The following is a 64,004-nucleotide window of genomic DNA, read 5'->3' as shown; positions in this document are numbered from 1 at the left end:
GCCATTCTAACTGGAGTGAGGTGGTATCTCAATGTTGTTTTGATTTGCATTTCTTTTATGGCTAGGGAGGTTGAGCATCTCTTCATGTGTCTATTGGCCATCCTTCTTTCCTCTTCAAAGAAGTTTCTCTTTAAGTCTTTATCCCACTTATTTATTGGGCAGTTGTTTCTTTGAGGATTTGCTGTTGGGGAATTTAATTTTTTTAGTTCCAAGTATATTTTAGATATGAGACCCTTGTCCTTTGTATGGCTAGTGAAGATCTTCTCCCAATCCATGGGCTTTCTATTGATCTTGCTAGCTATGTCCTTTGCCATGCAGAAGCTCTGCAATTTCATGCAATCCCATTTGTCCAACCTTTCTTTGATTTAAATGGTTTATTTTCTTGGGGGTAGGAGGTACCAGTACTGGTGCTTGAATTTAGGGCTTCATACTCTCATTTAGCTATTTTGCTCAAGGATGTCTGGTGCTCTTGAGCCACACCTCTATTTCTGGCTTCTTGCTGATTAATTGGAGGTGAGTCTGATACACTTTTCTGCCATGGCTGGCTTTGAACTGTGATCTTCACCTCTCAGCCTCCTCAGTAACTAAGATTACAGGCATGAACCACAGGCACTTGGCAGAAAGTGTTTAATTTTAAATGATTAAAATTCTGTTCTTAGTCTATCATTTTTAACAATCATAACAACCTACTTAAAATTCAAATATAACAACAACTATACTTTTATAAAAGGCATATATGTCATGCTAAACTGTCCCCATCCATTTGTATTTTAAATATTGTTTTTTAAATGACAGAATTGTTGTAGTTCTTTTTATCCTTATTACCAGATTCTAAATCAAATGTGTTTCTGTAGATTTTCCTGCATATAGTGAGTCTACTCTTCATTTTTACTTCCTTTTTCTCTGATGTCTAACCTTAAGATTGAACTGTACTTTGTTGCCCTTTGTTTCCTGACTTCATTGGATTTTTGCTACAGATTTAACCCTCACTCTTCCTCTTTTTGCTATCAGATCCTCATTCTATGACTTCCATTCAATCCCATCCATTTCTTCTCCTCCATTGGGTCATTTAGTACTATATCTTACCATGTATGGTTCTAGGCATTAATATTCTGAGTAGCAGAGATTATATTACTTGGGGTTTTTGAAAGATGGAGTTCGTATACTGATTCAAAGGAATGTAACATATGTAGTTCCAAAGACCACGTTAACAACCTGGGAGGAGCTATTAGGGCTACCCTTTAAGTTCTGCCTATCTTAGTCTTCTTCCTTCCTGCTTTCCTAAGGTCTGCCTCCCCCCTACTTCTCAGTCTTCTGCTTGAGGTGATCTTTCTTAAGCTCTAACATACTTGTAGTGTGATTTAAGAACATAGACACTTACACCTTGTTTACTTATGGTGTTGTACTGTCTGCCACCTTCTTAAAGGTGTTAATTCCTGAAGAAAAGTGGCTCATATTGAATCCTCTCTTCCTCACTTCATTTATATTTCTGTTGTTCAGCTATCACATTTACCTTACCTATGGGGGGAGAGGGATTGAGGGTATTTTTTTTTTCATTCAGGGCCTGGGCCCTGACCCTGAGCTTTTGTGCTCATGGCTAGCACACTACCACTTGAACAGTAGCTCCACTTCTGGCTTTTTGGTGGTTAATTGGAGATAATAGACTCAATACTTTCCTATTCAGTCTGGCTTTAACCTTTGATCCTCCTATCTCAGCCTCCTGAGTACCTACTATTACAGACCTGAGCCTCTGATGCAGGACATGCTTTGTTTTGGTGTTTTTGTTTTGAATTACTTTCTCCTTCGCTCTATTGTATCCCTGATGAGTGCCAGGAGCAGTTTCTCTTCTTTGGATCCTCTCAAAATTTTGTCAGATGTGCTCATTTAGTAAGTGTTTTCACACAAATCCAAACAGAAGCAGGTATTTTCACCTCACAGCTGGAGTTCCTTAGAATATATTAATGGAGATAGCTACAAACAGACAAATCCCAGCGGGAGAGGGAGGTAGTACAGAGTGGTGACAGCTGAGCTTGTTCCTAGGACTAGTAGCAGCCATTTTGTCTCTTGGGCACATGGTGGCAGACTGCCTCCGCTCTATAAATCGTCCTTATGAGGCAACTTCAGAACATTTTCTGCCCTATTTTAGATACCTGTGTTTATTAAAAAACAAGAAAGTGGGGATGGTATAATTCAGCAAGAGATGCATGCTGTGACTGCAGAGCATCCTGTGTGGCTAGACTCCCATGACTGTGTCCAAAAGCAATGCCTTGTCACGGTGAATTCCTTCTGGCAAATTCGTCTGGCTTCCCTTAAATGGGTGAAGAAAATGTGAAGCTTGCCAGTGTTTGGGAGAAGTATCCAGGAACACTCCAGTGTAGAGTCAGGAAACAGTCTGACCTGGGAGCTGGCATGCTCAGTTTCCCCATAGGACACAGACAAGGACTCTTGGCCTTAGGAGGCTGTATCTGAAAACATGCAAGTGAATGGTTGCTTTCTTCACTCATGTTTTACTTTTTATAACCCCAGGTGTTTTCATGTTATCAGACCACCCACATATAAAAGTCCATTATAACTTAGGAGTATTGGCTTGAGCCAAATTTTTCTATGTAAATTAGATTCTAATATAGTTTTCTTTATTTCATTGATTAAACCAAGGGTCTTTTAAGGTTCCAAAAATCAATTATTTTATTTGAAAACAAAGTGCTAAAAATCACTTATTTTGGAATTCTGATGGTGACAAGACGTGATGTGGAAGGCTGTCCCTTGAGACTCCCTTGCTGTTCCAGAAGATGGAGAACAAATGAAAGATATTTGTAATTTCTGGGGTTTAGTCAACCTTTCTTCTTCTCTTTCTTTTCTTCTTCCTTCTATTTCTTTCTTCCTTCCTTCCTTCCTTTCTTCCTTCCTTCCTTCTTTTCTTTCTTTCTTTCTTTCTTTTTTCTTTCCAATCTCTTTAGTACTTATGATTACAGGTAGGAGCCACTGGTGCCTGGCTAGCATTTTTTGAAGGGTCTTTCTCTCTCTCTCTCTCTGCTCATACATACACATAATACCTATTATGATTTGTGGCTCTGTACACATTTACATATAATTGTATATTATATATATATGCAATACATGACAGTGTACTTATTGTTTAACAGCAAGACTCTAAGCTCAAGCTAGGAAGAATTCCTAGTGTAGTCATTGGAACACGTATTCTCAATTCTACATCTATTGGTAAGATGTAAAGATGCTCATGTAACAGGGAGAATGTGTACACTGAAGGATTTCTGCATGATGCAAATGGTGAGCTTCAGATCATGTGAGCCATTACTACTACCTGTTTGGATGTGACATTCTAGATCTGTTCCATAGATGATCTTACCGCTTGCATTTCATAAGCAACCATCTGCTTTCTACTCAAATTAGGTCAGACCCTTTTGAAGTTACTATAGTTTTGTATTCACTTAATGTCATATACCATTATTACTATTACTAGCAATATGGAGGGTTAAAACACTTGCTATGAAGTGGCGCTGTGGCTTAAGTGGTAGAGCACTCGCCTTGAGCTGAAGAGCTGAGGGACGGTGCCCAGGCCCAGATTCAAGCCCCACCACCGACAAAAAAGAAAGAAAAACACTTGCTAGGCAGACATGATAGAACTAAGCCATGTCTTCAGCCTTATATTTTACTAGTTAATTTTATAGGGTGAGGTCTCCCTGTCTGAGTATGCACCTAAGCAGAAATCTGCTTAGTTTGGGGCTTATTGTTTCGACTTTTCTTCCTGGACTTGCCTGGTATCATGATCCCCCCAGTGTCAGCCTCTGACACAAAGCTCAGGATGGTACTGTGCCCAGCGATAGGCTGAGAAGGGGTTTTTGTGAATTTTTCTGCCTGAGCTAGCCTCAAACCATTGTGTTCCCATTCTCAACCTCTTAAGTAGCTAGGGTTGCAAGCAGGGCAACCAGTTTGAGTTATACAAATTAACAAATTCAATAATGTGTTAGTCATGACTTCTGTTATTGGGAGTTTATGCTTGACAAGACAGTCTTTGCTCTCTCTTTCTCCTCTCAACCCTTCTCACTTAGAAGAATGTCAGGGAGGACAAGAAGACCATTAAACAAAATTGGTTCAGATATGAGCAACAAACACAAATAACAATGGAGATCGCAGTCCAGAATTATTTGCGTCATAGAGCGGAGACACTGGAAATAAGCAGTGTCTGATAGGACTGGTTCTGTGGCCTCTCTAGGATTATTTTATCCTTTCCCTCTTGCCTAGAAAATGACGGTTGCATCTCAAAGGTCATATTCATTTTAAGCAAAGAAGAGCCTCAGAAAGGAGGAAGGGTAGTGCTAGATGTAGTATGTTCCTTTTCTCAGAGAGAGGCAAGCTTTCCAGAACTCCTCCTCCTTTCTTATCAGGAGATCTAGCTGTGATTTCCAGATCTGTGTCAGAAGGTCATCATTATTGGAAAAGCATCTGTCCTCAAGGAAGGGAGCTAGAAATCCTTGGGGATAAGCCAATGAACAGTATCCATGGAAGTACATTTTTACTTTGCCTTTTCCTTTGTCTCCTTGAATTTGGCCCTCCTCCACCTAGGTCTCCACTCACAAATGGGGCAGAATTGCTCAAAGTGATCGCCTGAGCTTTCTTTTGGGAAATAAAACTTGCTTCATTCAAAGTGACAGATATACAACAGAGGAAAGAGCACAATTGACCATGAAACAGGAAATCTTCATTAGAGCAGAGGAAGGTGAACAAATGCTGGAGTCAGCAGGTTGCACTCAGTGGATTCATCGAATAAGCACACACTACCTTTGCCAGAGACAGAACTAATCTTGTTGCTTGTGAAATGTGACACAGACAACAGTTCCTATAGATCATTTAATTATACTTGCTATTTGTCTTGAGAATTGCTCCATATTTTTCCTGGACAGGTAGGTGGTTGATGGCATCATCTCCATCGTCAGTTCTTTTATCCACAGTGGATTCTGGAACCCAGGTCATCATTAGGTCATCATGGGCATTTCCTTTGCGACTGATACCAGTGTATTTATCGCTTGTATGCTTTGCTGCAAAAACAATGTGGGGATTTACTACTTTGAGTATTTTCATTGACAGCAAAAAGGGACAAGTCACTCCTTTTCTTCTGAGTAATGTTTTTTCAGATGTGACCTCTTAATTTTTTTCTCTCTTTCAAAAGATCAAAAGCAATATTGACATTGCTTTTATGCCCCTGCTAAAGTATGATTTTCAACAAGGTAAGTATTTTCTGTAAGTAAAAAAAAAATAGTACAATCTTTAGACAATATCTAAAAACCTAGCTGTCATATATTTAACAAAAAGAACAGAGATTTGAGCCAGGCACTGGTGGCTCATGCCTGTAATCCTAGCTACTTAGCAGACTGAGATCTGAGGATCGCGGTTCAAAGCTAGCCTGGACAAGAAAGTTCGTGAGACTCTTATCTCCAATAAACCACTAGAAAACCGGAAGTGGTGCTGTGGCTCAAGTGGTAGAGTGTTTGCCTTAAGCTGAAGAGCGTAGGGACAGTGCCCAGGCCCAGAGTTCAAGCCCCACGACCGACCAAAAAAAAAAAAATAGAGATTTGTTGAAAGAGATCATTCCAGAATGGACAAGGCAGGTTTCAAGAAGAGTGAGCTGCGTTTAATGATGCTGCAGATATGGATCTGCAGATGGGGGCAGGGCGGTGAGAGGAGATGTTAAGAGTCAACTGTTTGAAAACACAGCAATTGAAAGACAATATTGCGAAATCTCTATGTCTGGAGCAGAGAAATCCTAAATAAGAGGTTTGGAAATATCAGAGAAGTTGAGAGTAAAATCATAGTTACTAAAGGCTAGAAAGACTTCAGAGGAGGAAAAGATGAAGAAAGGTTTAGTGATACATAATATAAAATTAGGTAAGAACAAGAATTTCTAGTATAATATTGCATCTTAGGGGGATTATAAATTATAACAATGTGTTGTACATTTCAGAACACTTAAAGAAAGGCTTTTGAAAGGTTTTACAAGAAAGACATGATAAGTAATTTGGGGCTATAGATATATCTAGATTCCATTAAATATTATATAAACATTGCATAATGTTCTTTAACATGGATCAAGTATATTATTATACTTTGATGTATCCATTAAAAGGTAAACAAAGCCAGGTCCTGGTGGCTCATGCCTGTAATCCTAGCTACTCAGGAGGTTGAGATCTGAGGAACTATAATGGAAGCCAGCCCAGGTAGGAAAGTCTGTGAGACTCTTATCTCCAATCAAGTACCAGAAAACCAGAAGTGCAGCTGTGGTTCAAAATGTTAGAGTTCTAAACTAGAGTAAAAAAGCTCAGGGATAACACATAGGCCCTGAGTTCAAGCTCCATAACAAACAAACAAAAGACCCCAAAACATAAATAGAGAGATAAAAAGAGTGTAAGAGATAAAGTCAGTGAGACTCTTATCTCCAATAAACCACCAGAAAACAGAAAGGGCTGCTGTGGCTCAAGTGGTAGAGTGCTGGCTTTACGCTGAAGAGCTGAGGGACAGCACCCAGGCCCAGAGTTCAAGCTCCACACCAACGACAAAAAAAAAAAAAAAACACCAAAAAACCTGGAAGTGGTGCTGTGGTAGAGCACTAGCCTTAAGCACAAAAAAAAAAAAGGCTCAGGAACAGCGCCCCGGCCAGGAGTCCAAGGTCCACAACTGACAAAAAAAAAAAAAAAATGTGAATGAGGAGAAGCAGTAATAACTCTGCATTGTGCCTGATAAGCAAATTTCACCATATAGAAAGGCTTCATTTTTTAGGAAGCTGATATTAGGGGAGCAACTCAGAATGATAGGCTTTCATAGAAAGGACACACACAAATGCTAGGGCATTTTGTGGAAATCATCATTGCAGAAACATTTTCCCACCATTAGTCTGTGTGTTCAAGTGCTTTGGTGAGTGAGTTTCTAGCTGTAGCTATTTCTTATGATAAAACCCAACTGAAATATGTCAGTCAATTACAGGAGCCCTGGCAACATGCCAATGCTATTGAGAGCTGTGTCAACTAACAATCAAATCTAAGACATCCAGATGGCTTTGGAACCGGTTCCTACCTCATTTGAAAGTGCTGGATCAGAAGCCTATAGTAGGCATAGAGTATGGTAAATATATACTGTAGGTCGACAGTTTTGGATCACACCATCATTTTCATTTAAGAACAGAATTTGAGATGGGAATCTAGCTCAGAGGTAGAATATTTCCCTAGCATGTGCAAACACTTTGGTTCCATCAGTAGCAAAAGAAGAAAAAGAGGAAAAGCAAAAACATGGATGGAAAGGAAAGAGGGAGAATAGGAGGAAGACGTGGAGAATTGGAGGAAAGGAGAGAGAGGAACAGGAGAAGAAGGATCGGAATCCTTCTTCTTCTGAGGAAGAGGAAAGGAGAATGAGGAGAGGAGGAAGTGGAGGAATAGAAAAAGGAGAGAAGGAAGAGACCGTGGGGAAGACAGAATAGCCATAAACACAAGTAGGGAAGCAAATCAGCATAAATGTTTTAAGTATCTGTGACAGTTTAGATCATATTTGTGTTCTCTCTCAGAAAAATATAATTACCAGTTTCATAAATTGGAGATTGGCGAGAAAAGAACAGATTGTATGCAGATGCTTTTATTTTTGTATCTTGAATATATTTACCAAATATGACATCACCTAAGATGCTAGTAAACAAAATTAAAAATTTTCACTTTAATATACAAGTTTCCTGACCTTCCTTTTCCTCTCAGTCCTGGGGCTTGAACTCTATCTGGCCCTGTAATTGTCCCCAAGCTCTTTTGCTCAAGACTAGCATGCTACCACTTGAGCCACAGCAACCCTTCTGGCTTTTTCTGTGATTAATTGTAGAAAAGAGTCTCAGGGACTTTCCTGCCCAGGCTGGCTTTGAACTGTGATCCTCAGATCTCAGCCTCCTGAATAGCTTAGGAGTCCAGGCATGAGCCAACAGTGCCCAGCCAGAGTTATTTTTATACAGAAATCTAAATAACAGGCATATGAATTGTTCTCTTCAACTACATTATTGATCTTAATTATGTAAGAGTCTTTGCAATATAGTCACAACCATGAATGCTTTATGAATATCTCTCCAAATGGTAAACACGGAGCCTGTAAACAAAGTTTTGAAAAACAGAATGAAAGAGAGAGCCAGTCTACTGTCAGGTAATGTGAATGGCACCATGCCATTGATCCTCTACATTTAGCTTCATCCTTACAGTGTTCAAGTAGGAGATAGATCCTTATGGAGAGCACATTTCATTGACATGGGAAAAAGGCACCCTGTGAACTGTAATCACTGACTTTTAATCATCCCTACTTAACTTTCCAAAAGAAATTTTAAAAAAAACTCCCAGCAAGATTTTTATCTTTGACTGAGAGTAGGAAATTGTCTGTAAGCATAGAACCACACACTGTGGTCATATGAGAGAGAGGATCAGGTGTATTGTCTCAGGTGATTGTTTTGGTACACAAAAGTGTTGGAGTTTCATCTATGTCAGCTTTCAAGAGAACATGTTATTCTTCTCAAAACGGAAAGGAATAAGCCTGTCAACAACTGAAGCCTCTTGCTTGCTTCACTTTTCTGTACTCTCTCTCTAGTTTAGTGCAAAAATTCTGTAAAGGATAATACTGTATGCAAAGGGAGTGAATTATCCCTTAGTGAGAAAAAAATCACCTTTTTCTTTTTCATCTCTTGCAAGGACAATTTGGATAAATATATTTTTGAATCGTTTTCTCTTCAGTTCAAATTTCAGGCCTGGGGTGTGGCTTTCCTGGTACACTGCCTGCCTAGCAAGCATAAGGCCATGAGTTCAAACCCAGCACTACCAATAAAATACCCAAAAAAAAGCCCCCAAAAGTATAAATTTCAGAAGTTTGTTCAAAATTCATAGTAATCTCATTTTTAAAAAAAGCTTGCACTAGCAGCTTTTATTCTGTGATTTAAACAGTGACACAACACTTCCATTACTTCTTGTATTTTTAAGATGGTTTCCATAACATGCCAATTCTATTCACATGAATCCAGAAGCTTACTAAAGGAGAAAGGTCCAGTTTAAAATAATGCAATATTAATATTGTCATTTTCTTCCTAAACATTACCTTTTAACAGTCCCCTCACTCACCCTCTCCCCCTCCCCCCCATCTACCTATTATTTCGGTTTGTGATAACTCATGGAGAAACGAAGGTTAAAAAGTCTGTGTTATTTTATATTACAATAGGCCTCTTAGACTAAGATGGTAATTGTACACCTCCCTCTGGGCTTATGTGGGCGATTTAAATGAGTAAAGCAGTCTGTTTTAAGCAAACACGGTCCACCCCAAGAACTTGAAATCTATGGCTTAGAGTACGAGGAGCTGGGTGGAAATTTTTACAGTAAATGCTGTTTTTTCACTCCACCTGCTCGGCTACCCTGGTCTATATATATATGTTTTTTATTGTGAAAATACCGTACAGAGGGGTTACAATTATATGAGCAAGGTAATGAGTGCATTTCTTATCAAACATTGCTGCCTTATTTATGGAATCTTAAATCTACTATCACTCTAAAGCCACAACTAGCTGACTTCCTAGAAGGATTCCAGTCTGGGGGTGCAACCCCGAGAAAGATCGGGAGCGGCTTGGCTAGGGTGTGCAGCTGTGGGTCCTTCCCCCGGGGAGAGGCGGTGGAGAGCGCCATGCGGCCTGGCCCCGACACCTGTGGGCACCGCGTTGGTGCGCAGAGCACAGAGTACCCGCAGAGGCATTCAGGCAGGATCCAGCCGGGCCACGAAGCCGCCTAAGGCCACCGGGCTTCCCAAGTTCAACCCTAAATCAAAGCTACTTTTCTTTATGAGAGAAATATCCAAGCAGTGCCCTTGATGCTACCCTTGCAAATGGGGCATTTTCTTAAAGAAGGAGTGCACTCCTGGCATATCAGCAGATGGCCATAAGGAGTAAAAAAAAAAGTAGGGACTTCTCTGCACATATATTACAAGTTCGTTCTTCTTGCAGTCTCCTTAAAAGTTTTATCCAGGATAGGAAGGACACATGTCAACTGTTGAAACAGAGCCATTCTCTTCTTCCAGATTAATGACAAGTCATCTACTGACATTGCTTCCACTAGTCTGCCCTTCTCTTCTTTCCTCATGTGCTTTAAGAAGTGCTGACACGGTATCATTAACTGTTTATAGTTCTCCCCAGTGGTGATGATTCTACTCTGCACTGTCTCAACAGTGTGTAGATTGCACCCACAAGCAAGCTCAAGGCTGAAAAGGTTTAATTCATTGAGAAGAACATGTTTTTTCTTTCTTGCTATTGTTTCTAACATATTTATAAGCTATTTCTTTGTTGCTTTGTATGTCCCTCCCCCACGGTGTAACCCCTGTTTTCACTGTATTTGATGTTGGTATAATTTGTGGAGGGGAAGGGAAAAAACAAATTGTTTAAATAGGGATACAGGTGGACCTATTGTATCAATAAGATGTACAAGATGTTATATCGAAAAATGAACTTTACAACTTTGGCAGGGCGGGGGGGGGGAGTCGGAGGGAAGGGATGGTAAGGGGAAACAAAGGAGGATGCAACAATGCTTGATAAGAAATGTACTCATTATCTTGCCCATGTAATTGTAACCCCTCTGTATAGTATTTTCACAATAAAAAAACTTATTAATTTTTAAAAAGAACATGTTTTCTGGAGAGAGAGCTCAGAGGTGCCCTGCTCACAGAAGGCTGATTAGGGAAGTATTTCCCTTGGTTAGCCATCTAGGCACTCAGGGATGGCCAAAGCCATGATCTTCTAGGGCCCAGCTCCTGCTTGAACTGCAGCAGATCTTGGTATTAGCCTCATAGTGCTAAGCATGCAAGAATTTGCAGTGGAAGAGTTAGGACACAAAGGCCTCCACATAGATTTCAATGGTAGATGTGAGGTTGAAGCTGAAGATGCAATAGAGAATGCAAAGAGTTAATGTCTGTCAGGGGAGCCACAATGAATGGTATGAGCTGAAGGTAGAAAGCCAGCACATAGGCTGCAGCTAGCAAGAACTTGGGAACAGAGCTGCCCAGAGCCTTTGCAACTTAGGTGACTACCATAGGCTGTGGATTGTAGACAGGTAGCTGTTGTATTTAATGCTTGTCCTGCTACGTTTTCAGTCTTGCTTTGGTCCCATTCTTCCCATATCACAACTCTACATTTTGGGGATGGTAATTTTTGTTATGTGCATTTGTGTATTGGAAGTTTATACTTACTTTTTGATTCCACAGGTCCTTATAACTAAGAGTTTGCCCCAAGTCTCAGAAGAAATTTTGGACTTGAACTTTTGAGCAATACTGGAACTGTGCAACTGTATGGACTCTTGGTTAAGAACAGAATACATTCTGCATTGAGATACACATAGCATTTTAGATGGGGGCAAGTGTCAAATATCTCCCCAGGTTAAATGAGATGTGTTGACAGGGGTGGACTATGATGGCTTATCGAGCTCAATTGAGTAGACTGAGAAGTGGCTAGAAGATCAGGAAAGCACACATCTGGGTTGTCTATGAGGTTGTTTCCAGTGAGGATTAACTAAGTGGAGAGAACCTTTCCCAGATGAGGTGACACCATCCCATGGGCTGTGGCCCAGATGGAATAAAAGGGGGAAAGGATGAAAGCTTCCTTTTCCTTCTTCCCTCCCTCCCTCTCGTTTTCCCTTCCCCCTCCCTAACTTTTCCCCTCTTTCCCTTCTTCCTCCCTTTCATTCTTTCTCTCTCCCTTTCCCTCCCTCCCTCAACCCCTCCTTTCTCCTCCTCTTTCCTCCCTCTATGCCCCCTTTTCGATTTCTCCCTCCTCACTCCCTTTACCTCTCTGTCCTGCCACCTCTCTCCTTGTTGCTGTCTGAAATAGTGATCCAGAGCAAACTTTATTTCCCTTAAGCTTTTTCTCAGATGCTTTCCCAGCAAGGGAAAACTGATTGGCACAATTTTGTCACTTTATCCTGTCACACAAATTCTAGAGTCTTCTTCTGTGCCTTTGTCTGTTACAGCCCTATCCCCCATCAAATACACTATGAAGTCTGATTCCTAAATATTCCTCAGTGTTCTTTGATTTGTTCCAGTTGCTCCACTCCCTCAAGAGCCTCCAACTTGGTCTTCCCTGGCCTTCTCTCCTCACGCCTGCATCCCACCCCTCCTGCACATCCACTCCTAGGCCATTCACTCTCATTTGCATGCAGATCCTTTCTTTTAAAAATTATAATCCCAAGTAAGCTATTAATTATTTTTATTAATAAAAATTTAAACAGCACACATTACCAAAAAATATTAAAGGGCCTCAAAGTACAATTCAGTGTTAGTTCAATTTTTTAGAAGTCATAAGGGAAGACACCACTGGATATTTTACAGTTCTTACAAATTCTCAGAAGCATTACAGAAAACATAGAAAATGTCTAAAATGCTAAAAGTAAAGCAACTCATTTCATATACAAATTATTTCTGTAAAATTATTTTTGAGATTTTTATTGTCTATAATTCTCAAAATTGTACAAAAATATCACTATGAACTTTAATACTGGACCTGAAGTCACATTGAAGATTTGTTTCTAGTCTAATTTTATATATATATATATAATAAAATGGAAATTCATATTAGAAATTTTCATCACATACAATTTCTGGAAAACTGTTTTTACCTTTCTATACAAGAGCATTTCTGAAATATTGGATCATATTTCCAAGCCTAGAGTTCATAGTCCCACAAATGCCTGGCCACTCAGTCTGTCATGAATAACAGAGGAAAACTAAAGTAGTCATTTGTGGGACTGGGTTATTCTAGCCTAGACGTATGTTTGTAGTTCATGAGTAGTCTTACAATATACTTTGGGTTTATTCTTGGTGTCTTCTGGATATTTCTTTATGGTGCTTGTAGCATCTCCTATTATGCTCTATTATGCTTCTATTTTGCTCATGTCAGTTTTTCAGTCTCTTTTGTCTCTCATTCACATTCCTTTCATTATTGTTGTAATTTTGTTTTTTGTTTCTCCTTCAGCTTCTATGTAGGTTTATCTATCCATATTCTGTTTTCTCTTGTGTATTTGATAGGAAATTTTTCATAAGGATCTCTGTTGACAATGGTGCTTTCATCTCCTATCTTTTTGATTGGTCGTCTTTGAGCTGGATAGTGCCTAGTTCATTCACTTTATTGTGCAAAATGTTCCTTTGTTGAAATTATCGTCTAGGTTCATTGCATTCCTTGCAGGTGTATGGTCATTTTTTTTTTATGCTGTGACTGGTATGTGTAGGTATCTGGTATTTCCAGTAATTGAAAACTGTGACAACTAGTTTGTTGTCTTCAGCTGTAAGCTTTAATAATTGTGAAGTGTTGTTGTTTAAAGTATATGTTTGTCCCTACATATGTTAAGAGTTCTTTTTTTTCTATCATTGTGGTTTTGAAAAGTTTTTTGGTGGCTGGTGAGATTTTTTTTTCTATATGGCTCATTACTTGTGACTGAATGTTCCAGAAAAGATGCGTTATAGTTCTTAATAAACAAAGTTTCTTTATAACTGCTTCTTGTTTTGTTGCGGCTGATGTTGAAGTAGAATTTCTTTTTCTAACACAGATATCTTCCTTAGTGCTTCCAATCTCTTCTGTTGTAAGTTGTCATTCAATTGGGCAGTTGGTAGCATTTATTTTTATCTTTGTAGTTTGGTGACTCTGTCTGACTTGTGAAGTTATGTAGACTGAGCAAGAGAGATGTTGGGCATTGACCCTGACTGTGTTGAAGCTTAATTAGTTCTTGTTTTGTTTCCACCAGTGCATGATTATAACTATTGATGCCAGTGATTTTCAGATTGCATTTAGCTTCCTTCGTCCCTTTAATGTCTACTAGATGAAATATGGTAGGTAGAAGTTTAACTCTGCCGATGTGCAGGGTTTGGACATAATTTTTGTTAAGTCATCCTTGATTGGTGTAGGTTCTTCAGTTTCTAGATTGTCACTGGTAGCCAAAAATCTGTTAGCTTGGCCCTGGGGACTTACATTACTATTTTTATTTTCGCTGAGGACAGTGAGTGGGGCTAATTCCTTTGCCCTAGCAGGTAGGAGTCGAACACATTTGCCTGCTACTTTGGTAAGGCTAGCAGTTTGATCCAGGATCTTGGTGCTCTCAGTGGCCTTATCTACTGTAGTGTCCTGGGCTGTTGAATGAGTTCTAGAAGCCTGGATGTCCACAGATGTGACCACAGATGACTGGGTACTCTCAGTTTCTTGCACAGTCTTGCTGAGAGAGTTGGTCCCAGCTTGTTTTAAATCCTCTACTTCCAAAGTAGATTGAGAAGCCTGGGTTCTAGAAGTTCCTCCCTTAGCTGTTTGGAAGTTTAGGGTTTTGTATAAAATGTTGGTGGAAGAAGCAGCCTTCTTCCATTTCGGCTGGTTGGTTGCAATCCTAGCAGCCAAGTGTTCAGTGTAGGGAGCTCTGGAGTTGAGTTGTGAAACCTGGAAAAAAATTTGAGAGGTCAGAAGGCTGCCTTAACAGCATTCAGAATGATGAGAGCTGGCTGTGGAAGGGTTAAAACAGACAGCTCTGGAGGTTAGAGACTGGATTGCTACTCCCCTCTCCTTCCACCTTCCCTTGGGGTGGAAGCTATACTGGAGACCTTGACAATTTTTATCTTGGGCTAAATATATTGACACATGGCTATCTATCTATCTATATCTATATGTCCATATATATATATGTATATCCTGTCTCAAAAGCATAAGGGAACTAGTGTCTCTCACAAACTCAGTTTTAGCTCTGATTTTGTATGTGTCCATAGTAACCTTCCTTGTGCTAACTCAAATAAATATGCTTGCTTGTGGGGACTTGAGGTCCAAGTGCCAGAGAGCCTTGGGACTCTTGGACCCCGCTGATTTTCATCTCTTATTCCTCTCTCTGCCTTTTCTAATTTTCTTCTGCCTGATATCCTATCATGCTGCCTTGGGTTTCAGTTAGCAACAGTTCAGTGGTTTGGTCCTTAGCTATTCTGGGGCTCAGGTCAAAGGATATGCTCTTAGTGATCTTTCAGGGGGACCTGTCTAATTGAACATCATCGGCTGATGAACTAGCTTTTATGCTAGTGGTGTCTCCAACAACTTTGCTCTCAACTGTTTGAGAGCTCTTGGATTTTTTTTTGTCAAAATGATATTCATCTTCCTGGAGCAGATATTTGTCCTTTGCTGTCACCTTATGCCTGGCAGCAGGAGGTCTGGGATTTCTTCAGGGCTCAAGTCAGATCCCATTGTCTTGGTGACCTCAGAGGACACTTTGCCCTTCCCTGCTTTAGTGTCTCTGTCTGCTGAATATTTCCTGGAAGCCAGTTTACCAATGTCCCTGCCTTCAATGAAGGGTACAGGGGATGCAGGCTTGGATAATTTTTCTGTCTTTGTAGGGGCTACACTGTCAATGACGTGAAGGGAAACAGTGGTTATAAGCTGAATCTGAGACCCACTGAGGAATCTGGGTGTCCTCAGTGATTATGCTGTCATCATCACTGCTCACTGGGGAGGTGGTGTACAGTGGATTCTGTCCTTAAAGTGGGGGAAAGTATTTTGGGTCTGACCTCTTCCTCAAAGGGATATAATAAATTCTTCCATTCATGGTCAGAAATCTAGTAGGGTCTTGGCAGATAATCCTCCTCTGCAGCCCCAGTGGATGATTTTGGGGGGACTTTATCCACTAGATGGGGACTCCTTCCACTCTATGGAGTTGGATATTGATCAGTGTTGGTAAGGTTGAAGGACTTATGTAGATGACCATTCTTTGTGGCAAAAAAAAAAAAAGCTTCAGTAGATGTTCACCTGGGGTCTCCATCTTTCAATGTATGGAAACATAGGATGGTTGGAGATTTGTCAGGATGATCAAGCCAGGAGAGTCTATGAGGGTGACCATCTTTAGTGGCAAAGGCAAGAGATTTTCTACAGTCTTTGTCCTTCACTATAGAAGGCCTTGGGATGGCTGGATATTTGCCAGCATTGGTAAGCACGGAGGGTCTGCATGGATTCTGATCCTTCAAGACAAAAAAAGGAGCCCCCGTGGATGATTTTCATTACTCTCTGTAGTGAATTATGTGGGCATATTGGCTGGTGTTAAGCCAGGAAGGTCTGTGCATATTATGCTCCTCTGTGGTAAAGATAGGAGCCCACTGGATAGTTTTTATGTGTATGGGGGACACCATCATCCCCCATGTAGGGACACAGATTGAATATCAGCCAATTTCAAAAAGCTAGGACAGTGTGCTAAGATAATCTTTATGATGGGCATGGGATCCCCACTAAATAATGGTCTTGGGATTTCCTTCCTCCTAGGGGACCACAGTACTTGAGTACTTGCCATAACTCACTGAAGAAGCCCAGTGCCCACTCATTTCCTGAATGTCAGTTGAAGTCAGCCAGGCAGATCACCGGCTGGTGGAGGCTTGGCCTTGGGCTCCCTGCTTTGGGGGTTCTGTTACGCAAATGCTCTCTGCTCTTTTGGAACCCCAATGGGCCTTGGTGGTCTCAAAGCATATGTACAATGATCTCCAATTGATATTTTACTAAAGTAGACCAAAAAGTCCAAATTCTGTAGATTCCAAATCTAAGAGAAGAGCTGTGGCATGACTTTGGCTCTTGATCTTGGATTTGGAACCAATTGTGTTTTGTGTATGATCCAAGCATTGTGACCACCTCTCTAGATTATGACTATCTATGCAGCAACTCTATGATTCTATGGGTGGGGCTGAAGGAGAAAGATGGTGTCTCAAGTGACTGAGGCTGAGCCATGTGTCTCTTGGTAGTCTTCTGTTGGCCCCCTGTGTGTCAGTTAGAATAGTGACATCTGAAGAAACAAATGCTTTATAGGCTATGAGTTTGTCTATAGCTGTTAGAAGGGTCCAGAGAAACTAAAGTGTTCTGTTTTGGGGTAGTTGGAGGGTCCAGATTTGGAGAGTATTATCATCAACTTCACTTCCATTCTCCAAAACCCTTCAGATCCCCTTCAGGGTCTGTTTGGGCTGTGGGCTGTCTTCTGTACCTCAGTGTAAGGGAGTGCTGAGCACCTTCGACTCCAAAGGATGAGGCAAATAAGCTGTAGAGGAGATGGTAGTGCAAGGAACAATTGCCAAAATATCATTTCTTATGTGCTTATCATGTTCTAAGTACTGCAAGTTGAAAAGTTCCTATTTTCTTTAAGTTAATGTTTTAGTACATATCTCTCCAATGTAAAGAGGTTCTGAGGAGCAAAAGAGAATATTTAGGTGTGTGTGTGTGTGTGTGTGTGTGTGTGTGTGTGTGTGTGTGTGTGTGTGTGTGTGTGAATTCTGTCATGGTTCTGACAACCTGACACAAATAAGTAAAGTGTCATTTAGGCTCACAGTGTTGGTGTTTCTGTCCAAGGCCACAGAGAGTGTGTGACAGGCAGCAGCTTACAACATGGCAGCCAGGAAGGAGAGAACTAAAATGCCTATGTTCATGGCAAAGATTTGTTCATCTTAGCACTTATATATTTGTTGGCATTCGCTGAAGGAAATACTGCCCCTAACTCTTGAGCTACACCAATTAGTTTTATAGTCTTCCACTTGTTAACTCAGAATCTTATTGTTACTATAAATGTGTTATGCAGAGGGATTACAGTTATATAAGTCAAGTAAAGAGTATGTTTATTTCTGGGCAGTGTAACCCCTTTCCTAAATATCTCCAGTTTATCCCTCTCATCCCTACCTTCAAGCTGTGTAGTTCATTTTCAACATAGTATCTAGTGAAAGCCACTGCTGCATTTGTTCACCCTTTGTCCCTCCCTTTCTATGCCCCACTTACCTCCTAAAGACAGATAAGTGAACAAATCTGACAAAAAGAAAACAAAAACAGCAACAAAGGGGAAAAACACTCATTTCCATTTCTTGGAGTTCATGTCGATAAATATTATTTTATAGGATCAGATGCACATGGACATTATGCCTTTGTGTCCCCCAAGAGTATCCTCCATTAGTCTCACTGTTTGTGAAGGCCTAGAGTCCTGTATAATTTATCATGTCCCTAGGTATTCTAAGTCTAACTTCTACATATGAGAAAAATAGGTGCTACCTTGCTTAACATGATTTGTTCTAGGTCCATCCATTTCCCTGTAAATGACATATTATTATTCTTTCTAATGGCTGTGAAAAATTCCATTGTTTATAGGTACTACATGTTTTGATCTACTCAACTATTGTAGGGCATCTGAGCTGTTTCCATAACTTGGCTGTTTTGAATAGTGCAGCAATGAACATGGTTGTGCAAGTGTCATTATGGTATTCTGCCTTGTGAAATTCTGGGTAGATACCCAGGAATGACTCAGCATCTTTTAAGACAGCTTTGACTACTTCTTTCCTTTAATTTCCTTTTCTTTAAAATAGAGATAATGTCAGTCTCAGTGAAAGCATACATTTATGAAAATAATATTGCTGGATTGTTTTTGTGTTTGATTTTGTTTTCCCATGCTCTACCTGTAGCTGCCAATTAATCAAACACCACACTGCAAACTGGGAGGAGGAAGATGGAAAACATTAGAACATGACATAGGAGTGTTAAAAAAACATTTGTAAACATTCTAAGAATTTAGCAGCATAGATAGAAATAGTATTGGCAAGATATGTAGCTGGGCAAGACTCACATTGGGCAATCAAGATGGCAGCAAGACAAATGAACAGAAGGAAGGGGAGAATAGTCAAAAATCAAAATATATCCTACAAAATTTAAGAAAAGCAAAGAAAGTCATGAGTTGGGAGAAATGGTGAGAATGTTGAAAGGGTTGACATTGATCAAGGCACATTATATTCATAAACTGCTTTATTGAATGGCAGTGTCATTGTACAACTACTTAATGATAATAAAATATGATTTAGAAATAAAAGTGGAGAACAGTAGAAGATAACATAGCATTAGAAATGATGCTGCATCATTTTATCCAGATTAAATAAACTCTGCTGAATAATGACTATGGGATCACTGTTAGGATTATGTATCTACAGTTTGTTGTTATCTGGTACCTTTGAATCTTTTAAATGCATGTGACCTTAGGTTGTACATTTCTTCCTTGCATTGCCTTTCCTCCCTGACTCTGGGATAATGCAGTAATGGATGGATAGCCACTGTGCAGGGTTGGCTACATACTGTATGGTAGCATAAAGACTCATTGAGATAGTTAACAAGTGACCTGCTTGGTCTCATCTTACAGAATTAATTTGTGAATGAACCAGAGTAGGCCTGGACCACTTATATCAAGTAACTTGGAAGTGGCGCCTATTGTGGCAGACACTCCACTGTGTGCTTCATTTAAAATTTTCCCAACCTCATCTCCTTCTGCACCTATTTGGCATGGTTTTCAAAAGTAGCTATCATGGTGAGGAACAACTTTAAGTGCACTCCAAACAATATCACAAAGGTACATACTAAAAGCACTTTGCTGCATGTCTGAGCCATGTGGCTTGCCAGGAGTATCCTTGGTGATGTTGAAACATGAAATATCTTAAGATTGCTCTGTACCATGTGTGTGTAATAGGAAGTGGGACATACCTTAGACCAAGATAAAACAAGGTCTAGCATATAAATTTGTTGTTTTTTGAAATTTTTTTCTGTCGTAGCCCATTCCATGACTTAAGCACTTGGATGTGAGCAAGAAACAAAAAACATTTTTACTGGAAAAAAAAATGAAATTAAGACTGTAGCTTGACTGTGTTAAACTAGCAGAATATTGCAGGAAATTACAAAGTGGTTTCTGTCTTCTTAGCATAAAGTATAGCACTTTTAGGAATTATCCTAAATATTTTGAAATGTTGTCTTCATTCATTTTTGTATCTTAGAAACACAAATCTAATAATAAGATAGTCTCAAGTAATGGCATAGATTCATTTGATGCTTGATAATATACTCTTTTTTAAAGGTCTTCTTTTTTTCTTTCTTCCTCTTTTTTTTCTTTCTTTTCTCCTCTTTTCTTTCCTTGTGTACCAGTCCTGGGACTTGAACTCAGGCCTGAACAATGTACCTGAGCTTTTTTTTCTCAAAGCTAGCTCTCTGCCACCTGAGCCTCAGCTCTATTTCCAGCTTTTTTTTTTCCTTTTGATTAGGGCGGGGGTGTGGGTGTGGGTGTGGGTGATGATGCAGGTGTGTGTGTTGGGGGTGGGGGTGGGGAGAAGGTGTGGATAGGTGGGGCAAAGTATGGCCACACAGGATGGAACCTTAGAGCCTGGTAACCTCCCAAGGTCTGAAGGAGAGACACTGCAGTCCAGGATGTGACCTCAGAAAAGGGGGAGGTAACTACCTCCAGGTGTGCCAGTCACCCAACACAGGTGCTGGGTGAGACTTCCTGCTTAGAAAACCGGGTGGATAGTTTGCCTATGTAAAGGCTGGCACAGGGACTGGCACTGGGACCTTCCCAGGTGGACTAATACTATCAAGCCTCCTGAGTATCTGGGATCACAAGTGAGTTTAAATAATCATGCTTAATTTATTGGTTTCCATGGGGTTTTGCTAACTTTCTACTCAGGCTTATTTCTTTCTATGATCTTTCTGGTCTCTCTGTCTCCTAAGTACTTAGAGTACAAGTATATAGGTGTGAGTTACTGGCTTTGATAAAAAAAAAATACATTGTTATCAAAGAACTGTCAGCAACAAACAAAGGCAAAACTAAAGTGATAAGGAAAGGTTTATTGAAGGTCTGTTGCCATAACGACCAGAAAGTGGCAGAAATTCTCCAGCTGGAGAAGAAACTAAAGAGGAGTCCCTGTTTATTTTTAAATTTGTATTACTATTTTATTATTGCAAAGGTGATGTACAGAGAGTTAAAGTTACATAAGTCAGGTAAAGAGTACTTTCCTTTTTTGGACAATGTAGCCCCTTTCATTCTCCCAGTTTTCCCCTCTAGATTTTTTTTTTTTTGTACCAGTCTTGAAGCTTGAACTCAGGACTTGCTCTTTCTTTTTTACTCAAGGGGAGTATTTTATCACTTGAGCCATACCTCCAATTTCAGCTTTTTTTTTTTTTTTGTAATTTATTGGAGATAAGAGTCCCATGGGTTTTCCTGATCAGGCTGGCTTTGAACCTTGATCTTCAGACCTCACCTTCCTGAGTAGCCAGAATTACACATATAAACCATTGGTGCCTGTCTCCTGAGTATTTTTTTTTAATTTTTTATCAGTGGGACAATTTTTTAAAAATATTGATTACTATGGTGTTTCAAACTTCAACATCTTTTCAGCATAAGAAAATTGCTTCTTATAAAACACAAAAATTAACATGCCTGATCTTGTCTAGAGATGTTTTTAATGTTTATGCTAAGGTAAAGGCAGAAATGGTTCTAAGATGTGCCTAGGCTATCTGAATTTAATTGGCATTTACCCAGAGACAAAGCTCTATGTTTGTGATTGGAGGCAGTGCTGCAAGTTGAAGCCAGACTTCACCTCTTACAGGGACTGGGGTTTATTGTGAGTTTATCTCCCTGGGTATTTGCATATCTAAGGAGAGGCTATCCAGTCCTCCAAGAAACTGTAGTAGACTTGTCTGAAAGGGTAGAATTTATCATTGTAAGTCTTTTAAACTAACTGCTCTAAGAAAGGCTAAGGGACTAATTATTGCCTGCCATCAGGTTTTGGCTGAACAAAAGAGCAAATTGTCTCGACTTTGTTTTTTCAGGCATTTTAAGGAATCCTTGGGTCATCCCAAAGACAGGATTTTGAATGTGTGGAAGCATTACTAGTACTGGCCGCATGCACGTGTCAGTGCGGAAAGCTGCACAGTTATTGTAACAGTTCTGCAGTTTGCAGGATAGTGGCTGTTAAAATTTGATTAATTTGACTTGTAAGATGATTAAGTTTTAGAGTACGTCTTGTCATACTGTTAAAACAGTAAATTGTATACCTGAAGTTTATACATTTTCAACATCTGTAAATGAAATGGTAATAAATGAAAGCTTTAGACAACTTGGGTTTGTAATAGGTACTGAAGATTCTTTTGCTTTTGAAAAGCACTGACTCTCTGAATTAATTAAAAGCAGGTGAGAAGTTTGGCATCTCAGTCTCTGATTTTTGTAAATGTCTTTGTTTTGAGCCATTCACCTTGCATGCATCTTGGAATCCCAGAAAGTGAGGTCTGATAGCTTTATTGGGAGGGATGAAGGAATCTGCCCCCAAGCAAAAGAAGAGCAGAGCCTCCCAGCAGGGACCATACACCAGGCAACAACGGTTTTCTTACTTATAGCAAAGGGATCCCTTCAGACAGCAGGCACTTCTCAGGAACCCCTTCTAAGCCCAGCAATCAGAAAATGATCCATTCTGCATACCTCTCAACCTTACACCAATTCTTTTTCTACTTAAGCCTAAGGTACAGGTCTGAACCCTGAAGATGGGTTAAAGTGTTTTCTTGCCTGGCCTATCATGCCTTAATAAACTTTTCGCTTTCATCTTTAGTCAGTGTGTTGGAGTGAGTGGCCACCCGGAGTTTGGTCCTGGAACCTAAAACTCTGGTTTGGACACTCTACAACTGAGAATTAAGTTTTGCCTTATGAGTTTATCATTCAAGCTGTGCCTATCTTACGATTTACCTACAATGTCACAGGTTTCCCAGGGCCACAGCCAGGCAAAGCCTCGTGAAATTAGCAACAACATAGAATGACCTGGGTTTTTTGGTTTGGGGTTTTTTTAAGGAGGAGAAACGCCTCAAGATGCATGGATTTGATCTGATTTCTATCTCTTCCTGTAACGACGTTATTCAAGATATGTCTAGGACGTCCAGTTATAGAAAGCCAGGGCCTGCAGACAGCTCGCACATTCCTTCCCTTTGAGTTTTCCCTTTTTTTTCCAAGCCTCTACTCTTGCACAGTTTGGAAAGTTCTTCCATCTGGTCTCAAGTACGTCGGCGCCGACTGGGAAGTTCGCCAAGTACGCCTGCGCGTTTGGACGACCGTAAAGCAAGGCGCCACTCCGCCTGCGCGACTTTCGTTTTGCGGCCGGCTCGGCCGTAAAGCGCCGTCGCGCCGAGCCGTCCCGGGGCCTGTGGCCGGCGTTCGGGCTGCGGGTGCCCGAGCCCTGGGCGCTCTTTGTGGATGTGGGCTTCCGCGGCGCGCCTGGGAGAACGCCGGGCGGTTACTTTGCGGGCTCGCGGCGTCGGTGCGGTTAGACCAGGCAGCTAGTCCCTTCCGGGACCGGGAGGGCGGCCGGGTCCTCGTGCCCGTCGGATCCCCGGAGCCGGCTCGGGCCGCGGCGGGCAGAGAGCGGCCCGCGCCGGGCGCCGATGGCCGCGCGCCCCCTGGGAAGCGCTGTTGCCGCCGTGTCTCTCTCGGTGGCCCTGGCCTCCGCCACCGTCGGGTCGTCGGTGTGCCGCCCCAGCCCGTCGTGCAGGTATTCCCGCTCCCACCGCCGCCTCCCGTTCGCGAGGCCTTGGGCGGGGGGTGGGAAAGGAAGCCCTAGCCGCAGGCCAGCTTTCCAGAAGGCGCTGAGATAGGTCAGCCTTTGGAGGAAAGGATCAAACCAGTGATCAGGGCCTTTCTGGACTTCGCCTCCCTCCCTCTCCCCCCCCCCCAATCCTCCTCCCCTCCCTTGTGCCTCCTCTCTTTCTCCTAGGGTTTGAACTTAGGGACTTTAACCCACAGCAGGTGCTCTATCACTTGAGTATGCCTCCAGCCCGCATTTTAGCCGGCTGTTTTGGAGACCAGTCTCAGGCTGGCTCATTTTGAAATTTGCGGTCGGCTATGAGTCACCAATATTATGGATCACAAGAGTTTTCAGTATCCCAGGTTTGGGCCGGCATATTCTTTTTGATGACTACTTACCACGCGTAATGGAAATGCTTGTCAGCTTGTTAATATAAGCAAGCACACGGCTCTCTTTATATAGGAAGCCTGGTAGACCGTTGGCCCTTGGTACTAGGTTGCCTAGACTGGAAGATTTCAGTTGAGGGAGTGTGAGAGCAGGTACAGGTAGGTGAACAGGACTGGAGCTCCTCTTCTTTCCAGACTTTATGAAATTAAAAAAAAAAACTTTTGACTTTATCTTGGGGGTACACGTAAATATTCCAACTTAGTTTTGAGGGTGTAGAAGGAGGCAGATTATTGACTGGGTCAGTAACCACCTAGGAGCTTTATGCCCATTGACTTCATACACTGAGTTTTTCAGAACTTCTCTTGTAGAAATGGTATCCCTTCCTCACACGTTGGTGTGTATTTTAAAATTATTTTCTTCTATTCTGTCTATCTTCCATCTTGCTAACATTGGTTAAAACCTCTCATTCACTAGTGGTGTCCTCTCTGCCACTGTGAATTTGTTTTCCTTGTGTACGTGTTTGCCTTTCAGTGGAAATTAGGAGAGAGAAAGGAACAGGTCTGTCTGCTCTGGAAGTTACGAATGCTATTTTTGTTATTCCCCCCACCCCCCATAATGTAAAGCTGCTCGGTAGTTACTCTTCATTTTAATGCTGAAAACGCTAATAAGGTATCTGAAGAACCAGAGACTTCATGTAGTTGCACAGAAAAATAGCCAAAAGTTAAGCCAACTTTTTTTGTGTGTGTCAAGTAACTGATATTAATACTGCAAAGCATCTTGGGAGAGGCAAAAGAAATGTAGCACCAAAAAGTAGCTCAAGCCCAATGTCAGTGTCTCAGGTCTATAATCCTAGCTACTCCGGAGGCTGAGATCTCAGGATCTTGGTTCAAACCCAGCTGTGTAAGAAAGTTGAGATTCTTATCTCCAATTAAGCACCAGAAAAGCAGAAGTGGAACTGTGACTCACATGGAGAGCACTAGCCTTGAGCAAAAAAGTTGAGGGGCAGTCCCCAGGCCCTGAATTTAAGCCCCAGGACCCGCACAAGAAAAAAAAAAAAAAAGCTTCAGCTGGCCTGGAAAGTTGTATGTAGCTAAGCTACATTGATCTTGTGATCCTTCTGCTTCAGCCTCCTGTGTTTTGGGATTATAGGCAATGTACCACAATGCCCTCCATAGTATTTGTGATTTGACTAGAATCTTTCAAATGTCTTTTCTAGGAAAAAAAGTTCTCTTAGGACAATCATTGGTGGAGAATATTTTACATTTCATTCCTTTGCTTACATATAAATTGTGTGACCTAAAAATGGCATAGACATAGTATAGCATAATGTTGAGAGCCTGGAATTTGGAGTCAGTTTGCCTGGATTTAGATTCTTTGTGTGACCTTTATTTAATCTCTTGGCCTTAATGCACATTCTTCCAAAAGAAGGTTAATAGTACCTAAACTTAAGAGTGTGAGGATCAAATAAGTAATAATACATTGCTTAGAAGTTTACTACTTCTAAGTAGAAAACTGGTTTTTACTTTGCAGCATGTATTTTATCCCTATTTAATATCCAGTGGGGCCCCATGTATTTCTTGTTCCTGTTCAGTAATGCAATAAAAAAAGGCCTAGGTTATGTACAATAAGTATTTTTTTTTTTTGGTCCAGACATGGGGCTTGAACTCTGGGCCTGAGCGCTGTCCCTCAGCTCTTCAGCTCAAGGCTAGCACTCTACCACTTGAGTCACAGCACCACCTCTGGCTTTTTTCTTTTTGCTTATGTGGTGCTGAGGAATCGAACCCAGGGCCTCAGGAATGCAAGGCAAGCACTCTACCACCGAGCCAACTTCCCAGCCCCACAATAAGTATTCTTAATCTGATACCTTTTGGTTTCTTAGCTTGAACAGTGGACATAACATTAGTACTTCTCTGTGTGGAAAGTTCAGTATTTTTTTTTTTCCTTGTGACATTTGGAAAAGTAAAAAAAAAAAAAAAAACTTAAAAATTGTTTTGGTGCTTGGTTGGGATAGAGTAGTATAAAAGTCAATTTCCTGTGTACATATTTTTTTCCTGGTCTAATTGAAAGGCTCCCTCTATAAGCTAAACTTTGCTTTTAGTAACACATGCTTGCTCCTTTTCTCCTCCTTCCTCAATGTTCTGACTTCCCTCACTCTCTCCTTCTTTTCCTAATTTATTATTTTTTCTTACTATGTAGTTTATGTTAGGCAGGAACTGGTTAATAGTTGCCCGAGGGCTGAGATTACAGATGTATGCCACCATGCCTGATAGTCTGCCACTTACTAATAAAATTAGTTACAGTCAAATATTCTACCTTACACAAATGTTAAGTTTCTGGAGATAATAACTTACGGATCAGATGATGATTCTAATATTTTCCCCATACAGAGTGAGTACAAACAAGTAACAGTTACTTCAAAACCTGTAAGTGTGGTGAATGAAAGAGAACGGCTTAATTACGCGTAGAGCTATAAACACACAAGAAAGAAACCAGTTAAAAATCAAGGGAAAGAAAAAAAATTGACATTTCCTCTCCAATGTTGTCATACATTTTGGTAGTGACCCTAAATGACTTGAAAACTTAGGTTCATGCAGAAGTCTACACACAGATGTTTTTAGGAACTTTATATATAATTATGAGAACCTAGAAGCAGCCATTTGTACAAATGTAAGTGCTGATGTCCTTCAGTAGGTGAATGGATAAACTAGTATATCCAGAAAATAAAATGTTACTTAGTGCCAAGACATAAAAACAAGAGGTTTTTCTTTGTTGTTGTTTTAAATATACTATATAATTTATTTTTTCTAATGTGTGTGTGTGTATGTTTTCCCTCTGTGGCTTATCCCATTGTCCCTGTATTTGATTTTGGTGCCCCGGGTATTGTAAACATGTTTCTCTGAATTAGGGAAGGTAATTAGGGAACAACAAAATGGTGACAAAGTACAAAGGGTGAACCAGTGCAACAGTGATACTCAAGACAATATGTTAGAAATGAACTGCACAATTTGGGGGGAGGGAAAGTGGGAGGAAAATGAGGGAGAGGATGACAAGTTGGTCAAGAAATTTGCTTACTATGTGTGTAACTGTAACCCCTCTGTACATTACCTTGACAATAAAATTTTTTTAAAAACTAGCAAGCCATGAGGAGATATGAACACTATTATATGCATATAAGAAGCCAACAGGCTGTATGCTTCTAACTATGATAGTTCTTGAAGGCAAAACTATAGTGGTATTAAAAAGATCAAGAATTGGGAGGGGTTAGATTAGTTGGGAAAGCACTGATAGCATAGATAGTTGCTTTTTAAGTGCATTTTCTTTGTGTGTGTGAATGCTGGTCCTAGGGTTTGGACTCAGAATCTGGGTGCTATCCGTGAGCCTTTTTTGCTCAAGGCTTTTTTGCTACTTGAGGCATAGATCTACTTCCAGTCTTTTGGTGGTTAGTTAGAGTTAAGAGACTGGTGTACTTTTCTGCTGGTGCTGGCTTTGAAGCACAATTCTCAGATCTCAGTCTCCTGATAGCTAGGATTACAGGTATGAGCCACTGGCTCTTAACTCTAAGAGTGTTTAAAAATGTTTGTTTATGGGGCGGGGAAGATGGCTCAGTGGTGGAGCGCATGCCTTGCCTGCCTGAGGCCCTGGGTTCGATTCCTTAGCACCACATAAGCAAAAAGAAAAAAGCCAGAAGTGGTGCTGTGGCTCAAGTGGTAGAGCACTAGCCTTGAGCTGAAGAGCTGAGAGACAGCGCCCAGGCCCAGAGTTCAGGCTCCACGACCAGCCCCCCCCCCAAAAAAAATGTTTGTTTATTGTGTATATTGGTACTGGGACTTGAACTGGGGGCCTCGTTCTCTCACTTGGCTTTTTCAATGGCAAGGCTGGTGCTGTACCACTTGAATTACATCTCTATTTCCAGTATTTTGCTGATTAATTAGAAGTAGGAGTGTCACAGACTTTTCTGTCCTGGTTGGCTTCAAACTGATCCTCAGATCTCAACCTCTTGAGTAGTTAGGGTTCTAGAGGCATGAGCCACCAGGTCTGGCTACATGATCCCCCCCTTCCCCACCCTCCATTTAGGGGGCTTGATCTTGGTCTGGGTGCTGTCCCTGAGCTCAAGCACTTTACCATTTGAGCCACAGCTCCACTTGTGGAGTTTATTGTAGGTAAGGTATCATGGGCTTTCCTGCCTGAGCTGGCTTGGAACCAAGATCCCTCAGGTCTTAGCCGCCTGAATAGGTAGTATTACAGGTGTGAGCCATCTGTGCCTGGCTTGGTGTTTTTTTTTTTTTTTAAAGCTTTCTTTTTTACAACAGTTTAAGTTCACAGCAAAAGGGAATGGAAATTACAGAAATTTTCCATACAGAAATTCTTTACAATAACATATTAACTTCTCTGTATATAATGTACCTGTAGAATTGTACATTTATACCATTTGTTGAACCTTTACCACAAGTTATGTCAGAGTCCCATAGTTGATATTAGGGTACACTCTTGTCCATTATGAGTTTGGGCACACGTGTGTGATTACATTTTCATCATTATTTACTATGTACACAAACGTTGAGCAGTCAGAATGTATGATGTGCAATATTTGAATGTCAGTTAAGAACTTTAATCTTAAATTTTCAAATGAAAAATCAATACAGATGTGAATATATGATTTGACCAAAGGGTGTAAATTTGTTCATTCATGAACCCTATTATGGTGCTTATGTGATAGTCTTAATTCTTTTAAAAATTTGCTTCACTTTCTCCTTGTTTTTAATGTTTTTATTCTTCCAACCCTTTTTCCTTTTTAGTTCTATTCTCCTTTTCTATCCTTCCTCTTCCTCTTCTTTCTTGCTCTTTTTTCTTCCTGTTTCCCTTCTACCTCAACTCATTTCAGTAGTGTATTTTCTAACTTACGTTATATGGGTTATATGAAGATAAGGAAATTTTAATTTTAATATATATTTTTTGAGTTTTTCCTATGTCCATAGAATATAACATAGACATTTAATGTTCCCAGCACCTCCTCCAAGATAACCACATCCTAATCCCTGGAACCTTTTTGTATTTATTGTCCATGCTGAGTGCCATGGCTCATGCCTGTAATCCCAGCTCACGAGCCTGAGATCTGAGGATCTTGGTTAGAAGCTAACTCTGGTGGTAAAGTTCATAAGAGTCTAAACTCCAATTAACCACCAAAAAGTTGGAAGTGGAGCTGTTCCTCAAATGGTAGGTAGAACCCTAACCTTGAGCAGAAAAGCTTAGGGACAGTGCCTAGGCCTAGGAACTGCTTCCCCCCCCCCTCCAACACACACACACACACTGTTGCCTAGGCCTAGGAACTGCTTCCCCCCCCTCCAACACACACACACACACACACACACACACTGTTGCCTAGGCCTAGGAACTGCTTCCCCCCCTCCAACACACACACACACAATGTTGCCTTACATGAGAAAAGAGACTGTGTAGATATGATTAGGGTTAAGGACTTTATGATTTGGAAATCACTCTTGACTATCCATGTGTACCTGATCTAATTGAACTTGTAAAATGGGAAAAATGTTTCAGCTCTGGTCTGAAAAAGACTATTAAGAAGTAGTCACCTACTTCTTAATAGGTGGCTTTGCGTCTAAAGAGTAGGAGCCACGACCCTCTGAACTCTTCATATAGGTGGTAGCTTTGCTGATGAAGTAAGCTTTAGCCCAGCAAGTTTTATGTTGGAATTGTACAGAAATATTAAGATATACAACATATTGTTTTATGGCACAGAGTTTATGATAATTTGTGATAGCAGTAATAGACAACTCATTTTTACTCTCTCAAACAAAATAATTGTTTTATAAAAATGAAAATTGCATATACTTCTGTAACTTGCTTTTTTTAATCATATGAATGTAAAATCACCTGATACTATTTTCAGTAGCAAGAAGTTTCATCCACATTTGTTCCTTCTTTGTATCTTTTTTCATAATGTTTTTCCTATGGTTGCGAAGTGATATTATGGTTTTGACTTTATTTTTCTAATCATTAGTGATGTTGTATCTATTCATGTGTTTGTTGGCAATATATATCTTCTTTGGAGAAACATCTAACATTTTTTGTCCATTTTGTAACTGGATTCTCTTGATGAGTTGTAGGGGTTCTTCATGTGTTCTGAATATTAACCAATGCCTTATAGATGATTTGCATTTTTTCCCATTTCATGGGTTTCTTTTCATGCTTTCCATATTGCTTTTTTTTTGTTGTTGTTGGTCATGGGGCCTGAACTCTGGGCCTGGGCGCTGTTCCTCAGCTCTTCAGCTCAAGGCGAACGCTCTACCACTTGAGCTACAGCGCCACTTCTGGTTTTCTGGTGGTTTATTGGAGATAGGAGTCTCACGGTCTCTCCTGCCCGGGCTGGCTTTGAACTGCGATCCTCAGATCTCAGCCTCCTGAGTAGCTAGGATTACAGGCGTGAGCCACCGGCGCCCGGCTCCTCTTTTCATGCTTTCATGACCTTGTGTCCTTGATATAGAGACGTTTTAAATATTTTGGTATGTAATTTACCTGTTTTTTGTTTCTTATGCTTTGAGTGTGATATTTAAGACATTATTGCCAGATCAAATATTATGAAGGTTTCCAGTGTAAGAGTTTTATCAGTTTAATTCCCATATTTAGATTATGTTTTTATTTATTTATTTTTTTTTACTTGTCTCTTGGGCTGCTGTGTGTTGAACATAGAACCTCACATCTGCTAGAAAGTACTTGACAACTAAGCCATACCTCCAGCCTTCATTCAATCTTAGCTACTCTATATGAGGTATAAGGTAATGGTGTAAGATTAGGGGAAGGTTCTCCTTACATGCAAATAATGTTTTCCCACTATCATTTGTTGGAAAGACTGACATTTCCTCATTGAATGATCTTTGCACCGTTTTTGAAAACATTTGGCCTTAGCTGGGAGGGTTTATGTCTGGTCTCTATTCCATATTTATGGAAACATCATCCTAGCTTTATAGTATATGTTTATATCAGGAAGAATAAGACCTTAAACTTTGTTCTTTTCTTTTTTAAGCTAATTCCGACTATTTGAGCTTCTTTGAGATTCCATAAGGAACTTTGGATATAGTTTTCTAGTTTTAGAAAAAACAAGTAGTGCTTACATTGCATCTGTAGCTCATCACTTTAGATAGTATTGCTAACTTAAGTCCTCAGTCATTACAAATAGAATGTATTTGTTGCTGTCTTATTTCTTTCAGTGATGTTATGTAGTAGTCATTGTGCAAGAGTTTTGCTTTCTTGGTTACGTGGAATTTTTTTGGTCAGACATGGGACTTGAACTCAGGGCCTGGGCCCTGTCCCCAAGCTCTTTTACTCAAGGCTAGCACTTTACCACTTTGGACCACAGCGATACTTCCAGTTTTTGAGTGGTTAATTGGAGGTAAGTGTCTCACAGGAATTTTTCTACCTAGGCTGGCTTTGAACTCCAGTCCTCAGATCTTAGCCTCCTTAGTAGCTAGGATTACATACTTGAACCACTGGTGCCCAGCTTTAACTACTTTTTATGTGTTAAATTCACTTATTATAACAGTTTTTTTCATGGACCGTTTTTTTTTTGTGTGTGTGTGTTTGTGAGGGTGTGATTGGCAGATAGAGATAATTTTACTTCTGACCTTTTTTCTCCTTGTTTAATTGGTCTGCTAGGACAATTCATCCATATTGAATGAAGGGCTTATTCTTGATCTTAGAAGAAAATTAATTCATTAATTACCAGAGTATTAGCTCTGAGCTTTTCATTTATAGTCATTATTGTAATGTTGAGGTAGCTCTTCCATTGTATTTTTTTAATCATGAAAGGGTAAACTGTGTGAAAAGAATTTTCTGTATCAATTAAGCTGATTATGTGTTTTTTTTTTCTGTCTTGTGGCATGTTGATTTTTACTGATTTTTGTATATGGAACCATCTTTCCATTTCAGCAATAAGTCCCTTGGTCATGATGTCTGATCTTTTTAGTGTTCTGTGGAATTCTGTTAGTATTTCTTCTTCTTTTTTCTTTTTTTCATTTTCTTTGCCAGCACAGAGGCTTACATTCAATGCCTTGTGCTTGCTTAACTTGCTTGCTCATAGCAAGAACACCTTCAGTACAGCTTTTTGCTGTTTCTTGTGGAGATGAAGTCCTACAGACTTTTCTGCCTGGGCTGGGTTTGAATTTTGATCCTTGAGATCTCAGTGTGCTGAGTAACTAGGATTACAAGGCTCTGATGCCTGGTTTGTCTTTTTTATACCACTATCAAGTGTATTGGTTTGTATTTTCCTTGTAATATCTTTGTTTACTTTTGGCATCAGGATAATGCTAGCTTCCTAAAATGAGTTTGGAAGTACTCACTCCTCTTTAATTTCTTTGAATTGTTTAAGCAGGATTGATTCAAATTCTTTAAATGGTGGCACTCACAAATGAAGCCATGGTTTGGACTTTGTGGATGTTTGGGACCATAGCTTTGTAGGAAATCACCTTTTATTTGGAATCCTGTATAAATTTGCCAATTGCCATACCATGTCTACATTTTTCTTATGGTTTAAGAAACAGTTGAAGGTTATTGATTGCATTTAGTTGACATGTCCCTTTAGTTTTTGTCTTATCTGGAAAGTTCTTCCATCTGTGCATACTTTCCTGACCTTACCAGTTTTAAGAATACAGACATTTAGTCTGTAAGGTATATTAACCTCATGTCCAGATTTGGGTCATTAAGGTAAGGTATATATTAACCTCATGTCCAGATTTGGGTCATTAGTTGTCAGAAATGATTGTTGCTGGGTGTTAGTGGCTCATGCCTATAATCCTAGCTACTCAGCAGGCTGAGATGATTGAGATTCAAAGCTAGCCCTGGCAGGAAAGTCCTTGAGACTCTTATCTCCAACTACTCAGTAGCTGGAAATGGTGCTATGGCTCGAAGTGGTAGAATGCTAGCCTTGATGACAAAAGCTCAGGGACAGTGCCAAGTCCCTGAGTTCAATCCCCAGGACCAGTGCACGCGCGTGCGCGCGCGCACACACACACACACACACACAGAGTTGTGTGTATATGTCTCAGTATCCAATTCACTATTCATCATGGTCAAGTGAGTGTTTTCCTATCAACCGTTTATCTAAGAAAGGCAAATTGAGGGGCCTAGGAAGGTGACTCGGGTAGAATGCTTGCCTTGCATGCATGAGGCCCTGGGTTCGATTCCTCAGCACCACATAAGCAGAGACAAGCTGGAAGTGGCACTGTGGCTCAAGTGGCAGAGCACTAGCCTGGAGCTGAAGAACTGAGGGACAGTGCCCAGGCCCAGAGTTCAGACCATGACTGACCAAATTAAAAAAATAATAATAATAAGAGCAAATTGACTAGTATGGTATGAGAAGGAAAAGAGCTGTCATTACTTTACCATGTCCTGGAAGCCACCTTTTCTTTAAATGTCTTATTAGGGGTCATCAGGAATGTTATTTTAAATATTTTAGGCAAGAGAGACATGAAAAATTTTGAGTGTATGTAACTAGTGTGAATGTACTATACAATTATTTCATACTGTTTAAATTTTGTGTTAGTGTATATATATATATATATTTATCAGTCTGCCTTCAAATGATATTACACTAACTGCTTCATATTCAGTGTAAGAATTTTACAACAATGCAGTTTCATTTTCCTATTTTTGTATGCTTTTTTTGCTGTACATTTTATTTTTGTTAGATTTACTTTTTAAAAATGTATTCCTTCATATAAACCCAAAATTTTATTCCACAGTTATTTTTATGATTAAGTTCTTAAAACAAATTTCCCCTTCTAAACAGATAAGTGAACTTGTGTTTTTTATCCTCAGCTAAAATCATGTGGTAGCTACATTAATGAGATTTAATTACTAAAAAATAGGTTTGGAAACCTCAAAGCTGGGTGATGCTATATACATCATAGGTGAATTTTCTGATTTTAAACAGTTTTTGAAATTGAAAACTGTGTTTGAGTCTTTGAGTTACTCTTTAATTAATCTGTTCTGTTTTTTCTACAAAACAATTTTGTTTCCTTCCCAGAAACCCATTTTTGTCCTGTTGTTTTCATCTTAACACCAACATCATGTCTGGTTCTAATGATGCCAAAGAGAATTCTCACAACAAGGCTCGGACATCTCCCTACCCAGGATCTAAAGTTGAACGGAGCCAGGTTCCTAATGAGAAAGTGGGCTGGGTTGTTGAGTGGCAAGACTACAACCCTGTGGAATATACTGCAGTCTCTGTCTTGGCTGGACCGAGGTGGGCAGATCCTCAAATCAGGTGAGCAAATCAGCTGATATTAGCTACATATAGGACTTTTAGAAAAGGTTATGATTACATTTGTAAACTGTCCTTTTTAGCACTTGATAAATCACTTTTATCTATGCTTGACTTCGTTATAACTCATTTTCCACATTTGTTTCCTTTCTGTACCCCCTCCCAAAATCGGTTCATGTTTGTTTATTCTTCTGGGGGTTTTATGAGGCTCTTTCCTAATAGTAAATCTATTTTGGTTCAGATAGTAGCTGTTTGTTTTGAAGTAACTGCTTATGACAGCTTTTTTTCATATGTTAACAATTGAGTTATCAATGATACATCTCTTTTGTTGCTGCTGTTTTTGTGGAAATGGGGTTTGAACTCAGAGATGCATGCTTGCTAGGCAGGTGTACCCTGCTGCTGAGTCACACATCCAGTCCTATTTTTGCACAGATTATTTTGATATAAGGTCTTATGTCTGGGCCTATGTCTAGACTGAAATCCTTTTTTGCTCTTGCTATAGATGACATAACAGATGTGAGCCACAGCTTCCTATAGTTTGGATGACAGGTATACACAACCAATCCCAGTGACTGATTGAGAAGCAGTCTCAAACTTTTTGGGTGGGTTTGCTTTATACTTTGATTCTGCTGATTTCAGTCTCCCAGATAGTAAGGCTAACATCCTTTATGGTATTTTCTAATGTAGCTAGACTTGAATTTGAAGTAGTGAAAATATTTTTCAGACTCTTTCCCAGATTACTGTGAATAAGATGGTGAGAAGTTAGATTAGTGTAAAAAAAATAGAAAATGGATAGGTAAAGGATGAGGCAGGGAGAGAGACAGAGGTAGAGAGCTATATACATTCAAATATATATGTATTTGAAAATAAAAAGTAACACTTAAAATGTGCTGTTTCAAGGATAGTGCTTATTATGAATAACAAATTGATTTATTATTGTTTTTAAAATTTTATACTGATGTTCTTCTTACAGTGAAAGTAGCTTTTCTCCCAAGTTTAACGAAAAAGATGGGCATGTTGAAAGAAAGAGCCAGAATGGCCTGTATGAGATCGAAAATGGAAGACCTAGGTAGGTACTAGAAAAGAAGCAGTAAAGGGTCTTCAAAAGGTAAAATGAGTTAATATTTATTATGTAATTGAATGCACTGAATATAACATGAAACTATATATGTAAACTCATTAAATCTTCATAGAACTCTAGGTGGTTACTTTTAGCTCTACAGGTAAGAATGTAAGCACTTTGCATACAGCTAGTAAATAGCAGAGGCAGGATTTGAATGCATCGTTTTGTAATTTCATCTTGAAGGTAGAAATAATTTAAATAATTATTTGAATAAATTAATAAAAAAGTTGAACATTATATTTTTAGTAGGTGTTTATTAAACAAGATAATGCCAAGAATTTATCTTTTAGTAATGAAGTTTGAACTCTAGCCTCACAGTTGGCTAGATAGGTGGTCTATTACTTAAGCCACGTCCTCAGTCCTGTTATTATTATTTTTTCTAATGCCAATACTAAGGCTTGAACTCAGGACCTCGGTGCTGTCCCTTATTTATTTAGTATTTATTTATTTGTGTTGGAGTGGAAAAGCTACATTAGTGAGGCCCAAAGACCCAATGCACATTTGGCATAAACTTTACTAGGTAAATTTTATTTTGCTCTTAGCTTTTTCACTCAAGGTTGACACTTTACCCCTTGAGACAGCTCTACTTCGGCTTTTGGGTGATAAATTGGAGATTAGCTACTCACAGAGTTTCCTGAACAGACCGGACTATGATCTTCAGATCCCAGCTTCCTGAATAGTTAGGAATATAGGCATGAGCCAGTGTCACCCAGCTCCCAATCCTGTTTGTATACTTTAAAAAATGATTCTTTTCTGTTGCGTATGGTAGGATATATGTATGGTATGTGTATGGTATATGTATGATATGTATGTGGTAGGATATATTCGAGTGCTTGGGAGACTGAGGCAGGAATATTGTGAGTTAGAGGCCAACCAAGGCTATATAGCAAGACCTTATCTTAACCCATCTACCCTCAATATTCAAGTCATTTTCTGTACATCTTTAAACTTTGCTTATTTCTTGTAAGACGACATAACAATGAGGGAGATAGGTTGAAAAGATAAAAAAATAGATTAGTAATATTATTTAATAATAAAATACTAAAAGATAAAAAATTACCATGACTCTATATATAGAGAAGCAGCTCAGTTGTGATTATGCCTTGTAAAGATGCTGCAGAGTCTGTGTTCTTAGTTCTTCTAGGACAAGGAAATGATAGTGTTCTGATTTCAACCCAATCTTTCACATTTGCTTAGTTCTTTCTTTGTTGTTATATACCCTTCTATGTTATTGAGTCCTTCAAGTCAAACTCTTGGATGTAACTTAGTCCTTACATTCTTTTCTGGGTAAAATATATGAATGTATATGTATATAAAAGGATAGGTACAAAGCCTGTGTTAGAAAAGCAGCTCTCTTTAGGAAAAGATATAATTGGAAATCTATCAGGATTATTTTGTCATGCCTCTTCTTTTCTCTTACTCTATTGGCTTCATTTCTGTCTTTGTAAGCAACCTTTTCTGCTTCTTAGGCAATAGTAGTCTATATTTCTAGTTTAGTTTCTGATTTACAGATCATAAGACTTGGTCATCTATTGAAAACTAACATTTTCTCTATTTGAAAAGAGTTATTGTCAGCTGGCCAAGTTTCTTGTATTTCTGTTTATTTGCAAGTCTTGCTGAAATATTTATGAGTCTAGTAAAAGCAATATAAAAATGCAGTCATAAGAGCATGTATAATGGGGATGTATAATGAAAAGAGATGACTGGAAATTACATAGTGGGAAGACAAAAAATAGGATTATAAAGAGATAAGATTATAGAATAGGGCATTTTATTAGAGCATTAAAAATTGCACATTTAGGAATATTAAGTAATAATGTGTGGCATCAATAGTGATTAGTGTATATGGCTTAAAAGTAAATAAGTGTTTTTATAAAATTAAATTTGGAAATGTGAAATCTATGAAATTTAACTAATATGCTGCAAAAATCTGTGAACTCATTGAGGAAATTAAATATGTAACAAACTACTTTAACAAGAATGGTTTAGGATTCTGAAATAATGAAGTCTTATTAGATAAGGTAAAGAGCATTAGAAGAGTCTGGTAAGTTTCAAGTTTGTGTTTAGGATAAATAAGAAAACATTGTGTAACTACTTTGGAAATCAGATCTTTCTTGTGGCTCAAGTCCAAAGTTTAAAACATGAACAAAAGAAAAATTAAGTAATAGTAACAGTGTAATGAGGTTTAAGATTGCAGTGTCGGATATGTGATATTGCTTACTGACCACATTCCGTTGACTTTACAGCTTTCTTTCTTTTTCCACAGAAATCCTGCAGGGCGCACAGGATTGGTTGGCCGGGGGCTTTTGGGGAGATGGGGTCCAAATCATGCTGCAGATCCCATTATAACCAGGTATGAACCCAAATAAAACATTTTAGGAGCAAATAGCTAAGTGATCAGAAAAATAGACTGTAGCTACATTTGTGTACGTATAGATGTATATACATGTGTCTATGTATGCCTATGTGTTTGTGTATATATACACATGTATGTGTTTGTATTTATATATATTCACATGCATACATGTATACATATATAGTCACATAAATGACTTTCAAGAGACTGAAAAATTACAATAATGTATGTGAAAAATTAGGTTAGTGTTGTAGGAATAAATTAAATATTACCCACAGTTAACTCATCCGATATTTATCAAGCATTGTTTTGTTTTCAGTGATGTATAAGCATTTTAAAGGACACTAAAAAAAAACAGTAAGAATTCAAAGATTTGATTCCCTTTCATTGAAAAGCTCTGGCCCGGGGCTGGGAAGGTGGCTCAGTGGTAGAGCGCTTGCCTTGCATGCATGAGGCCCTGGGTTTGATTCCTCAGCACCCCATAAGCAAAAAGAAAAAAGCCAGAAGTGGTGCTGTGGCTCAAGTGGTAGAGTGCTAGCCTTGAGCTGAAGAGCTGAGGGTCGGCGCCCAGGCCCAGAGTTCAGGCCTCATGACCAGACCTCCCCCCCCCCAACAAAAAACCCACCTCCCCGAAAAGCTCTGGCTCATTTATAAGATGGAAATCTTGAAATACGAAAACATCATAGTATAGTCATGTGTTCTTGGCAATAGAAACATGATCTAAGAAACATCATTAGATGGTTTTGTCATTGTGTGAATAGCATAGACAGTATTTTCACCAAATTAGGAGGTGTAGGCTAGTCATCTCCACATGGTCTCAGGGTGTCATCAGGAGGCACTGTATACACAAGATATATGTAGCTGCTGCTGGAGATGCATGGCATTCTAATTCTACAGTAAAGGCTTTTGAAATAGAGGGAGTACATTTTAACTGAACAATAAAAAAAATAGTAACTATATAAACCAGTAAAACAGTTGTTATACATTATCAAGCAGTTATATACTATACATACTTGTTATGTGTTGTGTTTTTATAAGACTGGCAGTAGAGTAAGTTTGCTTATACCAACATTACTAAATGAGAGTAAGGTGTTATGATATCACTAGGAAACAGGAATCTTTCAGTGCCATTAGTAGAACTGTGGTTCAAGTGGCAGATTGTCAGCCTTGAGCAGAAAAAACAAATGGACAGCACCCAGGCACTGAGTAGTAACACCAAAACAAACAAAAACAAGAAAAAGAGCTAGGGCTGGCTTTGAATTTGATCCTCAGACTTTAGCATCTTCAGTAGCTAAGATTATAGGCATGAACCACCAGCATCTGGCTTGAAAACTACCTTTTATACCTGCTAAAACAGTGTCATACAAGCTGTTGTTCAGTATACTTGGTGAACTGCTAAGTGCAAAAGTTACTAGATTTTGTTTGTTTGTTTTTTGTTTTTACTATGTGTAAGTTCTAAAAAGGGTCCTTGGATTTTTTGTTGTTGTTGTTGGTCGTGGGGCTTGAACTCTGGGCCTGGGTCCTGTCTCTGAGCTCTTCAGCTCAGGGCAAGCACTCTACCACTTAAATCATAGCGCTGGTTCTGGTTTTCTGGTAGTTAATTGGAGATAAGAGTCTCATGGGCTGGCTTGGAACTATGATCCTCAGATTTCAGCTTCCTGAGTAGCTAGGCCTATAGGTGCATGAGCCACTGGCGCCCAGCCCCTTTGATTTTTTTTTCCTTAATTCTTTCAGTCTTTGCTTTGCATTTTGTCCTTAACCTTTTTTGGGTAACATTTTAAATATTAAAAACTGTTTATATCCTGAATTTTCATTATGGAGAATATAGTATCTGTTATAAAAAGTGCAAATGTACAATGCTGTTTTTTGTTCTGTTTTTTTTTTCAAAACTAGTTGATTTGAGAAAAATTGATATGTAATCAGTTATTAAGAAAATAATCCAGGGGAGGGTTGGGGGCTGGGAGATGAGAAGGGATGGGAAGGGGAAACAAAGGAGGAGGCTACAATGCTTGATAAGAAATGTACTCATTATCTTGCCCATGTAATTGTAATCCCTCTGTACGGTATTTTCACAATTGAAAAAAAAAAAAGGAAAGAATCTCTTTATAGTTTTTTTTTTCAGGCTTGAGATAGAAACTCAGTCTGTTTTAAGTCATTTGTGGTTTTTTGTTCTGTTCACAGGTGGAAAAGAGATAGCAGTGGAAATAAAATCTCCCACCCTGTTTCTGGGAAGAACATCTTACAGTTTGTTGCCATAAAAAGGAAAGACTGTGGAGAATGGGCAATCCCAGGAGTGAGCATTACAATTTGGTCAAATTAATGTTTAAATTCTTTTAGCTACTTCATTTTCTCTAGGGTGGACCTTACTCCATTTTTCCCCACTGCAATGGTATTCTGTCACTACCAGGAACAATGGTATTCTGTCACTACCAGGAACAAGTTTAGCATTGGTGTCATTGTAATATCTTTAGAGAAGAAGATGGACTTAGTAATTACTGCTAGTCTTGTGTTCTGGTCTTTCTGTTTGCAAGTGGGTGATTTGGAGGTCAGGATCTTCTAATAGAATCATGCATACCTCACAGATAGCATTTAGGTGTCTAGCATGTAGTAGGCACTCATTAAAGTTGGCCTATCCCAACCCTAGTTCCAACTCAAATAAAACTCTTATTAGTGTTATTTGATAAATTTTGATAAGTTGAGAGGTAATCAGAACAATAGCTTTTATACTTGCTTCTTATACTTTTACAGTTTTCCATGTCACCATGAGGAGCACTTTATTAGCCTACAGTTTGAATGCATGCTGGTGAAATATTTGAAGTGACCTTTTAAATCATTTATAATAAGTGGGGTTGCATATTTTATATTTGATGCCTTATTGTGAAATGAGATGGTTTGCTATGAGGGTGCTGCTGTCTGCAAGAATAAAGCTTTAGGCAAATTAATATAGGACAGATCATCAAATTTCACTCATGCTGAGTGCAATAGCAAAACAATGATTTCATCATAAGCTTTTATATTTTTATTGTCATTTGAAATTCTGATCAGGAAGGACAACTTGCTGTGATACAATTTTGTGTTAGTCATCTGCTCAGTGTAACTTGAGAATCTACCCTTTGTCAGCTAGTATTTTAGTAATTGAGTAAACAGCAGAATAACAATCATTCAATGCTAATATTCCAGTGAAAAGCATATAAGATAAATAGTGTAAATATTTTTTATGCTTTAAAGTTATAACTATTAAGAAAAAAAGCAAGATAGAAGAATAAGAACTTCTTGAGATCTTATATTTGAGATAGTACAGTTAGAATAGTCCTCATAGAGCAGGTGTCATTTGAATAAATGTCTGAAGGAAGTGAATAAGTGAATTGTGTACGTACCTGGGAATAAGCATTTTGGACAAAGATACTAGTAAGTGCTGACATGGAGGAATAGGGGTGACTATTATGGGCAGATAGGATTAGAAATATATACTTGCCACTCAGTCAATACTTGTGCAGTGAATCACAGCTTATTAATTTTTTAATCTTTACATTTCTATACTAGACCTGGGGCTTGAACTCAGGGCCTGGTGCTATCTCTGAGCTTTTATGCTCATGGCTAGTACTCTACCACTTGAACCTTAGCTCTGCTTCTGGCTCTTTTTTTTAATTGGTGGTTAATTGAAGATAAGAGTTTCATGGAAATTCCTTCCCAGGCCAGCTTGTAATTGTGATCCTCAGATTTCAGCCTCCTGAGTAGCTAGGATTACAAGCATGAGTCACCAGTGCCTGGACATCTACTCACTTAAAATTAAATATATATGTACATATATATTTATTATCTTTTAAGTAGTTGTACAGTCAAGTTGCCATTCAATAAAGCCCTTTATGTATACGGTTTGTTTTGATCAATGTCACCCCTTTCAATATTCTTACCCATCCCTCCCCATCCACCCTTTCCCTCACTTTTCTTAATTTTGTAGGGTATGTATTGAATTTTTTTTGTTTTTTTTTTTTGCAATTTGACAAAACTTTTTTTTTTTTTTTTTAATTTGACTTCAGGGAATGGTAGATCCAGGAGAGAAGATAAGTGCCACATTGAAAAGAGAATTTGGTGAGGAAGCTCTCAATTCCTTACAGAAATCCAGTGCTGAAAAGAGGGAAATAGAAGAACAATTGCACAAACTCTTCAACCAAGAACAATTAGTGGTAAGAAATGATGGTTCCAGGAGGGAACTAAATAATAGTCCTATAAATTAATGAAAATAGACTTCAAATTCACCTGGAACCTTCTCTGAATAAAATAGACTTCTTGTATATTTGAGATAAATATTCATAAAAGCAACTCAAGATATAGAGAGATCACTATTATAAATAGATTTGCCTTGAATTTATAGCCCAATTGTAGACCAACTTTATTATTTTTTTCCTTTTTTCCTCAGTATTTCTTTAGGTATGAGCTAATATGACAGAAAAGCTATTTTTTACTTGGTGAGGATCTATCCAACAGGAAAATCTTGTTTTCGTTTACATAAACCTCTCTGAAACATTTATATTTTAAATTATATAAAGATTTTTTTCTGGTTGGTGTCTGTTGTGGTATCATGTCTGTATTGTCTATATAGTTTGTAATTAAGAAAATGCCTTACAAGTTACGTTTCCACATATTTTAGGTCACATTTGTATTAGATGACTGCATCCAAATCCTTTTATATATTAATTGCTTAAATTTCACTATTTAGTTTTATTTATAGATCCCCTTTATTAATTAGAATAATCTACATTAAAACAAAAATGCTTAAATAATCAAACATTTTTAGAAAATGTGCAAATCTAACTGTTCTCAAATACTCTTTTTATTGCTGGTGATTGAATTTAGGAGCCCCTACATGCTTAGTACATATTCTTTTTTTTTTTGGATCCGGTCATGAGGCCTGAACTCTGGGCCTGGGCGCTGTCCCCCAGCTCTTCAGCTCAAGGCTAGCGCTCTACCACTTGAGCCATAGCGCCACTTCCGGCTTTTTTCTTATTGCTTATGTGGTGCTGGGGAATCGAACCCAGGGCCTAGGCATGCAAGGCAAGCACTCTACCACTGAGCCACCTTCCCAGCCCTTAGTACATATTCTTTTACTGAGCTATGCCCCCCCAATCTCTCTCAAGTTTTGAAATTTAAAAGTAATGAATTTAGTGAATTTTAAAATTGCTTCAAAAGAGAATATTACCCTGCAGGAATGTAAACAAGTATATAGAAGCGATGCTGAAGGCTCCATGATAGTTACATTTCTTTTTCTAAGAAGGTTTGAAGCCACATGCCAGTCCTACATTTTTTTGTTCTTTGGTGGCACCAAGTTTTGAACTCTGGGCCTTGCATTTACTAAGCCAGAGCCCTTCCACATGAGCCATGCGCCAGCTCCATTCCCCCCCGCCCTTTTTTCAGAATTTTATCCAATTAGGATCTTGTATTTTTGACCAATTCTGGTCTTAGATTACACAGTCTACTACTTATGCCTCCTGAGTAGCTGGGATTACCGATATAAATTACCATGCCTGGGTTGTTGGTTGAGATAGGATTTCACTAACTCTTTTCCCAGGCTGGTATTCAACAGCTGTCATCCTGATCCCTCTCATCCCAAGTAGCTGGGACTATAGGGATGAGCTATCGAACGCAGGTTTATCTTAACATTTTAAAGCATAATAGTCTGCATTGTTAAGTATGTTCATGTTTATGTTCCTGAATCTGATGAAGGTAACATGCTTTTGTTCTGCCTATTCCTGTTTCACCCTAGACTTTTTTTTTTGTCTTTCTCTTTTAAAAAATAGATATATAAGGGATATGTTGATGATCCTCGAAACACTGATAATGCATGGATGGAAACAGAAGCTGTAAACTACCATGATGAGACAGGTATGTATGCATGCATATATGTATGTATGTATGTGTGTATATATTTATTGCCAGTCCTGGGGCTTGAATTTAGGAATTTGGACTCTGTTCTTGAGCCTCTTGGTGCTCAAGGTTAATGCTCTACCACTTGGGCCACAGTACCAATTCTGTCTTTTTCTGAGTAATTTATTGGAGATTAGAATCTCAGATTTTCCTGCCTAGGCTGGTGTTGAACTGGGATCTTCAGATCTCAGCCTCTTGAATAGCTAGGATTACAGGCGTGTGCCCAGCTGAGACAGGTAATTTTATACTCACATTTACTATATTGTTTGGATTAGAGAATCAGGTTCAGCCACCATACTGGAGCACAACCATATGTAGACCAAGAGCTACTGATTTTAGGATAGAATTTTATGGGAGCAAAGTTGTTTGTTATTTTTATACAACACCTCTAATGCTGAAACAGTTCATCCTTCTAGGACTGAGAACTTAAGAGAAATATGTAAATGTAGTTTAGAGTGAATTGTACAAAACTGCTGACATATTTGTTATTTTGAGGTTTAAAAACTGATCCTTCAGAAGTTGATTAGTTTATGAGTTGTTTATTGTTTTTACCCCATGTCTTTTCTCTTTCTAAAAATTAAAGAAAAAAAGCTGTACTTCTAATTCCAAGATGTTTGGCATATCTGAGTTTGATTCTGTTGCTTGGCTTTGTCTCTAGACTGTTTAGTTTTGCCTTTTAGTGTACCTTGCAGTTTATTTTGGAAGTTGGACAAGATTTAAGGCAAGTAGGCCTTAGTGTAAGTAGTGTAAGGTTATATGTTTATCTGGCTAGTTATGCTGTATTTGCTTACTATAGCCACAGGTATCAAAAGCTAAAATTTACTCTGGTGTCTGTGTGTGCATGTGCATGTGCGCTCATGTGGATGTGCACATGCAGACTCACACATGCACACATGCTGGTATTGGAGCTTGAACCCCAGAGCCTATGTACTGTCTCTGAGTTTTTTCACTCAAGGCTTGAGTAACATAAGTCTGCTTCTAGCTTTTTTCTGGTTAATTGGAGAGAAAAGTCTCATGGACTTTATTGCCCAGCTTGTCTTTGAACTGTGATCTTCATATTTCAGTCTTCTGAGTAGCTAGATTTACAGGTGGGAGCCACAGGCACCTGACAGATGTCTTTGTTTTGTTTTGTTTTTGTTTTTGTTATGTGATACCAAGGAGTCAATTCCAGGGCCTCTTGCATTCTGGGCAAGCACTCTGCCACTAAGCCACATTCCCAGCCATGCCCTTGTTTTTCTCTCCAGACTCCTTAATCAGGTCTGAGATATGCTCCTCTCTCAGTAGTATCTTCCTTTACTGTAAGGTTTAGGATAGGGGAACCCTAGGAGGATCCTATGACTTTCTTTCCCTGAGCTTGTCTGTGCTCCTGAGCTGCAGCCTCCACAAGTGCTTCTCAGCTTTCCTTCTCCTTCTTTCTGCCTCAGATCACCCAGGTTAGTTGGCCTGCAGTTGGTATTTCCCTCCTCCCAGTAATCTAGGCCTTTATAAAAAAATTGTACATGAGGGCAGTGTACTTTAGATGTGTTTCAAAATTATTACTTTCTCTTCACCCTGCTGGAAGCCAGAGAGAATTTTTCTCCAGTGAGGGCTGGCAGGGTGCCCCTAACCTCAGTTCTCTGAGATCTAAGAACTGTTAATTTTTAGTTTAGCTTTTTTCATGTGATGATGACAGAGGTGACTCTTGAACTCTACATGTCAGATTACACCAATCTAAACTGCTAAAAATTTTGTATAATATTTGTATAATAGAATTAAGTGCCCACAGACATGAGTGGAAAACTGTTAATTCTGGTAAAACATGATTTTAGAGGAAGTTGTTATTTACAAAATCCAACAGTTAACTATTTGGGTTTAGATTTACTTTTCACTTCTCTCTTTCCATTGATGGCTGTATGTTGCAGTTACATGACAATAGACATAGACCCTGGTTATTTTCAAGGTAAAATATCACTGAATGCCTGGTTCATCCTGGGCTGTAATCCTCTTGCTTGTGCTACTCCATGACACTAAGGATGATAGGTATATGCTACCTGTATTCAAGCCATTGGTTGTGATGGAGTCGCTCAAACTTCTTTTCTACTTGGACTGGCTTTGAATGTCCTACCCTTGACCACTGCATCCCAAGTAGGTAACAGATTTGAACCACTTTGCCTGATGTCTCTCTCCCTTATCCTCCCCACACTCTTTTTTTGTTTTGTTTTGTTTTTAAGAATAATTGAAAGGGTTATTTCAATAAAAAAAATATATGTATGTGCTAAATGCCATGGTGAAATCCTTTGGTACAATTAATACTTAAAAATGAATGAGAGGGAGGTAGAAGGCTTGAATGGAGAGAGTAAATATGGATAAATATGGTTGAAGTACTTTACGTGCATATATGAAAATAGAACAATGGGCTGGGAAGTTGGCTCAATGGTAGAGTGCTTGCCTAGCATGCATGAGGCCCTGGGTTCAATTCCTCAGCACCACATAAATAGAAAAGCCAGAAGTGGCTCTGTGGCTCAAGTGTTAAGAGTGCTTGCTTTGAGCTGAGGAGCTCAGGTACAGCACCCAGGCCCAGAGTTCAGGCCCAATAACCAACAAAAAAAAAGAGAGAGAGAGAGAAAATAGAACAATGAAACTTGTTGAACGTGTTTTAGGAATAGAGGCCAGGGGCTTTAGAGTGATAGAGGGGGGAAGGGTGATAAGGGTACATTGTATGAAGATATGGAAATGGCACAATAAAATCCTCCTGTACAACTAGTTTACACAAATTTAAAAATCTTAAATTATCACAGACAAGAAAAGGAATAATCCCCCTTTTAAAAATTTTCCTTTTTTTAAAAAAAATTTGGCCATACTGGAGATTGAACTTAGAACCTTTGCTTGCTAGGCAGCTACTCTACGATTGGAACTATATCTCCAACCTCCTTTTTGTGTTATTTTTAAGGTAGAGTCTCACTTTTTGCCAGAGCCTGCCTGGGCTGCAATTCTCCTACTTGTGCTACCCTATTGCTAGAGATGACAGTGTGCAACACTGCACCCAGCTGTGTGCTTCTCTTATAGCTGGGATAAAGCTACATGTCACGGTACCCAGCCATTAGTGGAGATGAGTCTCTCAAACTTTTTTACCTGGGCTGTCTTAGATCCCTGATCTTGATCTCTGATTTCTGAGTAGTGAAGATTACAAGCTTGAGCCAGCTAAAGGAACAGTTTTCTTTTTGGAACCTCCACCTAATATTTGGGAAATTAGTTGAACTCAGGCATTTGGAATGTTTTGTTTTCTAATTTCCTTAACTACTAATATAGTGCTGATTTAAGTTTGTTTGTCTATTTTTGATACCATCCCTGGGACTTGAACTCAGGGCCTGGCCACTGTCTCTCAGCCTTTGTACTCAAGGGCAGCACTCTACTGCTTGAAACACAGCTCCATTTCCAGCTTTTGGTAGTTAATTGAAGATAAGAGTTTTAGGGATTTTCCTGCTAGGGCTGGCTTTGAACCATGATCCTCATATCTCAGCTAAGATATAGCTAGGATGATATGTATGAGCCATGAGTACCTAGCTTATGATTTAAGTTTATAGTAAGAACAGTTGAAGATAGAGAATTATGCTGATAATATGGATAAATAAATTCCTTTTTGTGTGTGTGTGTGTATTTTTAATTTGATGACCAGGTGAGATAATGGATAATCTTAATCTAGAAGCTGGAGATGATGCTGGAAAAGTGAAATGGGTGGACATTAGTGATAAACTCAAGCTTTATGCCAGCCACTCTCACTTCATCAAACTTGTGGCAGAGAAACGAGATGCACACTGGAGTGAAGACTCTGAAACTGACTAACATGGACTATTGCTGGTCTCAGTGTAAGCCAAAGGCCACCGAAGACCTGTGCTGAGAAGAAGGAAGTACACAGAAACCATACTATAAAAAGGTCATTTGGAAATTATTTTATTCTCTTTCAGAATGTTTGTATATAGAAGATTTTGCATCAGAATAAAATGAGCAAGTATGTTGAAATTGAACATGGAATTGTAAACTTTCTTGTAAAAAAGTTTAAAAATTGTCATATTTTACAAGTATTCTAAATTTAAGCATGGCTTATATTAAATTTAAATAACCTTTTTTTTTTGAAGAATTGTATTGAGAATAAAAATATAGACATGTACTTTCCATGTAGTCTTTGTTGGTTAGTTCTTTCCCCTTCTTATCTTCAGAGGCCTAAAGGGTGTTTGCACCACAGCAGACTCCTTGGGGGAGTCCCACCATTAGATGTGTATAGTTTAAGGTCTAATCTGATTTCCCTTCAGTATTTTCCTTCAAATGATCTTATGGACTCTGATTTAGAAACCTTGTATTTAAGCAGCTTTATAAAGAATTTTCCGTTATTTTAATCAATAAAGATTAAATTTCGTTTTTCTTTGTGGGGCCTGAACTCTGGGCCTGGGCACTGTCCCTAAGCTCTTCAGCTCAAGGCTAGTGCTCTACCACTTGAACCACAGTATCACTTCTGGCTTTTTCTGCTTATGTGGTGCTGAGGAATCGAACCTAGGGTCTCATGCTTGCAAGGCAAGCACTCTACCACTGAGCCACCTTCCCAGACCAAGAACTCATATTAAGACATTTTCAACTTAGAAAATATTCAGGTAATTGGTCATTTATAGATATTTACTTTCCTATAAATATTAAAAGTTATAGCTTAATTAATATGTATATTAATATAATATATAATATTATAATATAAATAATTTTAATAAATAAAAAATTATATATTATATAATATATAATATAAATAATGTATAATATAACTAACAAGGAATTGAAATCAGGAAAGGACAGAATTGATTTTGTTTTTGTTGGAGAGGCATGTTAAAGATTAAAACAGTTTTTAAAGAGACACATGGCTAATAAAAGTCACAGCAGAAAAGAGGATAGTGTACCAGGATCTCTAGGATGCAGGCAACAAACAGGAAAGGAAAAGACTGCTACCTGTCCTTGTGAGCTAATTCTGAAACTACTTACAAAGGCTTTTAAGAGAGTTTGAACAATTTTTATGCAATGTGACATCTACTTATGCTTTATAGTTTTGATACACTTGAACTGAAATTCATAAAGACATACTAAAATTTTACTTAAAATACTTAAAACAAATAGTCTGTAGATAATAGATTTTTGTGGCATTTTTCACTGGGAACGTATATAGCATATGCAAAATGACAAAGCCACTATCAACTAATGATAAAATAGAAGCCTATAATCTTCTCATAACTGTAATATCCAGCACCATCTATTGAAAAAAAAAACAGATTAAGATGTTAATGTTAAGACCTTCTGAGAGAAATACCTGCTTCTGTATTACTAGGTAATACTCCCTTCTTTATTTCATGACTTTTTTCATGACTTAGGAAAATATTCCTTAGGCATAAGAAATATTCTTTTAGGGATATTTAATAAAACCGGTAAAATAATAGACATTATTTATTGAACATCTATGTAATTATACCCCTTAAGACATAAATCCTGTGAGGTTAGACAATAGTAGTCCTGTTTTATAGATGAGGAATTTGGTATTTTCAAAGATTGCCTTTGCCCTATTGGGCAATCTTTAGGGAAACAACTTGGATTTCAATTCCAATCTATCTAGTTCCAAATTTTATTCTTTGTCATAGCACGTACTAAAGTTAGGAGGTCCTGTGACTTGCTACTTTAAGGATATAATCTGGAAGGTTATGTGTTACATAATCAGTACTGGCATTACAAAATAATTTGACTATGGTTGGTAGCTTGAAGTTTATAATTGCTCCTAATTGGCTAGCATTGTTGAAATTATTCAACTTTAGCTGGAAGACAGTTTATTTGATATCATCTATCTATTTGATATTATTTATCTAAGGATAAATGGCCACAATCAGTATTTGTCTTGCCAGCAAGTACTCTTTAACTTTTGAAATAAATCTCAAATAACATCAGATTTACATAAGGTTATAATTATTAAAAGTTTAAAAATTTGGTAGTTAAAGAAGCAATTTGAAAATCCCAGCTGCTTTTAGTGTTTGAAGTTATAAATTATAAAATTTTTGTTGTTGTTTGTTTTTGTTTGGCATTCTGAGAGATTGAACCTAGGGCCTTGAGCCTTCTAGGCAAGCACTTGACCATTGAGGTATATAACCAGCCCATGTAATAAAATTGATTAAAAATAACACCCTTTGAAGTTAGTCTTATTTACATTTTTATCATGATACTGACTTACTAGTATGAACAGAATCTTAGGCGGTAAAACTCTTTAAGGATTTAAAATGCTTAAAATACATAATAGTGCTTGAAAGATATTTGGAGATTTTACTAACCGTATTTAGCTTCCGGCATGAGTTGTGGGAATTATTTCTGTTGAAATAGACAGTACAAGTTACAGTTAGTATATGAAAGTATGTCCACTGTAATTTTTTTCTTCATCTTGCCATCTCTCCCATTTTGTGATATTGATGATATGTTGATACAAGTGTGATTGTGAATTAGGATAGAAAACAATATAGTTCTGTTATGCTTAGATGCTAGTACATTGAAGCATCAACTGTCTTATCTACAACATGGATCTTAACTTTTCCCGCTTTGTCTCTTGTGGGCCTGACACAGTATTTGAAGTGGCAAAAGTACTGATAAGTACTTTAAGGCAGTAAAACTTTAATAGCAGGAAAGTTGCTAGGTGAGAGAAAATTCAGTATCTTTCTCAAAATTGGGACTGAAAATATTTCCATTCATTAGCTTCTTCCAAGATAAATTGTAATGAACACTTTCTTTATAAAATTTAATAACATTGATTCAGATATTTAATAAATAACAAGAAAAATACTTTTCTGGTTTATATATTTAAATATATATGTATACACAGATGCTTATGTACATACACATTTTGTGTGTTTGTACAGATACATATATATTATACATGCACACATACACATCTTGTGTGTTCGGTTTTTGTGTGTGTGTGTATGTTGGGGCTTGGCCTCAGAGCCTGTTCCTGAGTTTTTTTCTTAAGGTTGGTGCTTTACCACTTGAGCCACAGTTCTACCTCTAGTTTTTCGCTGGTCCATTGGAGATAAGAGTCTCATGGACCTGCCCAGGCTGGCTTCAGACCGTGATCCTCAGATCTCAGCCTCCTGAGTAGCTAGAAGGTATGAACCACCTGCACTCAGTTAAAAACGTTTATTTTAAATGGAAACAAATTTGATGGATATTCAAAGTAGAAGTTTCAAGTTTGTATTCTTTTCACCAAGCAGGCTAATGCTCTTGTGTTAGGAAGATGTATTAACTTGCCACGTGAAAAGGCAAGGTAATCATAATTAACTAGGTTTGGTCAAACCATAACCTAGTTTGGTCAAGACCATATAATTTTAGAAGGCATTTCTCACTGTCTATAGACAAAAGCCTATTTAAAAGTTCCTCACCTAGTATTGCATAATTTGTTTAACCTTAGATTTTGTGAGATAGCATGCCTTGTGAAAAGATTACCTTTATAGATATGCAGAAACTTTGATCTAAAGGTTTTGGAGGAGATGGGTTCTAAGTGGGTGGATCTATTCTGATTGAATTTGCATACGTTTTTATTGTCCAGAGGAGTTATTCTTACCTTCTTTTGTCAATATAATCAGAAATAAAATCTTACCCCAAAGAAGCCCTAGAAAATAAGAAAAATTAATAAGCTACTGTCTCTCATCCATTCAGCAAATACATAGTTAATAATAGCATAAAACTAGGGACTTACCCCCAGTTGATTTAGAATAGAAGTGATTAACTGTGAAAGAAAAATCAATGATCAGTATTATCAGTGATCTATTATTATTAAATATAATTATATTATTATGAGATATACAGAGGGATTACTGTTTTATAAGTCAGATAACAAGTACATTTCTTTCTGGACAATGTCACCCTTTGCTTTCCTCCAGTGGGTTTATTTTTTTTTTTGACATAGTTAATGGGTAAAGTATTTTGAGTAATTATTTCTTAGTATTGTATTACATAATATAAGAATTTGAAGTGAAGATTCAGTATCTAGAAAATTCCTTGAATTCATTAGAAGGTTTTTGTCTTTTAACTGTCTCACTGTATTTGAAAGTTAGGGAACTGGCTTGGAGAAACATACTGTGTACACTTTATGCAAGTACTGTGTTTGGTTAGTGACAAGCTCCCTGTTGAATGATACTTGAACAGAAATTTTAGGGCAGTTATGAATACACATTGTTTTTGAAGATTTACTTACATAACTTTTGTTGGAAAAGTTTTACCTTGTAGCTTCCATGTGAACCTTCTGTTTGAAGAGGTCAGCAGTTTGCCCAACAAATCTACTCTAAATGGGGAACCTTTCTACTTGAAAGATGTCTGAGAACATATGTAAGACTATTTAAGCAAAACACTGCTTAACTATGACAGTTCTTAGGCATAAACAATGCTTAGTTAGTTGTATTATTGTTTTATTCTCAGGATGCCTTTTCCTGCTTTCTCCCCTACTAACATGGGGGTAGAGGAGAGCAAAAGGAAAGGGAGGAAGAAAGAGAAGAACAACAAAGATGAACAGGAAGGATGGGTAGGGAAAGGAGGGAGGGAGAGTATTTTCTAAGTTATTCTGTGAGAATGCTAATAATGCTGAAAAAAAGGTAATTTGAATGAGTCAAATGTCTTAGAAAAGTCAGTATTTGCTTTTCAAATAGATTTACTATGTTTATACAGGTACCTATGTAGTGCAGATGAAATTTAGGCTATGCTTGAATGTAAAGGTGAAGCTGCTAATTTGTAATAATAATTAAAGCATAGAAGGTAGTTTCTAAAACATACATAAGTAGAGACTTTATGATTTGCCCTTGGAAGTCAACTCTAATGTTGGTAAAAAGAATGGGTTGTAGGAAGAACACACACTATTTGAACTAAGACTTAGGGTATTCTAGGATCAGGAGCTACTGTTGGCTCTTAAGCTCCCTGGCATATTTAAAAAATGCTTTCATGATTACTGTATTGAAGAAATCTGAAAATTTTTATCTCAGGCACACAAATGATGAAGACTTATGGTGGGAAGGCATGTCTCAGCTGAAGAAGGTGGGGGAATGTTCAGATTGTTCCATGGGGATTTAGAAAGGTTCTCACATGGAGGAACCCCCACTTCCAAAACCTAAGTGGATCATGGCCTGGCACTCACATTAGAAAATTCTGGGAAATTCCTCTGTCAGAAAAAATTTAACACGATTGTTGAGACAAGCATTCAGAGTTTTGGGCTAGGTGCCTGGTTGTTCATATCTATAATCCTAGCTCCTCAAGGGGCTGCGATCTGAGGATAGCTGTTCAAAGCTAGCCTGGGCAAGAAAGGCTGTGAGACTTAGCTCCAATTAACCACCAGATGGAAGTGGAGTTGTGGCTCGAAGTAGTAACAGCACCCAGGCCCTGAGTTCAAGTCCCACGACTGATAAAATTCAGACTTTTTCCTTTTTTTTGGGGGGGGAGTCCGGTCGTGGGGCCTGAACTCTGGGCCTGGGCGCTGTCCCTCAGCTCTTTAGCTCAAGGCTAGCGCTCTACCACTTGAGTCACAGCGCTGCTTCCGGATTTTTTCTTTTTTGCTTATGTGGTGCTGAGGAACCGAACCTAGGGCCTCATGCATGCAAGGCAAGCGCTCTACCACTGAGCCAATTTCCCAGCCCCAGACTTTTTCCTTTTTTGCTTTGTTTGTTCTGTCTTTAGGGGAGGGAAGGTGAGGCACAGAAATGGAGGAACAAAGAGTGAATAAATGGAGCAGTGGTATTCACTGGACACTATTGAAAATGAACTTATAGGTAGGGATGAGAGGGAAAAACTGAAAAAAAATGTACTCATTACTGACCTATATAACTGCAACAACCCCTTCTTTATGTCACCTTTATAGTAACAATTAAAAAGATTTTTAAAAGAAAAAAAAGTACTGCGTTTCCATGAGTTCACCATACCATGAACTATAAATGCTCTAGTTCATTATGATATTGTGAAGAAAAGAAAATCTTAGATTAAGTGTATTTTGACTAATTTGAGATGTATCCTGATTTCAGAAATGATTACATGGAGTAATTATGTTTTCGTTGGTTGTAGGGCTTGAATCAGGGCTTGGGCACTCACTGTCTGGGAGCTTTTCTGCTCAAGGCTAGTACTCTATCACTTTGTACCACTCCAGTTTTTTGAGTAGTTAATTGAAGATAGTCTTATGAACTTTCCTGTCCAGGCTGGCTTTGAAACATGATCCTCAGATTTCAGCCTTCCAAGTAGCTAGAATTATAGGTGCTCAACTGAAAATTACATTTTAGACAGAGAAATGGGATTTTTTTTTAGTGTTATCTTTTATAGCTACATTTTAGTACTATATTTTCCTAAACTTAGATTCTGAGTAAGTTATTGTACTAATAAAGGGCCTCATAAAAAAAAAACAAACATCTTTTGGGATTTAGATTTGAGAATGCTTGATGTGTTTTGTGGTAATTTTTCACTAGTAAATAAATAACTAAATCTATATTACTTTTCACAAGCAGTTTTGTTTTTTGTTTTTTTTTGTCTTTTTTTTTTTTATAGCCCTGTCTTCTTACTGTACTTCACTCTCAGGTTCATAAATGGAAGCAGAAATCATTATGTCCTATCATAGTTTAGATGGACTGAGTAAATGTAGAATTCTTCTCATGCATTGAAGTTATTTTGTGGTTACATTCACACAGCTGTGCATTTTTATGTGTTTGAATTATCAGAATGAACCAGCCCATCTTCTGTAGGATTAAATGTGACATTTTTATGGACTTTATAGATTAACAGGGAAAATATATTTACCGTTATAAATTGATTAGTTGTCAAAGTCTAGAATGAAGGAAACATAAAACAATCAGTTATAATTCAGCATTTTTTTTCTGTTTTATAATTTTATATTAGCTTGGTAAGTGAAAAGCATGCCTTTGGGATTCTGCATTTTTCTAAAATTCTGTAATTAAGATTCATATTTGCTGATACATTAAGTACCCCCTCTACCTCTTTTCCAAACCTAGCTCTAGAAACATGAAGTCCATACTTCCCTCTCTTTAAAAAAAAATTCATTTTTGAGACAAGGTCTCTAGCTCAGTATCCCAGGCAAATTCTCAATTTCCCCATCTGAGAGCTAGGATTTCAGACATGTGTCATCATACTTCTAGTCCCTAGTTCCTTTTGTGGGTTTCAAACATAGAAAAGGGACTTCTTGTGAAGGTTACTAAGGCTATGCTTACTAGATTGTAAAAAGTTCTATTTTTTAAGGCAGTTTTTAATAAAGGAAGCTTTAATAGTGCGGTAGCCTGAAATTTCAATAAAGTATAATTTAAAGATTTAAAATCAGTATGGTATATTATACACATTTTTTTTCTTTTTGGGGTTTTAACTCAATCTCATATATAGTTAACCACTATCTCCACAAAATGTTGTTAAAAATAAAATTTAAACAGTTTATTCCATGTTCATAACCTTAACATCATTTCAAAGGTTTCTAGGACAAGTTATATTTCAGTAAGAATTTATTCTTTGCCAGGTACTTTACCTCATTCTTTTAAAAATTTTTATAAATATTTTACTGGAGCTGGGTGCTGTCCCTGAGCTCCTTTTGCACAAAGCTAGCCACAGTGCCACTGTGACTTAATTGGAGATAAGAATCTCACAGACTTTCTTGCCCTGGCTAATTTTGAAAGGTAATCCTTAGATCTAGCCTCCTGAGTAGCTAGGTTTACAGGCATGAGCCACTGGCACCACTAGCAGTGTTTTCTTACAATCCTAGTTCAGGAGAGTGAGATTTGAGGATTGAAATGTAAAGCCAATATGGGGTCGAAAAGTCTGTAGTACTCTTATCTCCAATTAACCAGCAAAGTGGCTGGACTGGAAGTATGGTTTAGGTGGTAGAGTGTCAGACATGAAAATGTCGAGTGAGAGTGTGAGGTCCTGAGTTCAAGCACCAGTATCAACATGCACACATCCATACTACAGTTTTTCACCATTAAGGACAATTATAGAGGTAAAATAGACTTTATAAATCATCTGCTTTCATTTGTATTCTAGAAGAAGGAAAGTGAGGCTCAGTAGTTCTGATTACTCCAAAAGAAACATCAGAGCTGAAGATCCCTAGACTTTGATTTCAAATTCAGTGTTCTCTACCAGTCTCTGTGTTTACATAATCACAGAATGTTTCATTTCAAATTCAATGTTCTCTACCAATCTCTGTGTTTACATAATCACAGAATGTTTCAGAGCATAAGTAGTTGTGTTTTTCAAGGGCAGAAGAATTTTGTACATTCAGTTGTCCAAATCATTTAAAATATCAATAACAGTTTGAAAAGACAATTATTAATTCTTGGTATCAAGTTTAAGTCTAGAAGATTTTTGATTTTTATTTGTATTAATTAAAAAACTTTTTTCCCCCAGTATTGGGGCTTGAACTCCAGGCTTCACACTCTTGCTTTTTTTTTCACTTAAGGCTGGTACTCTACCCCTTTAGCCAAAGCTCCAGTTCTGGCATTTTTGCTGGTTAACTGGAGAATCTCATGGACTTTTTCTTTTGGGGGAGGGGGTTGGTTGTGGGGCTTGAACTCAGAGCCAGGGCCCTGTCTCTGAGCCTCTTTCTCTCAAGGCTAGCGCTCTACCACTTGAGCCACATCACCACTTCTGGGGTTTGAGTGGTTAACTGGAGATAAGAGTCTCATGGAAACTATTCTGCCTAGGCTGGCTTCAGTCTTCAGATCTCAGTAGTTAAGATTACAGGCTTGAGCCACCAGTGCCCTGCTTTCATAGACTTTGCCCTGACTGGTTTCGAACTTCAGTGTTCAGATCTCAGCCTCCTGAGTAGTTTGGATTACAGATATGAGCCACCAGTGCCCAGCTCAATGTCTTATTAATACATATTACCAAAAAATATTTGTACAGGATTTCATTGTGACAACTATTTTCTTAAAGGAAGTTTTATGTATAATTACCTGATTTGGATCATAAAAAAAAGGGAAAGGAATTGGAATCTATACAAAGAAAAAAAGTGAATTGTAAATAAAGCAAATAATGAACATTTCCTTTTAGCTTTTGTTTTTGTCTTCATTTTTTTTATCCTTCCACCCATCCATGTATGTATGCATCCCACCACATAGTAGTATTGATCAGTTTTGTGTGTCTAGGTCTAGGGATAGCAGTAAACAAGACATTTTCCCTAGGAAGCTCTGGATTCTATTTTAAAGAAGTTTGGTTATGTTGCTGAATTTGTGAAACCCAGGATTCTGTTTTATGTGTCCTTGTTGACCATTACTGCAAATTTGCATTACTGAGTCTCATTCTTTGCCTTCTTTTAAATACCATTCTGCCATCTAGTGGTAAGAAGAGTTTCCATTTCAAATGTTAGTGACACTCTCACGTAATTTTAAATATATGGTAATAGAGAATTTTATCATTGCATTTTAAGTAACTAAATCATTTTCCCTTTTATTTGTTGACATATTTGACAATATAACTCTATTCCTTAACACTGAGCCTTTATGATAATAATTCCTTTTTGACCCCCCACTTCCTCCAGGTAGGCACACACCCACAAATACCATAAATACATACAATGTTAATTAAAGTGCCTAAATTCTAATTATAAAGCAAGACTTTAGGGATTTGTGCCAACTTAAGACAAATCTTACTGAGTTTCAGCAAAAAAAGCCTAGGAAAAAGAAAACAATGCACCTCAACACCACTTACAACCAAAATAATTAGTATTTAATTATAAATGCCAGTACCCAGAAATTAAGTGGCTAGGATTTGACATGTGAAACCACTAAAGATAAAGAAATATTCTATCAAGGATAATTTCAGTAACAAATTTCCAAAGACTACTCACAAATGAGAAACATATGAGGTGAAGTATTTATTATATTTAGACATAAAGTGAAATTAATACAAAATCATGTTTGTACTTTTAGAATGCTTAGGACTCAGACAAGAACTTTAGCAGGATGCCATTGTAAAATGCCAGTATACTTTTGAAAGCATCAGTTCTTAAATACTGTCCAAATTCACTATGATGCCGAATTGTGTTATAGCCTCATTGTAGCAATGATTCTTCCTTCAGTTCTCTTGTGCTTCGCACGTCTGTGCCACGCACATTTCTCTACCTTCTCCTCCTCCCCGACCTGGCTCAAGTATTCCTGCTTTGTGAAGTCTGACCTACAGTCTAACTAGCCTTGTATTTCTTTTTTCATTTGTAGCACTTAACAAACTGCATTGCATTTTATTTGTGATTCTTCCCCACCAGATCATGAATTTACCTTATGCCTTCTGTATTTCTGCCACTCACCAGTAAGCCTATTCCATCATAGGCAGTCAATATTAACTGACTGAAGATGTCTTCTCCTACAGGACTGAAGGGAACTCGCATGTGTTTAGTTTTGTTCTTGCCTTTATTGAAAAAGTTAGCAGGAAGAGCAGTCATTTCATTGTCTTGAGAAAAAGTTAATAGAAATATGGGAAAACTTATTTTTGAGAATAGAAAGCATCAAGGTGTTTTAGTAAAAGCAGAAGAATGAATGTCAGACAAGGTTGGCACTCTTTGTAAAGAAAAAAAGTCAAAGTGATCAAGTTTGGGCAAGTTGATTATACTGACCCAAGATGGTCAGTATAATGAGACCTGGGATGGTCATTGATGATTTGAGGGCATTTTTAAGTTCCGTCACACTCCACAAGCTGTGAGGAAAAGAATGTGAACAGCCAAACCCCTTCCTTTTAAAGCCTCATATTTCCATATTAAAATATGAACAATTTCATATCACCCAAATGATAACTTTGAGATTGCCCAAACCCATGCTTACCAGCTGTGGTGCCTGGGGGAATGAGAACGGAGGGGGAAATGGTGGTACTTGTGGGTAAAAGTTAAATCTCTATAAGAAGAAACATGATGTCAGTCATTTTGGACAATTACAAACCTATGAAATGACAAATGTCTTTTGAAAAAGTAACAATGTGTACCTGCTCACTGGAACTTCCTCCAGATAGATTCACCTTGTAAAATGATAAAAGCAACAAGGTGAGCCTCATGTGGTAACACATAATATATTAAGAAGAGATTTGGATTGAGATGAGAATAGATACAAGCCACGATTGAGCATTATACCTGTCCATGACCTAACCTCACCTCCGAAATAAAACAGTTCAATGTTTAAGAGAGAATGGGGAGAAGTTGAGTTCATTTTGTCCAATAATTAAAAATACAAAATCCCTTTTGCTCGTAAACTTACATCCAAAGAATGCCTTTATTTATATTTCTTAAGATTACTTTTTTACATGCCTTAAAAATGCTTGAAATCAAGTGTGTTCCATTTAGTTTCCAATGTAAGTTCGAAGTATAGGGAGTATAGGAGTATGAACTTAAACTTTGTATCTTCAAACACAAATTTTGCAAGACTCATTATTAGCAGTCCTCTGTCACAGAGGAGATGGTGGCCTAATTGGTGTCCTACATATTCAGGCTACAACCCATTACACAGATAGGACTTGTAGATCTTATCTATACAGATGTGGAAGGTGTGGCTAGAGTACATTCATAGCAAAAGTCTATTAAGGTGAAGTTAATGTTTTTCTGGGATTGCTACATTGCATATATTCTAAACTGCTATTGTAAAATTCATTGTATAGGACAAAAAAAAAGAGAAAATGCTACTAATAAGCTGACACTTTAGTGAGAGGTAGGAGGGTCAACAGAAATGGTAAAGGAGGATACAAATGGCCAAATATATTACATACGTGTGAAAATGGAATGAGACTCGTTGAGATTAGTTTGGGAAGGGGGTAAGAGGAATGAGGGAGAGTGATGAGAGGGTGAGTCTGATCAAGGTACTTTTTATGAATATATGGACATGTCAAAATCAAACCTCTTTCTACAAACTAATTGGTACTAATAAAAATGTAGGTAAAAATAAACAGAGGCTGTATCTCATCATGTCTGTGAGGTGCATCTTGATTTCCAAGATGCTAAGCTATGAGATAGAGTGCATCTTAAAATTAACAACATATCTGGACTACAACATTTTGGGGTAAATACTCTTAAAGGAATAGGAAATATGAATTGTTTGGTGATTTAGATAATTAAAAATACTTGTCAGGTTAGGGGTATAGAACTTAGTGAAAAGTGAAAAGTGCTTGCTGAACATGCATAAAGTCCTGGGTTTGATCCCTAGCACCACAAAACAAAACAAAACACCCACAACAGACCATTAACAATACTAGCATTACTGGCAAAACGAAGTTTGTGATCTAAAGAAATTAGGTTTGTTACCCAGGGAATGGTTTTTACATTTGCCTACAAGTATGAGGCCCTGAGTTCAAACCTTAGTATTGCAAAAATTAAAATAAAAAGCTTAGAAAGCATCAGCTATTTTATTCCTAGTTGTTTTCTAAGGAAAAAGTAAGTATATATCAATGCACAAAAACAAGGATCGTTCTAGCAATTTCAATTTTTTTCCTTTTTTGGTTGTATTGAATGGATTTTAACTCAAGGCTCACGTGCCTGGTATTATACCCCTTGAGTCATGCCTCCAGCCAGCCTTTAGCTGTTATATTAGAGATGGAAACTTGTAGACTCTTCTGCCCACATTGGTTTTAAATGTCAGTCACTGGTGTGAGCCACCAGTGCCCAGCTAGAACTGTTAATCCAAAGACTTCCACATAGAATCTTTTTAGGATTCATCTGTATAGTGGACTGTATAGTTCAGACAGAAGATTTTACATCCATAACTTAGTAACCAGAATAGGTAGCCTTAATTTTTTTTCCATAAAATCAGATGTAAAGAAGTAGATCATCAGTTGGTGTCAGAGCATCTCTGCAAGAGCCTTAAAAAAAAAAAAAAAAAAAAAAAAACCTGAGCTAGGAGGAGCTGGTGGCTCACACTGGCCTTTTTTCCTGGGAGAATCGCAGTTTGAAATGAGCTGGGAAAGTTCTCAAGACCCCCTTTAAACCAAAAGCAGTAGTGTGCTTCTGTGACCTCAGCTATACTGGAGATGGAGATCAAGAGAACCACGGTCCAAGCCAATCTGGATAAAATAAAATTAAGAAAAATAAATAGCTGGGCAGTAATATTTGTCTGTCATCCAGCTATGGCAGGAAATGCAAATCCAAGGATTGTGGTCCAGGTTAAAAAAAAAATAGATCCTATCTCAGATACTACCAGACTAAAAAAGAGCTGGGGGAATATGGCTTAAGTGGTAGGGTACCTGCCAAGCAAGTGCCCAGCCCTGAGTTCAAATCCTAGTAGTACTGCCAAAAAGGAGCGAGGAGAGAGGAGAAAGAGAGAACTGGAGATAAATGAATCTCTTCAGTTGCATAATTGAGATTTGGGCCATTTCAGAAGCCTTGTTCTATATTGCTGAGTTTGAAAAATTTCCTGTTTCAATTAGGAATTTTAAGTGCTTTCGAAGTTTTAATTTTTTAAAAAATCATTTTTATAACAGGGAGCGTATGGGTTAACTTGTTGCTCAAGGTCACTCAGCTAGCAAATGGTACAGAGCTGGGATGTATACCAAGCAGGGACTTAGACTGAGCAAGAGTGGCGAATGCCTTGTCCTATGACCTTCCTTTGTAGTGAAATGGAAAGAGAGAAGAGGCTTGCTAGCTCAGAAACTCCAAGACTCCAAGTCCGAATCTGAACTAAGAGAAGGTACTCACAGGGATGGGCAGAGCAGCAGCAGTGCACAAAAGGCCAGCCAGGATGAGCAGTTTCATGCTGAGGTAGAGCCTGGAATTGAAGCGTGAGGAGATCATATCTACTTTTATTTTCTTTCTGAGTTTTGTTTCCATTGTCAATTGTTAAGATCGATCAGGCTGACTTCTGCCTCCAGACAGGTTTCTTAAGGTTAGAAGAACATGTGAAAAAACCTCCAGTGCTTTTAGACAGAACACAGATGGGCTCAGAATATCACCCCACCTTCCACTCTTCCTTATACCTTGCAGTTCAGTGTGAACCTGTTCAGCCCCTGGAGTTTATTTGAGTTTATGCTCTCTGTACACAAATCTTTAGTCTTTCATGTTGCATAATGCATATTATTGGGAACCATCATCACTAGCTAAAATGAGAGGACAACTTTATATAAAACACATATTCATCTGGAGCTTGAGACTTACCAGTTCTGCTAGAGGTCTGGATGGGGTGTGGACAGCTATCATTTCTTAGCAAAAAAATTATACATCATAATAGAATATAAGCACAATAGGAGTGAATTCAGTAAAGTAACTCAATACGGCCTTTACCAGTCTATGGATTCTGAGAGAAAACTTATATATGCTTTAAAAATGACAATTTAAGCCAGGTGCCAGTGGCTCACACCTGTAATCCTAGCTACTCCAGAGACTGAGTAGCCAGATAGAAACGTCCCGGTGAGACTCTTGTCTCTAATAAACTACTAAAAAAAACTGGAAGTGGCGCTGTGGCTCAAAGAGGACAGTGCCCAGACCCTGAGTTCAAACCCCACAACCATAAAAACAAAAACAACCCCCCCACACACAATTTAAATGAACTTACTCGGTGAATTTGAACAAAACACTTTAATGTTTGATTTTTGAAGAAAAGCTACTTTATATTCTTTTTCTTTCTTTCCTTCCTCCCTTCTTTCTTTTCCTCCCTCCCTTCTTTCCTTCCTTCCCTTCCTTTCTTTCTTCCTTTTTTTTTTGTGCCAGTCCCAGAGCTTAAATTCAGGAGCAGGGTACTGTCCCTAAGCTTTTCTCTTCAAGTATAGCACTCTACCACTTGAGCCATAGCTCCACTTCTGGCCTTTACGGTGGTTAATTAGAAATAAGAGTCTCATGGACTTTCCTATCTGAGTTGGCTTTAAACTGTGATCCTCAGACCTCAGCCAGATCTCAGCTAGGATTATAGGCATAAACCACCTATACCCAGCTCATATTCTTAATTAGGACTTATCACAATGTTTGAGTCGTTATATTTACTTGCATATAATGTATTCTTCAGCTAGTTTGTGTGTATTTAAAACTCTTACCTCAGTTCTCTATTACTTTACCTGAATTGAGACTATTAGTCCCCTTATCTTTATTTTCCATGTCTGTCTTTCCTATTTTTCTTCCTTCTGATTCCAAACCCTTGAAATAACTATTTCCTGTGATGAGTGGACCTGATAGAAATCATCAAAGTACCCAACACAGAATATCCCACACCATTTTATCTACAATCAATAGAAATTATTTACCTTTGCTTCAGATGGCCCTCGGAGCAGCAGATTCAGGAAGCAGTGTGAACTCCTAGACTTCCTAGGCCCATCTAGTATTTAAGCTCTATTACTAATGCTGTTATGGTCGCAGGCAGTATGAGTCACAACATTTAGAACTGAGTGGAATAGGTTTCATACGACGATCTTCCAAAATATCTCCATTACATAGAAATAGGCTCAAAGACTGGTTACTGAGAAAACAACTCTCTCTCCCCTTTGGTTGGGGTAAGAGTAAATATCACAACCAACCAATAATTAAAAATGGTGACCACAAAGAACATTTAAAGTGCTCCTATAATAATGTGTCATTCCTGATTAAACATGGGAGTCTTAACTGATAATGAAATTTAAGATTCAACAGTTTCTATTGTTACATATTTTTATTTCAAAAGGAAAACCATCTTCAAATAAAAAAAATTGACTAAATGTTTGGATGATGTCCTAGCATTAAAATCACTTCATTAAAACAGTTTAGCATTTTAAAAGTTGTATGAGTGAAAAATAATTTAGGTGAAACTGATACTTTTACATGTTGTTTTTAATTATAAAACATGGTTTCTGTGACTTGATTTCTAAAACTTGGTTTTTAATTAAGATATTTCTATTTATGTGTATAAAAAATTCTAAAATTTGGAATAATTTTAAGTTATTTCTCCAATTGGAAAAAGTAGCAAACAATTACATTTTGACTAATCAAATAGAAGATAATTATTTAGGAAGGACATGGTTTAATGTGGTTCTGGTTCAAGAGTGACTTACTGAGTTCAGAAAAGAGATAAAAATGATTGAAGATTGCAGAAAGAATTAAGGAAGCAGATAACAGATAAAATAACTGACAAAATTGTGTGTGTGTGTGTATATAATTTCAGATAGGCAAACATGTTTCAAATCCTGCTTTCAAATATTATAAGGTCAATGACAATTTTTTTGTTTTTGGTCATGGGGCTTGATAACTCAGGACCTGGGCCTGGGTGCCAGATCTGAGCTTTTCTTCTCACTGTTTGTGCTCTACCACTTTGTTTTTCTGGTGGTTCATTCCTGTCAGAGCTGGCTTCAAACCTCGATTATCAGATCTCAGCCACCTGAGTAGGTAGGATTACAGGTGTGAGCCCCTAGAGCCCATCTGACAATTTTATTTATTTCTTTGTTTCAGACCTTAGAAAACTGAAAACTACATGGTATTATTTATATTTTTGTGCTCTGGTCTTTAACATTATAGTTACCAAAGAAGAGCTCAAACAGGGGCATACTTTCTGTGACATACTTTGGGCTCTCTCTCACATTTCCATCATGACATTTTATGGCAATCA

The 64,004-nt window shown here is 38.2% G+C and overlaps 1 protein-coding gene across 2 annotated transcripts; it reads left to right on the top strand.

Annotated features, from left to right (window-relative positions):
• Positions 1–20,349: 20,349 nt before the first annotated feature.
• On the top strand, positions 20,350–47,611 carry Nudt9 (nudix (nucleoside diphosphate linked moiety X)-type motif 9). 2 transcript variants are annotated; one of them, XM_013029861.1, is made up of 8 exons: positions 20,350–20,452; positions 33,824–34,063; positions 35,034–35,129; positions 37,450–37,536; positions 39,721–39,832; positions 41,580–41,726; positions 43,338–43,422; positions 47,120–47,611. In XM_013029861.1, exons 2-8 carry the CDS (start codon positions 33,867–33,869, stop codon positions 47,284–47,286), a joined length of 891 nt encoding a protein of 296 aa, XP_012885315.1. In that variant the 5' UTR covers positions 20,350–20,452; positions 33,824–33,866; the 3' UTR covers positions 47,287–47,611. The 2 variants fall into 2 exon arrangements, with proteins under 2 accessions (XP_012885315.1, XP_012885313.1); XM_013029859.1 differs by lacking the exon at positions 20,350–20,452 and adding an exon at positions 23,005–23,364.
• Positions 47,612–64,004: the final 16,393 nt, after the last annotated feature.

Source organism: Dipodomys ordii, unplaced genomic scaffold (genome assembly GCF_000151885.1).
Source record: "Dipodomys ordii isolate 6190 unplaced genomic scaffold, Dord_2.0 Scaffold123, whole genome shotgun sequence".
In the NCBI taxonomy this organism is placed as follows: domain Eukaryota; kingdom Metazoa; phylum Chordata; class Mammalia; order Rodentia; family Heteromyidae; genus Dipodomys; species Dipodomys ordii.
Note: the sequence above shows the minus strand (reverse complement) of the source record. Positions and strands in the feature narration are given on the sequence as shown.

Coding starts and splice junctions, on each gene's coding strand:
- Nudt9 (XM_013029859.1), top strand. CDS start 23,258: ATGGCCGCGCGCCCCCTGGGAAGCGCTGTTGCCGCCGTGTCTCTCTCG. Junction 34,064..35,033: donor TGGGCAGATCCTCAAATCAG/GTGAGCAAATCA, acceptor TTCTTCTTACAG/TGAAAGTAGCTTTTCTCCCA. Junction 39,833..41,579: donor GAGAATGGGCAATCCCAGGA/GTGAGCATTACA, acceptor ATTTGACTTCAG/GGAATGGTAGATCCAGGAGA.